The 70,700-nt window shown below is 55.2% G+C and overlaps 1 protein-coding gene across 1 annotated transcript; it reads right to left on the bottom strand.

The window, feature by feature from the left end:
- Positions 1 to 32,021: 32,021 nt before the first annotated feature.
- SHOX (SHOX homeobox) lies at positions 32,022 to 43,171 on the bottom strand. The gene is made up of 5 exons (XM_065916033.1): positions 42,892 to 43,171; positions 39,000 to 39,208; positions 34,962 to 35,019; positions 34,759 to 34,847; positions 32,022 to 32,386 (listed from the first exon to the last, which is right to left on the bottom strand). The coding sequence occupies exons 1-5, from the start codon at positions 43,169 to 43,171 to the stop codon at positions 32,141 to 32,143; spliced, it is 882 nt and encodes a 293-aa protein (XP_065772105.1). The 3' UTR covers positions 32,022 to 32,140.
- Between the last annotated feature and the right edge of the window lie 27,529 nt (positions 43,172 to 70,700).

Raw genomic sequence — 70,700 nt, 5'->3', positions numbered from 1 at the left:
TGCAATGCAGGAGACGTGGGTTCGATCCCTGGGTGGGGAAGATCCCCTGGAGGAGGGCATGGCAATGAGCTGAAGTCTTCTCGCCTGGAGAATCTCATGGACAGAGGAGCCTGGCGGGCTACAGTCCATGGAGTTGCAAAGAGTTGGACACGACTGAATGACTATCACACACACACACACACACATGCACACACGCCATGCTGTGTCCTTAACTCTGACGCACTCTCTGTATCTTAACACTTCTGAAATCAAAATGTCTTTTAGAAAACAAGTGGGCACGTAATGGATGATGGGTGTTTTTTACAAAAAAGCCCTTTCTTTTCAAGTCACTAGTCTATTTTACAGTCCATGTTGTCCTTAGACTGAGAAAATATGGTGTGCATTCCAAGGAATGAAGGTGAACATTTTGAAAACACTCTTCACTGTTGTGGATTGAACATCTATGTCCTCCCCAAAATGTTGAAGCTTCAGCCTCCAAGGTGATGATGCTAGCAGGTAGGGGCTTTGGGAGGTCATGAGGTCGTGTGGGTGGAGCCCCCATGAAGGGGATTAGTGTCCTTATAATAGAGGCCCCAGGGAGCTACCTTGCCCCTCCCACCAGGTGAGGACACAGTGAGAAGACGCCGTCTATGAACCATAGAGTTTTCGTGTGTACATTCTCAGTACCTTCAGTCATGTCCAACTCTTTGTGACCTCATGGACTGAAGCCCGCCAGGCTCCGCTGTCCATGGGATTCTCCAGATAGGAATACTGGAGTGGGTTGCCATGCCCTCCTCCAGGGGATCTTCCCGACCCAGGGATCGAACCCACATCTGCATTGGCATTCGAGTTCTTTACCACCAGCTCCACTTGGCAAGCCCATATCGCCGATACTCAGAGTCAATTCAGCTTAATCTTTCTCCTGAAATTTCCTAGAATGCTGGCAGCATGATTTGGGTTTTCAGGGAGACAGCAAGTTGATGTGGGAAGTCAGGTTAGAAATCGTTGGCGTACGACAAACTTCATTGAGTTCTCGGGGTCCATTCGACACAGCAGAAGACATTTTACTTTGATTTTCCACTTGCCTTAGCCAAGAGGGAAAAAAAAAGCACGTTAAAAGGGGCGGGGAACAGGGCATAAATAACGATGACTTGCACACACCATCACATCGAATGAATCACAGCCCATCTACAATTGCCAGAGAGGGGAGCTGGAAGATAGATGTGCAATTTCGGTAAGGTTGGATTATTAATATAATTGCTCGTTTCCAGACAAGTAGCTGAGGACCACCAGAAAACTTCTTAAAAGTGCATTTTTCCATGAGTCCATACATACTTTTAAAGCACACATGTAAAGTCACCAACCACCCTGTTGTCCTGAGCTGTAGGTAAGCAAGTCCTGTTGTTCGTAGGAGATTTCTGATTCCCCTGCAGAGTTCGAAGTTAGAGGTTTCCGCTGAGGCTTTATGTGCCGGCTCTCGTAAGACGTGCTTCCAACCTGGGCGGTGTTCTCTCCACCACCATCTCTCTGTGCCTCATTTTGAGTTTCCCTGGGAAGGAACACTTAACCACTTGGAGCTCAGCCTCCTGCCCAGGCTCCTCCTGCCCTCACTGCCAGCCCAGTCTCCTCCTTACCCGGCGTTTAGGACAGCTCCTTGGCCTGATGTGTCCTTAAAATACTCCACTTTGGCCTTCAGGGAGGAGCGGAAACCAAGGCCTTACGAAACAAAAGCCGGACGAACCACTAGAGGCGCTGAATGAGGTGGAGGGGGCCGGCCAAAGACAAATCCCACTGGAAATACTGCAGCTCCTGCCTGCTGCATCCACATCCGTCTGCCTGGATCCTTGTCTTCCATCCAACAGGTTGTTGTTCAGTCGCTCAGTCTTGGCCTACTCTTTGCAACCCCATGGACTGCAGCACGCCAGGCCTCCCTGTCCATCACCAACTCCCGATGCTTGCTCAAACTCATGTCCACTGAGTCGGTGATGCCATCCAACCATCTCATCCTCTGTCGTCCCCTTCCCCTCCCACCTTCAAGCTTTCCCAGCATCAGGGTCTTTTCCAGTGAGTCTGCTCTTCACATCATATGGCCAAAGGATTGGAGTTTCAGCTTCAGCATCAGTCCTTCTAGTGCATGTTTAGAGTTGATTTCCTTTGGGATTGACAGGTTTGATCTTGCTGTCCAAGGGATTCTCAAGAATCTTCTCCAGCATTACAGTTTGAAACCATCCATTCTTCAGCCCTCAGCCTTCTTTATGGTCCAGCTCTCACAGATAAAACTGTGTTCCTCCCCCCGACGAAATTCAATTCCAGGTGGGGCAGCGTCCCGGCCGGTCACACTGAGGTGTCAGCGTGGTGCTTACAGCCTGTTTCAGAAACACGTGCTATTCCCACACATCCTCCCCTTCTCTTCCCTCTGATGTCTCTGTGGACATCAGTGAGGACCACTCCTGTTTCCTGAGGCGCCCTCAGGCTGGTAACGTCAGATGGCTGGGACCCTGCCCAGGGCAGCCTCTGCCCCTCACTCGGGTGTCCCTACTGTTCCACGGGGATGTCAGATTCACCGGGAGTCCTGCGGGGACCACGGACCTGGAGGAAGCAACTGCCGACCAGGCCAAAGAGAAAGGCACACATGTGTGTCCCGCTCGTGAGCCCTGGGATGCTCATCAGCTTATGCGATTCACTTCCAGGAGGGAGGCGAGGAAGGAAGAGGGAGACAGGGAGGGAAGGAGGGGACAGAAAGAGTAACGGATGGACAGACGGATGGTAGATATAATGGGTGAGAGATATACTATAGAGCAGATGGAGATAGAAAGAGAGATACAGAGAGAGAAGAGAGGGACAGGAGGAGAGGAGGTAGAGACTAGTGGATGGACAGACAGATGGTAGATATAGTGGAAGAGAGATAGAATATAAAATAGATGGACACAGATAGACGGAGAAAGATGCAGAGAGAGAATGGAGGCAGGGAAGGACAGGAGAGAGAGATTAGTGGATGGACAGATAGATGGTGGATATAAAGGATGGATAGATTATGGAACAGATGGAGACAGACAGATGGATACAGAGAGAGAACACAGGGACGGAAGGAGAGGACATAGAGATTAGTGGATGGACAGACAGATGGTAGATATGGTGGATGATAGACTATGAATAGATGGACACAGATACAGAGAATGCAGGGAGGAAAGGAGAGGAGATAGAGGATAAATGGATGGATAGACAGATGGATGATAGATAGACTACAGAATAGATGAGCACAGATAGATGGGTGGACAGATAGATACAGAAAGAGAAGGGGGGGAACTAGACAGATGAAAGGTCAATAGGTAGATCCACAGATAAATGACAGAATACAGAGTTGAAGAGGTAGAGAATAAATGTGTGGACAGCTAAGTAGATGGTGGATATAATTGATGGAGGGCCTCCCAGGTAGCGCTAGTGGTCAAGAATCCACCTGACAATGCAGGAGACGTAAGAGACGCCGGTTCGGTTCCTAGGTCCCCTGGAGGAGGGCATGGCAACCCACTCCAGAACTCTTGCCTGGAGAATCCCATGGACAGAAGAGCCTGGTGGGGTTACAGTCCATGGGGTCGCAAAGAGTTGCACAGGACTGAAGCCATTTAGCATGCACACATAACAGATGGATGGAGAGCCAGGTGATAGAATAGACAGACACAGATAAATGTGGAGAGAGAGAAGGGAGGGAGAGAGGGGGAGAGACGGGAGTCAGAGGGAAAGGAAGGAAGGAGAGAAGAAAGAACTCAGGAAAAGGAAACTCACCCAGTGCGGGGAGGGGCTGCCGCCGGGGTCAGGGGCCACTGGGACGTCAACTTATCACAGCCTCCGAGGACAAGATGGATTTTGTAAATGCCTTATGGAAATTAGTCCTTGGCCCACGAGACATAAATCTTGATATCGAAATGATTTACCCCGACTCCACTCCTAGGAGTGCTCTGTAAATTAGGGCCATAAATGCCATTTGTGTTGCCATTAGCGGGAGACAACCCAGCGCGCTCCCCTCCACACACAGGCACCCGCCCTGCTTCCCTTTCCCCTGCATCCTTCGCCGGGCCCGGGGCCCAGCCCCTCCACCCGTGGGCACCTTCACGCAGACCACAACGACCCAGCATGTGTGCGCGGTCCGCAGCTGCATCACCGTCCCCTTTAAGACCTCCGTTCCTCGGAATCTGGGGGGGATAATTCATTATTTATGAGGGAAACAAAAACCATATCATTGCCGTTCGATCTGAAGCACGTGTTCTGTAGACTCTCCAGGCTTTTGTTGAATAGCACTAGTCAAAGCGGAAGGTCTGCTACAAATGAAGGCTGATGGCCAGCGTCTTGGATCGGGCGGGACTTACATCTTGAGAATCAAGGAAGGCATGTGCCTGGTCTGAGAGGGTGGAGGAGGAGGAAAGGGAAGCCTCGGTTTGGATGGGACCTTTCAAAGGGGCTGTCGGGTCGCTGGAGAAAACAGCAAGGGCTGGGAGGTAGGAATACTTTCTTTTTAAGTTTCTGTGCATCTTCACCGAGACGCCTTGGACTGAGAACTCAGTGCTCAGCACCCACGCACAAAGAGAAGAGAGGAGACGGAGCCATTGCCGTTGTTCAGTCGCTCAGGCGTGACTCACTCTTTGCCACCCCAGGGGCTGCAGCACACCAGGCCTCCCTGTCCATCACCGTTTCTGGGAGCTTGCTCAAACTCATGTCCACTGAGTCGGTGATGCCATCCAACCATCTCATCCTCTGTCGTCCCCTTCTCCTCCAGCCTTCAGTCTTTCCCAGCATCAGGGTCTTTTCCAATGAGTCAGCTCTTCACATCAGGCGGTCAAAGTACTAGAGCTTCAGATTCAGCAACAGTCCTTCCAGTGAATATTCAGGGTTGATTTCCTTTAGGACTGACTGCTTGGATCTTCTTACAAGGTCTTTTCTTACCAGGACACTAATCTCATCATGGGGACCCCACCCTCGTGACCTCGACTATCCCTAGACGTCTCCCAAAGAACCACCTGCTAACACCATCCCATCGAGAATCGGGGCTTCCAAATATGGATTGAAGGTGACACAAACATCACGTATGAGAGTGAGACAGTTCCTTTTCTGTGCAGACATCCCGTGCATTGTCGTGTCTGGGAAGAGTCATTCACCCATCACCATCTCCCGGGGCCCTGGAACTTGGGGGAGGGGGCTTGACGCTGAAGTGGCCTGTTTACTGTAATTTCAGGTTAGCAGTGATGCCCGGAGGTGAGACACTCGGGTTGCAAATGCCAGGCTGACTTCCTGGTCTCTGTAGGTTGTCTCTGGGAGGCATACACACGAGCGCCAGGGTGGTGATCTTCCTACTTTAGCATGCCTTCAGCAGACACAGCTGCGGCAGGAAGCTAGTTACATTGAAGACAAATACAGCCCTGTATTGCGCCCAACCTCTGAGTAGCAAATGGTCTTTTTTAAAATAAAGGATTATACAAAACTGAAAATAAAATTAGCAATGATTTTCCGATAAAATGAGCAGATCCTTTGAGACAGAAGAGATATAAAAGCAGACTTAGACATCCACCCTTGCCCTCAAATTCTGCACATGGTTTGGCTGAAATTAATTCTGTCCTCGGGGGCTTCCCTGGTGGCTCAGACGGTAAAGATTCTGCCTGCTGTAGAGGAGACCGAGGTTCGTTCCCTGGGTCGGGAAGATTCCCCTGGAGAAGGGAATGGCAACCCACTCCAGCATTCTTGCCTGGAGAGTTCCATGGACAGAGGAGCCTGGAGGGCTACAGTCCAGGGAGTCACAGGGAGTCAGACACGAGTGAGTGAATTTCACTTGACAGTGCTGGGTGCAGGAACGGTCAGCCTGCATTTGCTTCAAACACAAGAAGAAGGCTTGGGGTCCTAGTCTGTGTCCTACACAGATGCAGGAATGACCCAAAATACCTTTCTGCGTCTCTCTCCGCAGCTCCGAGGGAGCCGTCCACGGGGACAGGCGTCTGCTCTGCACAGCCACGGAGGAACTCCGGTTGCCCGCTCCATCTGCCCAGCCCTTCACACTTATCCACAGTGGCCTTGGTGGCTGGAAGTTCACACCAGCTCTTCCATCTTGTGAGCAGAGAACAGCGTGCAGAGAAGACCCTGTCTTAAAGTCCAGATGCAGGCGGGGCCGTGGTCACTTCCACTCCTGTTTCACCACCAAGAACTCAGCCACAGGATGAAACCCAACACAGATGGGGCCACAAAACATGGCATAATCTTGTGCTCAGCAAAAAGAAGAAGAAGGGATGGATTTTGGCAGGACAACCTTCTGCAAAAATGGCTAAATAATCAGATCACAAAGAGACTGCTTCGAAAAGAAAAAAATGCATCATCTGTATCACGCCGACTCTGTTTGCAAAATGTCAGTAAATACTGAATCCCACTTTATCTTCACCAAGGGACACTCGTGGCACACCAGCTCCATCCGTCGCTTGTCTTAGGGCAAGAGAGACAGAGGTTGCCCTACAGTGGAGGGAATTTACCTCCAGCCTTCATCAAACCGTGTCCTTTTAAAGGTAAACTGGCGTGGAGCTGTAAGTACATGGGGAAGATTAATGAGATCTTGACCCCCTGGAAATCAGAGACACATGGTCCGGGGCTGTGAGCACCCTCTCGCCGTTATTACCAGTCGTTTTTAATCAATGCAAGCAAGGTCCTTGCCTGTGTCTGTTGCACCCAGCACTCCCCCAAGAACCGCGATGCCGGGAAGCTGCCTGACAGTCTTCCTGAAGCCCTGATTGAGGAGGTCTCTGCTCAAGTGTTCTGGGCGGGCTCTGAGTCCTGTGCGCTGGCCGGGCGCACACCTTGAGCAGAGGCCCTGTATGTTTCCACCTGGCATTTCTGCATTCATCCCGCGGGGGCATTGCTGAGACCTCTCTGTTACTCCAACATTTTGTCCCCTCAATGTTCCTGGGGTGGGGGCCAGGAACCCAGAAAGGAGTCGACTGACCCTTACACATCACCCCAATGAGCTGTGACTTTGGGGACACCCTCTAATTCTTCTTGTACACCCAGCTTCATGTGCAAAGGCACGGCACGCCCTGGGTATAAAATGCCAAAGTTAAGGGCATGTGTGCATGCGTGCTAAGTCCCATCAAACTCCATGGACTGTAGCCCACCAGACTCCTCTGTCCATGGGCTTCTCCAGGCAAGAATACTGGAGTGGGTTGCCATGCCTTCCTCCAGGGGATCTTCCCGACCCAGGGATGGAACCTGTGTCTCTTACATCACCTGCATTGGCAGGCAGGTTCTTTACCACTAGCACCACCTGGAAGCCCCAGGGTTGGGGACCCCTGGCCTAAAGGAACACATTAGGAAAGACCCAGACAAGCCGGACATAGCACTGCCTGTAGGTGAGTTTCCACATGCCTCTGCCCAGAGGAAGGCCTTCCCAGTTTTAACCTCATTTGCACTGGTTTATCACCAAATCTCCACAACGGAGCTGATTTTTATCCCTGCTCCCAACCTGAACCAAGAGGCCATGGTGTCAAACAACAAGAGAGAGAGAGAGAAAGAAAAAAAAGAAGAAACGTGCATGAAAACAAGGGGCAGGATTTCACCCCAGTGCCTAGGTGCAGAGCCCAACACGCACGCACAGCCCCCCTCCAGGTTGTTGAAATATCATCAAATCTGTGGGGAGAGGACAAATTAGCCAAGATGGCACGGTCAGGCTCCCCGGCCCCACGTTTTGTAAATATCGACTACGTAACAGCTGAGAGTTGGACTGTAAAGAGGGCTGAGCGCTGAAGAACTGATGCTTTTTGAACTGTGGTGTTGCAGAAGACTCTTGAGAATGCCTTGGACTGCAAGGAGGTCCAACCAGTCCATCATAAAGGAGATCAATCCTGGGTGTTCATTGGAAGGACTGATGCTGAAGCTGAAACTCCAATCCTTTGGCCACCTGATGCAAAGAGCTGACTCATTGGAAAAGACCCTGATGCTGGGAAAGGTTGAAGGCAGGAGGAGAAGGGGGAGACAGAGGATGAGATGTTCGGATGGCATCACCAACTCAATGGAGATGACTTTGGGTAAGCTCCGGGAGTTGGTGATGGACAGGGAGGCCTGGCGTGCTGCAGTCCATGGGGTCGCAAAGAGTTGGATGGGCCTGAGTGACTGGACTGAACTGAACTGAGCTGAGCTCGTTCATAGCGCTGCGCATGGGCGTCACGAGCTCCCCGCTCGGTCACGGAGGAGTCCGTGGGGCACGCCTGTGTGAGCTCCCCCAGAAGCAAGCAGGGGCATTGGTGCTGGGTCCCGGCTGTGTCCCCGGGGTCGGCCACGGGAGGAGAGACTGTAGCGTGTCTGCTGCCACAGAGGCTGTGCCAGCCGGGAGAGAAGAAACGCGTCTGCGGCTCCTGCGGCTCCTCGAGCTTCGTCCCAGGCTCTGAGGGCGCACCTTGCCCACCCTGGGTTCAGCGAACGGGGAGAGACAGCGGGAAAGCTGGCGTCGTCCACAGGATACCCAGCGGGTACGGGAGCCCGAGGCGGCCCTGGGTGGAGGAAGCCGGCGGCCACCGCAGAGCACGTGGACCCAGTGGCTGAGGTTCTCTGGGTGGGAGACTGGGACGCGGTGGACGGTTCCCCGGGCAGCTTTGAAAAGGCTTTACGGGCGGCGAGCTCCCGTTTGCCGAACAATGCAGCACTCATCGCCACTGGCCCCGTGGGTGAATTTTCCAGACTGGCCTGAAGGGGAGCATGAACAGCACTCTGCGTGATGCCAGGCTGACGCACCGTGTGCAGAGATGCGTGGAAAAACCAGAGCCACATACAGTGGCCTTAGATCAACAACCCCATGTCCCTGGAGAACCGAGCATCTCTGACGATGAGTCGGTAAGAGCCGGTAATGAGGAAATTTATGAGCGGGTCCCCGCTTGGCAAAGAGCATATTGTCCAGTAGAAAGTGAAGCGTGAGCAGTGGATGGCCCAGGGTGGGGGTGTCCTCAAGGGGCCCCGGCGTGACTGAGATCACGACGTACGGACTCAGGCGGAACGGGTCCACTTGGGCAAGCAGTTTCAGCAGACGCTAGGGGAACCCGTGGGAGCTCAGCTTTTGCGACTCTGGGATATGGGGGGGGGTGGGCCCGACGCCGGTCGGCTTTGCGGGTCCTTATGGAGGGAAACACAGGGATGGATGCGAGATGCCAGTCTGAGGGGCGAAGACCCCGGAGGGGGTCCCACCGGGGATACGCGGAGGGAAACGCAGGCTGATTTGTGTGGAGGGGACTTACTGTAAAGTCTGTGTCCTGTGATGGAGATTTAGGGCAGTGGTCCTGTAAGGCTCTGTCCTCTGATGATGGTTTAGGACATGGAGCTGCAAAGGCTGTGTCCTCTGATGAAGGTTTTACGGTAAAGTCTGTGTCCTGTGATGGAAAGTTAGAACAGTGCTATAAAGACTGTGTCCTGGGATGTAGCTTTGGCTGCAAAGGCTGTGTCCTAGGATGTGGCTTCGGCACTGTGTACTGTAAAGGCTGTGCCCTCAGATATAGAAAACTGCCATCACGCGGGTGGACTCTGAACACTGCAGAAAATGCCCTGCTTGAAAGGGCGGGCCCGGCGCCCGTGAGGGTCCTGTGGGTCCTTAATGAGAAACCCCGCGGGGGCGGAGTCGCCCCTGCGGAGCGTTCCCCACAGCCTCGCAAGGACAGACGGTGGACCGGACGCGGCCCTGGAAGATCAGGGCGCGCCAGGGGTGGTGTGTGGCTCTTCCAGCCCCATCAGGGAAGGGCAGCGTGAGGCCCGGCTGGTACCTGGCGCTGGGCTTGGCTCTGCGTCCAGGCTGCCAGCGTTAGCTGCTGCAGCATCCACGGCTGTCGCAGGACGTCAGTCCAAGGGTCAGTGTTGCCCGCCGAGCGAGCATCACAGGAGATGGCGTGCGCCCACAGAAGGTGAGGCCCCCGAGACCCTGGCGGGCTGGAGTGTGGGGAGGCGGCCAGTGAGCCCGGCGCCCCATCAGGCTGCCCGCCGCGCGGTCTGGGAAGAGCGGCCACATAACAGCTGAGGCGGTTTGCAGCAGCGCACACGGGCGTCAGGAGGTCGTCGCTCGGAGATGGCCTCCTCTGTGCTGGACGCCCGTGTGAGCCCCGCCGAAAGAAAGCGGGGCGTGTGACTGCTGCCTCCCGGCTGGGTCCGCTGGGTCGGCCACGGGAGGAGGGAAGACAGCTGCTCTGCTGCTACGGATGCCGCCTCAGCCGGGAGACAAGACGGTCGTGGACGCCGAGCCGGGCAGCAGGGAGGCTGTGCTGTCCTAGGTTCTGTGGTGTCTGATTCTATGGCTGCTGTCATAACCAGGAGGGGGGGGGGGAAATGCGTCTGCAGTTCCCACGGCCCCCTGAGTCTGCTTCCAGGCCCCCTGAGTCTGCTTCCAGGCTCCCTGAGTCTGCTTCCAGGCCCTTAGCTCGCGCCCGTGCCTGCCCGGCAGGGTTCAGCGACCAGGGAGATACAGCGATAAAAGCCTGCTCAGAATCCATCTCAAAGTCTGAAGGACCTGGGGCTCTTGTTCCAACGACTCCTTGGGTGTGAATTTACAATCCTTGAAGGAAATCACGTGTACACACTTTGTAAATCAACTGCCCGCTGCCCCCAGTCCCCTGCCTTCCCAAACGCCTCGGTAATTAATCAAATCGAGGGTGGAGCAGAACCAGAGTAAGAAAAAATATTTACAACCTAAAAAAAGAAAAAGAAAAAAAAGCCCGAGGGTGTCTTGGTATCCAGGTCTGGTGGGATCTTAGTGGGTCTGCTTGACCACTGGTAATACCGGGAGTCATGCCCCATCTGGGTTCTGAGCCGGGGCAGGGCGGGGTCGGGGGGTGTGGTCACTCTGCGGGGTTTACCCCCAGACCTAGTGACCCCCTCTCCGCGGCCATCGTGGGTTGCGTGTGGGTTTTGCCAGAAAGCTCCGTAGAGACTGGGCTTCACACAACGGTGGCAGGAAGGCCTCTGCCTTTTGCTCCAACCCCTGCCAAGATCTTGGACCGACGCTGGCTTTGAACAATTCTACCTGCTCTGAATTCCGCATGGATTTGTCCAATGACTATTCCGGGCTGATTACCTTTAGGATGGACTGGTCGGATCTCCTTGCCGTGCAAGGGACTCTCAAGAGGCTTCTCCGAAAGCATCGATCCTTCGGCGCCCAGCCTTCTTTATGGTCCAGCTCTCACATCTGCACGTGACCACGGGAGGCTTGTACTGTTCCCTCAAATCTCCATCGGGACACTTTGAGAGCTCAGGAACGAGTGTCCCTGACAGACACGCCCCAAGTCAGCTGCTTTTGGAAGCACCTCACTAAGGAAGCCACCTGCAGTGCAGGAGACCCGGGTTCGATCCCTGGGTTGGGAAGATCCCCTGGAGAAGGGAATGCCACCCACTCCAGTGTTCTTCCCTGGAGAATCCCACGGACAGAGGAGCCTGGCGGACCGCGGTCCGTGGGGTCGCAAAGAGTCGGACACGACTGAGCGACTGACACTTTGACTTCCCCGAGGAGAGCCCCTGTTCACCGCTGAATCCCAGTCTCAGCCGGTCAAGGTGCGGGTCTCGGGCGGGGCTTCCAGGGAGAGCTGGTGACTCCCCACCTTGCCAGGTGTGACCACCTTAGTGCTTCAGGGATGCTGAATCTAGACACCTGAACACACACACACATACACACACACACACACACACACCGTACATCCGTACATACACGCGCGCGTGCTTGAAGCAGGAAGCAGGAAACCCCGACTGCAAACAACGACGTGCCTGTGATGTGATGATGGCCGAGCAAAGAACGCGGGGAGCCCCTCTGTCCTGACACTCAGGCTGACTGCGGCACGGAGCACCCGCAGCCCCCCTGCCTCTTCCCCAAACTTCCAGCAGAGGACTGGGGGCGGGGGGACGGCTGCTTAAAACGCTAGGCGTTCAGCACATTTGACGGCCCGTCCTGGGGGGTGGAGGCTCGGTCGAAGGCTCTGCAGGCGGATGCACTGGCCTTCCGGCTCTGCAAACGGGACTCAGTCTGGCTCTTCGGTTTCAGCCCGCTCCCCGCTGCCCCCGCCAGCGGGCGTGAATCTGATAGTCTCTGAGAGTCCCCTCGCGAACGTTGGCTGGACGTCACCTGGAAACGGCACGGGGTTTCTCTTGGAGGAGACCCAGGGACGGCGGTGACCGGAGGTGCAGTGTTTGGCTCCGGACACGCGTGCGATTCCTGCGGCCCCTCGGTGCAGGAACAAGCGCCGGGAGGAATTCCAGCCCTTGTCAGGGTCTCTGCTCTCCCTGGGGCTGCAGGGTGTCCCCAAGTCAACATCCCGATCTTGGGCTACCCCACTCCATCTGTCTTCTCTCGGGGGTGACCTTGATCTCATCAGGACACCAGCATGGACCCACCCCCATGCGTACCTGGAGTGTCCCCCAAAGTCCAGCCCTTCCTCAGGACCCCACCATGCATGCTAAGTCGCTTCAGTCGTGTCTGACTCTGTGAGACCCCACGGACTGTAGCCCGCCAGGCTCCTCTTTCCATGGGGATTCTGCAGGCAAGAATACTGGAGTGGGTTGCCACGCCCTCCTCAAGGGGATCTTCCCGACCCAGGGATCAAACTCTGGTCTTCTGCACTGGCAGGCGGGTTCTTTACCACTAGACTCACCTGGAAAGTCCCTCGGACATACCATACCCAGCACCAACTTCATCCACCCTCGGCATCCAGAGACATCCCATCAAGTCTTCCCGAGACTTGGCCTCAGTAAGCTTCGGACCAGCTGCTAAGACTTGGCTCCAGTTCCTTTCGGGAGCAAGGCCAGTCTCCTCCCTCCTTCCCACATGGGGGTCGAGGCCAGTTCCCCAGGGGTGAGGCGGGACTGTTCGTGGGTGTCCCAAGCAGACAGTGGTGGTTGTTCAGTCGCTCAGTCATCTCTGACTCTGCAGCCCCATGGACTGTAGCCCGCCAGGCTCCTCTGTCCATGGGATTCTCCAGGCAAGAACACTGGAGTGGGTTGCCATGCCCTTCTCCAGGGGATCTTCCCGACCCAGGGATCGAACCTGCGTTTCTTGCATTGGCAGGCTGATTCTTTTTTATACCTCGGAGCCACCAGGGAAGCCCACGCTATTCCTTTGCTGTTATTCTTGTTCACTTGCTAAGTCAAGTCTTTTACCATGCCAAGTCAACTCTTTGCGGCCCCATGGACGGCAGCATGCCAGGCCTTCCCTGTCTCCCTGATCCTGTGTATAAGACACACGACTCACGCCGACCTACCGTACGGCACAGAGACCTCTGCCTGATACTCTGCAATGACCTCCCCGGGAAACGAATCCTCTAAAGACCGGGCAGATGTGTATGTGCGACTGAATCCCTTTGCTGTCGACGACAGAAACCCAGGCAAACCGTGAAGCAATTCCACACCTACACAGGTTTGAAAAGAAAAGTCTCCCTAAATAGGACTGGAAGTCACGATCGAGGTCCAGGTGTCCAGTAAGGGTCCTGGCCTCACCGCCCTGGGGGACAAGCCGCCTGTCCGCCTATGTGACCTTCAGCAGCGGTCACTCACGTTTCCCCTGCCTGCTGGCTCAGTGGTGAAGAATCCGCCTGCAATGCAAGCGATGCGGGTTTGATCCCTGGGCAGGAAGATCCCCTGGAGGAGGAAATGGCAACCCGCTCCGGTATTCCTGCCTGGAGAAGCCCACGGACAGAGGGGCCTGGCGGGCTGCAGTCCGTGGGGTCGCAAAGACTCGAACGTGACCCAGCGACTGATTACACACAGTCTAATGTTCACCCCTGTCCCGGGGTGACGGACGATCATCCTTTATCCACCTTAAACTCGGACCTCAGTTCCGAGGAAGTGTCCTCTAGACAGATGGGTCCTCTCGAAGACGCGATTAACAGGATCCATTTTGCCAAGAGGCGTCAGCTTTAGTCAGCCGCTCGTACTGGGCAATCAAAGGGCGGGCGGGAAAAGCAGCCAGCGCCTGGACCTGGTTATTTTCTATGGATTTTCTGCTCCTCCTGGAGCTGGTGGCCGGTGGGCGGTGAGACGGGCGGAGAAGACACAGTCCAGCCCGTGAGCTGAGGCCCTGGGTCCACGGAGGGCAGGTGACCCGCCGGGGTCCCCGAGCCTGGCCCTGCTGTTGAGTCAGAGCTGAGAACAGCTGCATGGTGGGAAACGCACACAGGCTTTTTCTACAACCACAGGCGTCACCACGCAGGGGACAGCGAGGCCAGACCACAGCAAGCCCCTCTGGGTCTCATTGCGTGCTTGGGATCCATCACGTCAGGAAGCTGTGACCAGCCTAGACAGCGTATTAAAAAGCAGAGACATCACTTTGCCGACCAAGGTCCATTTAGTCAAGGCTATGGTTTTTCCAGTGATGTGAGAGCTCGACTGTAAAGAAAGCTGAGCGCCGAAGAAGGGATGCTTTTGAACTGTGGTGTTGGAGAAGACTCTTGAGAGTCCCTTGGACTGCAAGGAGACCCAACCAGTCCGTCCTAAAACAGATCAGTCCTGGGTGTTCACTGGAAGGACTGATGCTGAAGCTGAAGCTCCAATACTTGGTCACCTGACTCATTGGAAAAGCCCCTGATGCTGGGGAAGATTGAGGGCAGGAGGAGAAGGGGACGACAGAGGATGAGATGGTTGGATGGCATCACCGACTCAATGGACATGACTTTGAGCAAGCTCCGGGAGCTGGTGATGGACAGGAGGCCTGGTGTGCGGCAGTCCACGGGGTCGCAAACAGCCGGACACGACCGAGAACAAGTTCGACTTACGTTGCTATATGGCAGAAACTAACACAGCATTGTAATCGTCCTCTAATTTAAAAAAAAAAAAAAATTTTTTTATTTAAAAAGAGAGAGAATCATAATTGAGCGACTGTACTTCTTGGAGTCTCCCCTGCGGGCACCGAAGGAGGGAACGTGAGAGAAAGCCAGCTTTGCGTCAGCTTCTAGCCAAGCCTTCACCCGCAGATACCGGGGGCGGGGTGCGGGGGGCTGGTTCTCACTGGGGGTGGGGGACAGCTCCAGGCAGACCCCGTGTTTGCTTCGTCTTTGGGAGAAAGTTCAAAGCGAGTCCCTTCATCCTGTGCCTTTGTTTCCGCCCGAGCTTCATCCCTTATAACCATTATTTAATGAATTTTTATTAGAAAAGCATGGCTCTGCTTATGAATCTTTTTTTTTTGTCCTCTGAAACCAGGAGGGAGGGGGCAGACGTGTGTGTGTGTGTTTTCCCCGGCTGCGGCGTCTCTGTTTTTTAATATCGGGTGTGCGGCCGGGAGTTCACGCAGGAATCAAAAGGCAACAGGGGGACTCTCGACGGGGAGAGGAATTCAGGAAGATGACGGGGGCGGAGAGCAGCCCCCTTTGAAGTGAGCTCAGGAAATCAGCTCTTGCTTCCCAAGGCCCCACACCCACTCCGTCGTCTGCATTTCTGACCCCTGTCCGCTGTTCCCTCCGGCCTCCAGGGAAGGGGGGCAGAGAGACCAGGAGGTGGTCAACAGCAGCCTAGCTCCTCTTCTTCTGAAATCACTTCTACTCTGCGTGTGTGTGTGTGTGTGTGTGTGTGTGTGTGTGAGGTTTCCCTGCAGGAAATGTCAAAAGACCCAGAGATGGGGAGTTCCCTGGGGGTCCTCTGGTTAAGGCTCCACGCTCCCAGCGCAGGGGGGTGTGAGTTCAATCCCTGGAAGGAGAACTAAGACGCTGCTGGCTATGCGCCTGCTAACTCACTGCGCTTGTATCTGACTCTTTGCAACTCATGGACTGCAGCCCGCCAGGCTCCTCTCTCCCTGGGATTCTCCAGGCAAGAACACTGGAGTGGGTTGCACGCCCTCCTCCAGGGGATCTTCCTCACCCAGGGATCGAACCCACGGCTCTTACATCTCCTGCATCGGCACACGGGTTCTTGGCCACTGGCCCTAGGTTACACCAGGCGTGGCTAAAAGTGAGGTTCCTCGGAGCTGGGAAAGCTTCCAGGCCGTGAACTCATAGAGTGGGCTTCTAGACGCTCCCCCAGGCTCGTCCCAGGTGAGTGAAACGGGACTCCCTGCCTCTGGCTTTAGCACATTCGTGCTTTTCCCGCCAAGGAGGGCAGGCTGGTCTGAGCAGGGTTCCAGCCCCCTGGCCCCAAGAAGTTCCCTCATCTGCACGTGCCTTGGCCCCTTGAGGACACGTCTCTTTGGGGTAAAGCGCCCATTACCCATTGCCACGGGCGCCTGTCATCCACCTCGACGGGGATTAGATCAAGAGCCGCTACAGCTGCTATAGCAGGGGTGACCTTCAACACCCCCCGAAAGGGGCTCAGGGTGGAGATCAGACATCAGACTCCCTGTCCTCTGGGAAGAACTGGCAGGACAGGTCTTCAGATAGTTAGATATTTTTAGGAGGCCGTTACCTGAGCCCAACTCTTGAATCTGCTCATGTCTAGTGTGTGGGTGCATGCCAAATCGCTTTGGTCTTCAAGCTCTCTGTGACCCCAAGGACTGCAGCCCACCAGGCTCCCCTGTCCCTGGGATTCTCCAGGCAGGAATCCTGGAGTGGGTTGCCGTGCCCTCCTCCAGGGGATCTTCCCCACCCAGGGATCGAACCTGGGTCTCTCACATCTACGTGCATTGGTAGACAGGTTCTTTACCACTAGCGCCCCCTGGAAAGCCTCATATCTAGACAAGCACTAAATTCCTTCATGGTGGTGACGGTTTCCTCACAACTAGCAGAAACCTTCTGCAAAAATATGTGCATGATTGCATGCGTTCCGCCTTCACCAGAATCCCATACACACTGACCTTCCCCTCCTGACTTTTTGGAGCAGCCTCTCAGAGCTATCTGGGGTGCTGTCTCCTGAGCTGCGGACCTCACTGTACCCCAAATAAAACTCGAGTCACAACTCTCACGCTATGCGTGTTTGTAAGGCAACGGGTGGAGGAGTCCCTCTTACTCGCACCCCCAGCACAGACCCTTCCATCCCATGGCGTGTCGTATCATGTAGACCCTGGACCATGTCGGCGTTTGGGCATCACCACATTCGCCCAGGCCGTCTTTGAGCCCCACACGTCCCCACCTGTAACCCCAGGCACTTGCGGGATCGTGCTCACCTGCAGGCCAGGCGCTGTGTGCCCGCCAGCACTGACCCAGAGTGCTCGCTCCACAAACACTGGTAAATGGACCCGTGGAAGAGGCAGGAGTCAGATTCCTGGTGCTCAGCATGCACATATCCAGACGCAACTTTGCTGTATCTTTCTCAGAAGCACAAAGATGCTCAGAGGAGCCTTGAACAGACGGTCCAGGGGCTCTTCTTAAACCACAGCATCGGTCCTTCAGTCCCACCCCACGACGCTCAACGTGGCAGAATCTCACACCCGTTTATTCCAGCACAGGATCACTGCTGCTCGGGCTGCCCCGCTGGCTCAGCGGTTAGCAATCCGTCTGCAACGCAGGAGACCTGGGCTTCATCCCTGGGTCAGGAAGATCCCCTGGAGGAGGGCAAGGCAACCCACTCCGGGATGCCTGCCGTGGAGAATCCCATGGACAGAGGAGCCTGGCGGGGCTCCCGTCCAGGGGATCACAGAGAGTCAGACACGACTGAGCAACTGGTGCTCAATTTCAAGCACTCCCCTCTCTGCCCCCGCAGAACAAAACGGCCGATCCCAGAATCCACCATCAGCTTTGACCTGTCTGCACCACAGTGTCCGTCAGCAAGACATTCCCTGAAAGTGGCCAGTGATGGTTGATGTAAATAGAACGCAGATGGAAAGAATGGCAGCATTTTGTTCCATCGTGACAAGACAGACAGCCAAGGATTTTGTCACTGGCCTGTGTGATAGGAACCATTAAAAGAGGGAAACACTTTAAAAAATTAAACAAATAAGCATCACTTTCGACTTCTGCATAAACGCCTCATTTTTCCCTCCTGTGTGATGACCACCTTGGCGGCACTCAAAACACGAAATACGTAATGCTGGAAGCCTGAAAACATCTAAATATCTTCAACCTGGCATCAATGGGTCAAGATGGACTTCCAGCTCCCATCGGAAACCTGTAAAATGATATACAACTACACACAGCCACGCGCCGTGTGTCCTGAGTCGCTTCAGTCCTGTCCGACTCTTTGTGACCCCATGGTGTGACCCCACTCCAGGCCTCCCTGTCCTTCACCATCTCCTGGAGTTTTCTCAAACCCCTGCCCATCAAGTCAGTGATGCCATCCAACCATCTCACCCTCTGCTGTCCCCTTCTCCTCCCGCCTTCAATCTTTCCCAGCATCAGGGTCTTTGCCAATGAGTCAGCTCTTCCCATCAGGTGGCCAGAGGATTGGAGCTTCAGCTTCAGCATCAGTCCTTCCAGTGAATATTCAGGGTTGAATTCTTTGAGGATTTCAGCCTGGGTGGTATCATGCAACTTAACTCAATTTTCCACTCACATTAAGTGATTTTTTTTTTAATTGCCTTTTTTTTTTTTTTTTTGCCTAGTAGATGTTCCCTGTGAAAGAATGAATGTTTGTGTTGGCTGGCCCACAGCACTGGCTCCATGTGGCAGTCGTATTTCTTCATATAAATTAACGTGCCCGACCTCACGCATGTGTGCTGGGTGGGAAAAGTCCAAAATTGCATGAAGTATTATTATAACTATGTAAAAATTATGCTCAAAGCCTGGAAAAAAACATAGGCATATTGAAACAGATGGTTCACTAGAAGGGTAAGACGCAGTGGGAGGGGGGTGTATTTTTCCACCGTCGTTAATATAGGGAGACCTCCGAAATACCTCCAGGTCAGTTCCAGATCACCTCAATAAAGCGAATATAGTGATGAAGTGAGTCACTCGAGTTTTTTGGCTTCCCAAGGCTTCTACAGCTTATGTTTACATGAGGCTGTAGTCCATTAAGTCTGCAGTAGCACTGGGCCTAAAAACAACAATTACCGGGACTTCCCAGGTGGTTCAGCGGCTAAGATTTCGCCTTCCAACGCAGGGGGTTCGGGTTTGCTCCCTGGTCTGGGAGCTGAGATCCCACATGCCTCTCGGCCAAAGAAAGAAAAACAACAACAACAATAACAAAACAAACATAAAATTGAAGCTATATTGTGACACATTCTATGGAACTCAGAAGAAAAATAGCAGAAGTGATATATCCATGCAATAAGCGGTATGCAGAAGTATTTTCAAAACAGCCAAAAAGTGGGAACAACAGAAATGTCATTGGATGGATGACGAGTGGGTGGATGGATGATGGATGGGTGGTGGATGGGTGGATGATGGATGGATGGATGGATGATGGATGGGTGGGTGGATGGATGGGTGGGTGATGGATGGGTGGGTGGGTGGGTGGATGGTGGATGGATGGATAGATCAGTGGGTGGATGGGTAGACTGGTGGCTAGGTGGATGGATGGATGGATCAGTGGGTGGGTGGATGGATGGATGGGTGGGTGGATGGATGGGTGAGTGGATGGATGGATGATGGATGGGTGGATGATGGATGGGTGGGTGGATGGATGGATGATGGATGGGTGGGTGGGTGGGAGGATGGTGGATGGATGGATAGATGGATCAGTGGGTGGGTGGAGAGACTGATGGCTGGGTGGATGGATGGATGGATCAGTGGATGGATGGATGGATGGATCAGTGGGTGGGTGGATGGATGGATGATGGGTGATGGATGGATGATGGATGGGTGGGTGGATGGGTGGATGGGTGGGTGGATGGATGGGTGGGTGCATGGATGATGGATGGGTGGATGGATGGATGGATGATGGATGGGTGGGTGGATGGGTGGGTGGATGGATGGTGGATAGATGGGTGGGTAGATGGATGGAGGATGGATGGATAGATGGATCAGTGGGTGGATGGAGAGACTGATGGGTGGGTGGATGGATGGGTGGGTGGATGGATGGGTGGGTGGATGGATAGACAGCATGGGGTCCATGCACACAGTGGAATATTACACAGCCAGGAAAAGGAGTGGAGCTCTGACACAGGCTGCAGTGTGGATGGACCTTGAACACACGATGGTCGGAGAGACAAGCAGACACCCAGCATGTGATTCTGTTCAGAGGAAACATCCAGAAGAGGCCGGTAGAGACAGGAGGTAGATTTGTGGTTGCCTAGCAGTGAGGAGAATGTGGGAGGGGGTTGGAGAATGAGCGCTTAATGGGTACAGACTTTTCTTTCTGCAGATGACGAAAAGCTCCGGAAATTTGATAGTGGTGGTGACTACAGTACACTGTGAATGTGTTTAAAAAAAAAAAATACTGAACTGCACACTTGGGTGAATTTTAGGGAATTATGTTCCAATAGAAAATACATTTTGAAGGGATGAAAAACAAGATTTAAAGGATGGTGCAGGCCTGCCTGCCAGAGGGCATGACTAATTCAGTCATTAGCGCACATCAGGACCGTGACGAGTCTGGGACTGAGAAGACACCTGTTTGGCTCCTCAGTCCGTATGCAGAAACGGGACACCCCACGAGGCCAATGCAGCGCTGTGAGGTTCGTGAACAGATGCGCTCCCAACGCCCACCCAGACCCCCGTGTCAGCACCAGGCACGGGGAAGGTGTCAACACAAGGGTCCCCGTGGCCTGGGGTCGGCAGAAGCCCGGAAGCAGCTATGCGCCCCCTCTCGGGGGCTCACTGCCTGGATATCGAAAATAAATACCCAGGACGCACGTTTCCACCTGTGGCCGCGCCTTTGGAAGAGCTACATTGAGAGTGCAACTGTCTGTACCCGTGAAGCCCTCGACCCAGAACGAGCTATGTCCACTGTGAGCATTTTCACTTGGCTTTTTGAAAATTCACCTCCATGTATGATGGGCTTCCTTGGTGGCTCAGACGGTAAAGAATCTGCCTGCAACGCAGGAGACCCGGGTTGGAGCCCTGGGTCGGGAAGATCCCCTGGAAGACGGGAATGAATGTCAACCCACTCCAGTGTTCTTGCCTGGAGAATCCCACGGACAGAGCTATAAAGTCCTAGACCCAAAAAGTGATGCGCCCCCAACAGCATTTTAACTTTGATTTTTGAAGATTCATATAAATGTGTATATACACACACACACAAACACACATATACAAACATATACAAGCTGCAAAGTTGCCTCAGTCACGTCCAACTCTCTGCGACCCCATGGACTGCAGCCCGCCAGGCTCCTCTGTCCATGGGATTCTCCAGGGGAGAATCCTGGGGTGGGTTGCCATGCCCTCCTTCAGGGCATCTCCCAACTCAGGGACTGAACCTCCATCTCCCACGACTCCTTCACTGCAGGCAGATCCTTTACTGTCTGAGCCAGCAGGGAAGCCCATGTATACATACAACGGCTCAGCGGTAAAGAATCCGCCTGGAATGCAGGAGACCGGGCTTCGATCCCTCGGGGAGGAAGATCCCCCGAAGAAAGGAAAGGCTTCCCACCCCAGTATTCTGGCCTGGAGAATCCCATGGACAGAAGAGCCTGTCGGGCCTCAGTCGATGGGGTCTCATGGAATCTGAGATGACTTAGCAAGTGAACAGCAACTATATGTAAGTATGTATACACACACATATATATACACATACACACAGGACACGGTTCCTCTGTCTCTGTGGCTTTCTCTGAAGTACACGTTAAGCAGGAATGACTAAGCCATTATACACACATATATATTACGTATGAAGCAGAAATGAGCCCTTGTGTTCCAAGCCAAGATGCAGAACCTCTCCGTGGAGACCACGTGCTGATTCTGTCTGTCCCTTCCTTTCGATGCAGCGCTCAGAGTCCCAGCGAATTTCCCAGGCAATAAGGCCCGAGACCCCGCTTCCCTGTGGCTCAAAACCTTTCCGTTAAGCCCCATCTCTCAGCCTCAGCCCTGCTGTGTGTTTGGTCCAGAAATCCGGGTGTTTGAAAGTCTCAGAAATAAGTGACTTGTCCCCTCCTCGCTTCAACCTCCGTGAAGGTTCACCCAGGTCAGAGAAGCAGCAGCCCAGAGGTGTGATCACGATCCTGGGGACCCGGGATCACCCACACGCGGCCCAGACAGGAACCCCGTGAGATGAGGGGGCTGGAGCCTGCAGATGGGACCTTATGTGGAATCAGGGTCTCTGCAGATGTGATGGAATGAAGGGTCAGAGATGAGGTCCCTCCTGGACGGAGGTGGCCCTGAACCCCACGACAGGGTCCTCATAAGACACAGAAGAGGAGAGACAGTGACACAGAGGAGAAGCCACGTGGAGACGGAGGCGGAGACGGGAGGGAGGCGGCCACCAGCCCAGGAACGGACGCCTGGAGCCCCCAGAAGCTGGAAGAGGCGGGAAGGACCCTCCCCTGGAGCCTCTGGACAGAGCTCAGCCCTGGGACACCCTGACCTCAGACGTCTGGTCACCAGGACTGGGGGAGGACAGATGCTTCTGGTTTGAAGTCACTGGTCTGTGATCCTTAGTCCCGGGAACCCCACGCACTGGCTCAGCAGAAAGCAAGCCTGAACCTGATGCAAGTCAGCAACGGGGCTCAGTATCACCTTCAACTCAGATGAGCGTTGCCGGCAGAGGAGAAGGAGGAATCTCGAGCCGAACAGCTGGGAGAAGAGGCGTCCGCTGGCGTCGTCTGTACAGACGTGGCCAGTACAGGGTCTCCACCTAGAGTCCTGTCCCTAATGGTTCCCTGAGAGTTGAGCGTAACTATCCAGCGGTTTCTTAGGTAGCCTTGCATCTCGGACGAGCTTTGTCAAGAACCTCAGAGAGAGGCTCGGGGCATCTACAGCGTATCGGCGCCAACGGGGCCTTCCAGAGCCCTGTCTGCAGAGGCAGAAAGCTTCCCCACGAACGGGGAGAAAACAGAGGACACGCCCTGTGGTCCCGCACGGCCGGACACGCCGGTGACCACCTGACCTCGGTCACCGCACGAGGCCCCTCGGCGACCGACGGAGGGCAGGAGGCAGGTGGCTCCTCCCAGACACCGGGCTCGCTCTCTCTCGCTCCTCTGTAGAATTCTTCCTTCACCCTCCGTCAAGGCGCAGGCACAACGCACGTCCTCGTTTCCCTAGAAAATGACCCAAACCAGCAAACACTCTCCAAAACGTGTTGAGAAGACTTCACACATCTGTCCGACCCGCTGCAGCCTTGGGTCCGCCCGGAGCTCTCACCGTGTAACCAGGTCCTGCCCTTCACTCGCAGCTGGGCATCGACGTGTCCGCTCTGATACTCGATCACCTGGAGCCCCGGATGCGCAGAGACTTTCTGAGCAGCTGGTGTGGTCTCTGCATGGTTCGTTTTCCAAAGCCACGTCCATCCACCAACGTCCGCGTCAAACACACCCGCCAGTCTGCGTGGTCGTCCCTCACTGAACTTGCTGAACACACAACGCAAACCTACTCCAATTCATTTCTCCACTGTGTGTGTGTGTCCGCGGGTGTGTGCATGCGTGCATGATAAGGTATTTCTCCAACAGCTGCTAAAAGCTTCTTGGTGTTGTTCCATCACTAAGTCCTGTCTGACTCTTTGTGACCCCCTGGACTGTAGCCCCTCCAGGCTCATCTGTCCATGGGGTTCGCCAGGCAAGAATACTGCAGTGGGCTGCCATTTCCTTCTCTAGACGTTGCGTAAATAGTTCTGACGATGAAACGTCACTTCAAGTCACCCGTTTGGAAATCTCACAGTCCTTCCGGAAGGCAATCGGCTTGTCGCGTCACCAAAGTCCGTAGGATGGAGGGCGACCTGCCCATCACTGCAGAGGGTCCCCGTGAGAGCCCACACTCTGCTGCCCACAGTGGGGTCCTCATCTTAGGAAAATGGATTAAGAGGAAGAGCGGACCGTGTGCTGGGCCTGGAGACCGCAGAGTTGAGTCAGGACCAGCTGCCCTCGATTTGAGTCAGAAGCACACTTGCACGCGTTCCCTGTCTGAGGCGGTCCATTCAGACAGACCCTCTGGAAGGGCTGTCTCAACTGCTTCCCCGTGTGTGGACCACAGGACCTCTGTCCCCCTCCAGCCCACTCTGAAAACACCCTCCTGCGGTAGGGCGCTTTTGCTAAATATCGCAAACACCGTGTCTCTTCAGACATCGACAGCATGGGTCGGTGACCTGCCTCCTTTGACTGGGGCAACCTAGCAAGGTGGTTCCGCCCGATTTCTCTGCATCTCTTGGGCACAGGGTCACACTCACATCTCCGAGGACAGAGGGATGGTCCAGGAGGGAACGTCACGACAGACGCCCACCGGGTCTCCACGCCCTCCCACGTCTCTGCTGAAATAACTGTGCATTTATCCCCACACACCCATGGACCAACAGAAGCTAGACCCTTTCAGAACTTTAAGCTCATTCTCTCTGTGATTTCAGGTAAACAACGGAAGCAAATATACACTGAGAAGAAAAACCTCATCACTTCAATCAACAGCTAAAAAAAAAAAAATCCATCATGTTGATTGAAAAAAAAAAATTTTCCAAAATATTGTCGTGCAAACAAGTAAGGCACTGTTTATCTGCCTTTATTCAAAGAAAGTCAGCGTTCCAACAAAAAAGAAGGGAGTCTTTTTTTTTTTTAAACCCATAAAATCAGAAAACGGCCACGGGTTTGGAGGCAGAGAAGCACCATTTCTCGTCTGCGTTCCGTCTCCGTGTGAAGAGAAGACATGCTGGTGAAATCGAAAACGACTTTTTTTTCCCAACAACAGCTCCGAGAGCCCTTTGGCCAGCACCAGGCTGTGTCTGCCGGCCAGTCCGTGGTTTTTCCTTCCTACAACTGGCGAGGAGAGGCAGGCCGCACCCCCCACAACCCCCCAGCAGAAGCCTCGGAAACCTGGAGACAGAAAACACAGGGAAACGCGCCTGCGTGTTCAATTTTCGGATCTGAGAACTGTGTCGTTAAGAAGCGGCTGTCTGGCCCTCCAGAAAGCCCCAGCCCTATCTTTCTGCAGGGTGTGTCCGTGTGGGAGACTCAAAATCATTTAAAAAGAAACACAAAACTCAGTTTGAATCCAAGGAACAGGCTCAGCACAGTCCACAGTGGGGAGAAGGAAAAAGAAAAAGAAATTCAGGGCCAACAAACTGACATTTCAGGCTCAGCTATGTCAGGAGCGTCTCAGGGACAGACAAACTGACATTTCAGACTCAGCTATGCCAGGAACGTCTCAAGGACAGAGTCGGCTCCATCTCAGATAGCTTCCATCTGGCAGCAAAGTGAGTGAGTCTACGTGGAAGAGAGGCTGGTCTCTTAAAGCGAAACACCATGAAGGTGTCTGCTGAGCACAGCTGGACGCTCATGGCTCTCTGAATGACCAGATAACGGTGCCGATTACCTTTCGTGGTGACTAGCCTGTCCCCCTAGAGGAGGGCGTGGCAACCCACTCCGCTATTGGAGCCTGGAGAATCCCACGGTCAGAGCAGCCTGGTGGGCTGCAGTCCGTGGGGTGGCAGAGAGTCAGACACGACCGAAGCCACTCAGCAGAGCCTGGGCACAGCTGGCTGCATCTGCCCCCCAAAAAGGGCAGATTCACCCGGAAGCCTGGGATCCAGATGCTGAGCGGGGCCGTCAGAAACCTGTCCAAGGCCGCGCCCCGGGGCCACCCAAGGTCGATGACCCGGGCCCCCTGCCTCCGACAGCCAGGACGCAAACAGGCTTTCGGGAAAGGGCTCTGGGAACGGGCCGCTTTTGCAGCGCCCAAGTCAGAAACGAAAATGAAATCTCCAAAGTTATTGAATCGATGCTCAGCATCCAACAAGGTCCTTTAGAATCTCCTTCCTTGGCTGAGAAGGCCAAGAACGAGAGGAGAGGATCCAGGCTGCTCTGGGCACACCTTGGTGGTGATGGATACTCCCTTGGGAGGGTCACCCCCACTCCCCCACGGCCCCCCGAAAGAGCAGGCCCCGGGCTCTCAGCTTCAGCACACACAGCCTCCCTGGACCCCCAGAGGACTCGCCCCACCACACGTCTGCCTGTCTTTGTCTTCTCCTTCCCACATGTGGTTTTTATCGACACAGAAAGTGACATCACCTTGTTAACCTTCCTCTCCGGAACAAGATAAAAAGCACAGTCCGAAAAAGAAAAAAAAAAAAGTCTCTTTTTTTTTTTTAAGTTTTTTTTTTTCCCATTTATTCTTTTTTTTTTCCCCCAAAAGGACTTGCACACAGTCCCCCAAAGAAATCACACAAAAAGATCATTTTAAACTGGAAACCAAAGCAGGTGGGTTTTGCTCAAGTCCCCTGGCCGCTCAGCCTCCAATCTGGACTTGATTGCAAGTGGGGATTTTTTTTTTTCTCTCTCTCTTTTCTTTCCCCACTTTTCTGGAGGGTGGAGGAGGGGGTGGAACGTACCTTTCCTCGAGGTCAGGGTTATAGGAGCAATCGTGAAGGGAAAGCCACACACACACACACACACACACACACACACACACTCTCTCTCTCTCTCTCTCTCTCTCTCTCTCTCTCTCTCTCTCTCTCTCTGCTGTCCCCTTGCAAACGAAACTTTCAGCTGCCTCCGACTCGGAAATTCACCACCACCGCCCCCCAACCTCCTTACCCACCCACACCAGTCTCCTCTGGGGGAAGAGGTGTGGATTTTTTTTAACACTTGAATACAAATATTTATAAGTTTATTTATATCTCTGTTTTACAAGATGTACATTCATACTATATGGTTTGACAAAATACACTTTGTAAGACGAACTAAACTTGAGGGCATTTGGTGTGTGGGGTCGGTGGTCGGGGGGCGGGTGGGCTGGGTTGCCCACAAGCACAGCCAAGAAAATCTTTGGCGTGTTTTTTTTTTCCACCCCACAATAGCGGGGTTGCGGCAGGGTCGGGGCGGGGGGGGTGGTGCTGCGTGATTTCATTTGCGTGATCCCTGAAAACCTGCGTAGGTCCAGACACACCTTGTATGCATAACCCAAACCCGGGCTCTGTGTCCTAAATAACCATCACTGCTCGTAAATTCAGGGAAAAAGGCGAGAGGGCGGGGGGAAGAGCAACAGGCTTAAAAAATATATAAAAATAAAGGCAAGGCAACGTCAAATTTACACTCAACATAATTAAGATAGCACATATTCAGGAACTTTCAACCAAGGGGGTGGGGAGGGGGGAAATAAATAACATCCACATACACCTCCTACCAGGGGCCAAAGGAGCGCGCCCCTCTGGGACCCGGGAGCTCTGCGTCCCGCGGGGCTGGCTTGGGGAAACCATCGCCTCTCAATAAATAGCGCGCTTTTAATAGCTTTGCAACTTGAACATCTTTTTTTTTTTCTACATTCCTCAACCGGTTTCTCGTTAAATATCAAATTTCAATAAAACATTTATAAATTGCATCATGTTCACATGTATTGAAAAGTCTGCGTACTCCTAAGCTAATTTTTAATAAATTAGGCACCAGTTTTTTTTTTTTCTTTTTTTAATGTCGAGCTTGTCCACGGATAACCCCTCCGCCAACCCAACCTCCCAAACTTGGGGATGGGGGGCAGAAAAAAAAAGAGCAAAGTGCCTCAAACGTATGTTTGTCGTGGAAGTCGGCTTCTCTGCAAGCGACGCTGGGACTCAGGGCTTGGGGTACCCCCCTTGAACCTGGGGAGCATTAACAGGGTCAAGTGAAACCCAGTGGTGCAAACGCTGGGCTGGGGGAGTTACCAGCAGGGCGGGGGTGGCCGTGAGCTTTGACACCAGCCCTTTCCCATTTCAGAATCCAGATGGCCCCACAGGGAACAGACTTCAAGGCCGAGCATGCAAGTGCCTGCAATGAGGGGTGGCTGGTCAGGGGTCCCAGCTCAATGGGAGCAAGGTGGGCAGTGGGCGTGGCGGGGGGGGGTCCCTGGATCCCCAGGGACGTGTGAGGCTCTGAAGATCCACTTCCCAGGTGGGGGACGCTAACCTCACCGCATGCACAACTCTGCGAAGGTTGGAAACACACGCAGGGCCGCTTCCTTCTGTCTGCAGCTAGCCTGGACCGCAACCTCACCCAGCCTGCACTCGGCCTCGGCCCCGGGGAACAAAGTCACCCCGGAAAACACGGCTGCAAAATGACCTCCGTGATCCCTCTAGAGACGAGCCACTGCTGAGATCTCTGCACCTCTCTGCTGCGCGAGCAAAACTTCTCCAAGGCAGACTCTTCATCACCTCAACTACGTGCGGTGAAAGTGAAAAGTGTCAGTGGTTCTGTCACGTCCGTCTCTTCGTGTCCCCATGGACTGTGGCCCGCCAGGCTCCTCTGTCCATGGCAATTCTCCAGGCGAGAACGCTGGAGTGGGTTGCCATGTCCTTCTCCAGGGGATCTTCCCGACCCAGGGATCGAACCACACTGCAGGCAGATCATTGACCGTCTGAGGCACCAGGCAAGACCAACATCCGATGCTAAGACCCATCAATGCAACCACGTCCCCGCTGAGATAAAATTGCAAGTTTCCCAGCCTCACAACAGAAGGGAAAAAAAAAAAGAGAGAGAGCGCGAATCTGTAAGACAGACATGAAACCGCAACAACCCAACTGAGAAGAACAAGTATTTGCTAAACCGGGAGTCCCCATCATGGAAGGCTTCTCCGACCAGGGTCTCAGGAAATGAGACGGGTTCCGTGGGCCGGGGCCAGTCCTGGAGAAGACAGCCCCACGGCCCCTGGGCTCGACACCGCAGAGGTCTGGTAGCACGTTTGCACACGCAGGCCCGCTCGCACGTGGGTTTCACAACCAAAATCCCACATCCGGTCTGGTGCTGTTCAGAGGAAACCCGTTCACTTTGCTTTCTAGGCGATATTCCTCATTGGGTCTGCTCGCTGTGGAACTGGCCACGAAGGACTTTGAGAAGGGGGTCTTGTCTCTACTCGGAAAACATCAAGGACACCCAAACTACGTCCACCTCGGTACATTTCCTGTCTCACGGCCGCTGGGAAGAGACCAGGATGGTCCCGGGGAGACCAGGACCTACCCAGAGCCTCCGCCCACCCCAGCACGCCCTGGTGACTGCCGGACAGACAGAACGCAGAGAGCGGATCTGGGCTGGGAAGAGCTGACCACCACTGGGGCTCCTAGCTCCCTTCTGACCTGGAATTCCTGGGAGACACAGGAGGCCAGGAGCCGCCGTCCACCCTGGGCGCCCTGAGCTGTCATCTGCCTCCACCCCGACTTTCTTCCTGCCCAGAGAGAGGCCACGCCAGCTCTTCTCACAGCACCCCGCCCCCTCACACAGCTCAGGCTCCGTTCAGTTATGGGGGGCCCCCGTCCAAGAGGGGCGCACCCTGCTCACCCCATTTAAGCCAGACACAAGGACGAGATGACGCCTCATCCGGCAGGCCTACCAGCGTCTATTTTAAAACATCAGTTTCTGCCACACCAGACCTCACGTGTGGAGGGAGAGTCAACTTTTAACTACAATGGATGGATGATAAATCTTCCAAAAAAAAAAACTACTTGCACGAACACATTTCACCTCCAAGCTTTGCCTTCGATTCTAGGACGGATGAGGTTCATTTGAAAGTGTCAGTCGCTCAGGCGCGTCCCACTCTCTGTCACCTATGGACTGTAGCCCACCAGGCTCCTCTGTCCATGGGATTCTCCAGGCAAGAATCCTGGAGAGGGTTGCCATGCACTCCTCCAGGGGACCTTCTCAACTCAGGCACTGAACCTGGGTCTCCTGCATTGCAGGCAGATTCTTTATGTCTGAGCCACTGCATTTTGTAAACAACATAACGCAAAGTTTCAACTTATATGGGCTTTCTTGGTGGCTCAGTTGGTAAAGAAAGCACCTGCCACGTAGGAGACCCAGGCTTAACCCCTGGGTCAGGACTGATCCCCTGGAGAAGGAAATGGCAACCCACTCCAGTATTCTTGCTGGAAAAATACCATGGAGAGGACTTTTTTTTTTTTTAAATTCACAACCTTTCAGAAGGAGAGCTGCACACACAAGGCAAATTCCATAATGCCATAAATGCTGGGAGCAAAGCTTCCAAGTGATTTAAAAATACACATTTTTTTTTTTTACCCCATCTCTCTCTTCATCATCTCAGAGCTTTGTTGAAATTTCAAAATTAGAAGGAAAAAAAAAATACTATGTTGAAGGGGCCTTTTGATTAAAAGAGTTTCAGATGTTGTAAATGCATCTACATTTCAGGTCAGTGCAAAGGTAGAATGTATTCCCTTACACGGAAGAGAAAAAAAAATAAATTTTTTTTTTCTCCTTACAGAAATGTATGCAAATGAAGGGGTAAGGGAAAATAGCCAGCAAGACTAAAGAGCCATTAAGCTGTTTTAGAATCAGAGTGGGCCAGCTGGGCTTTGCAGAACTAGGTAGCAAGTTCTGTCTGGGCACGCCTGGGTTGACTAAGGCAAACAAACAGACCAAAAAACAAAAAAAAAGACAGAAATGCACATCTCCGAGGTAGACAAGCCCAGCAACCACGCATGGCCACCACGCTCCCCTCAACCCAATCTCACGCAGCACTTGCAAAGCCCATCGCCTCCAACTCAACCTGGGGACCTCAACACTTTGGGTTTGGATACGTCAAGCGACTATGCCCCACGCCCCTGACCCGCTTCCAAGACAGATAGCTGTCTGATGTTCACACAGCGGGCAGAGAGGGGAAATCCATGGACAGGAGAAAAAAAAAAGAAAAGAAAGGCTAGACCTGGCTACCCCTAGAAAAGTGAAAGTGAAAGTCACAGTGTCATCTTGGACCCTGTGTGACCCCATGGACTGTATGTAGCCCTCCAGGCTCCTCTGTCCATGGGATGCTCCAGGCAAGAATACTGGAGTGGGTTGCCAAGCCCTTCTCCAGGGGATCATCCCCACCCAGGGATCGAACCCGTGTCTCCTCCACTGGTAGGCAGGTTCTTCACCAACTGCTCCACCAGGGAAGCCCCACACCTTTAAAAAAAAAAAAAAAATTCTCTTAAAACTGCCTGCCTGGAGGAGGCTTCCCAGAAAACAGCTCGGCCCCTCCCCGACGCCCCCACCCCCCATCCCCACCCTGGTTCTCCTCTCAAGCCACACCCAGCTCACTCCCCCACCGGGAAGCGCTCCCCTCCCACCCAGGCCATCCTGGCCCTGGGACCGCAGCATGCAGAGGTGGCGGTGGGGGGCGCGGAGGTAATGCCCTTCAAAGTCCGGAGCTGACAGGGTCAAGAGTGGACAGCTTTCTCTCTCTTTTTTTTTTTTTTAAATCTATCATATTTACAATATTGCACTTTCTTGCAGGTCATTGCATGTCACCAGCATGGATGCTTCACCAGTTATTATTATTATTATACCTTAAACCACCGCGCCCCTCTGTCCCCGATTGCAAGTCCTTTCCGCATCTGAATTCTGCAGAACAGCCAGAGTGTCCATTCGAGGGGGAATTGAAAAGACTGGGGGGAAAGTTATCAGGTCGCCTGTTGTGTGGCCCAAGGAATCCTGAATCTGGCGCGCCGGGGCCAAACGCGGGCAGGACGATGTGGGGAGCGGGGGAGGCGGTCAGGCCGCCGGCCCTCCCCGGAGCCGGCCCAGCGTGACGCCCTGAGGTCCCCGGTGACCAGCATCACCTTGGCCAGGCCGTGTCAAATGCGCTTCGTTATTGCTACCTTTCAGGCGAAGGGCAGGGGGGCGGTGGGTGCGCGGGCCGGCCCAGGAGCGAGTCCCTGCTTCCGAATGCCCGAGTCCACGCTGAAATCCACACTGGGGGTTGGGTCGGGGGGCGGGCGTCCCGCAGCTCCTTCTCCGGTGAAACTTTTCCGCCCGTGACAGTGAATAAAGCCGCGCGCATCCAAACCAAACGTTGGCATCTTCAGAGGAGACCAGCCCCAGATCTTTTTGTTTCCTGGACTGTGAGATCTTGGAAGGGCGCGTGGCGGAGGCCGCATGCACAGGGCGGGAGGTGGCAGCCGCAGGCGAGGGCGCAGGGCAGCTCCACGTGGCCGAGGGTCCTCCCAGGACGCACGGGCCGCCCGAAGAGGGGGCCGAGGTGGGGTGGTCCACCCGTCCCCTGCTCGCTCTCCCCGCCCCCGCGACGGTCTCCGCGAGGCCCTGGAGGTGCCGTGCGCTCCCCGACGTCCCCTCCCGAGGCCTGCAGGGAGCGGAGAGGCATCGCCCAGGGCGGCCCCGGGGCGGGGAGCTCGCTGCGCCCCGGCTCCGCGGTGTCCGTGCTGCCCGTCGAGGCGGAGGGTGGGGGGCGGTGCGGGGAGCCGAGGGGTCGAGTGCAGGACGCCGCGGACGGATGGACGGACGGACGGACGCACGGGGTGGCGGGGCCCGGGGCGCGCGCGGGGCCGGCGGGCCGGCGGGTCAGAGCCCCAGGGCCTCCGCGTGCTTGCGTGCCTTCAGCCGCAGGTCGGCGATACTGGAGTTTTTGCTGTTGCTCTTCGCCGCGGCGGCCACGACGGCGGCGGCCGAGGCCGACTCGGCCAGCGAGGCGATGGGCAGCCCGAAGGGCGGCGGCGGGAACATCAGGTAGGGCGCGTGCGCCGCCAGATGCGGGTGGAGGTGCGGGTGCGCGTGCGCCACGCCTTCCAGCTGCAGCTGCGCCTGGACCTGGGGTGGGAGACCGCGCGCAGTCAAGACTTGTTGGGGGGCGGGCTCTCCCGCACCGAGGACCCCCCCAGACCAGGGGACCACCTCCCACTATCCTCCGGATACCCAGAGTCAGGATGGGGTTCACTGCGTGTTCTGGGGAGGGGGGCGCTTTCCTGCCTGGAGGACCCCTCCCCAGACCAGGGGAGCACCCCTAACCAAGTGACCACCCACCAGGGACCCCCCACCAGGGGACCACCACCGGTACCAGGATGGGGGTCACTGCCTGTTCTAAGGGGTGCCTTCCTGCCCCAGGACGCCCCCCAGACAAGGGGACCACCCCTAACCAAGGGACCCCCCCCACCGACCGCCCCCCCACTGTCCGCTGGACACCCAATGTCCGGATGGGGGTCATTGGCTGTTTTGGGGAGGGGGGCTTTCCCACCCCAAGGAGCTGGGGGATCTGCCCTGTTCCGCCGGCCCACCGCAGCTGATACCCCCTCCTCACCCGATTCTAGCTGATTGTCTGAGGTGCCCCTGGACTCAGGGTCCCGCCGATAGCTCAGGCCTCCCCCACCCAAACACACACCCCCTTCCCACAGACCAGTATCAGAATCTTCCATCTGAGCCACAGCATTTTGTAGAAAATGCCAAGCAAAGTTCCAACTTATATGGGCTTCCCTGGTGGCTGGGATGCTAAAGAATGTGCCTGCAATACCGAAGACCCGGGCTTGATCTCTGGGTCGCAAAGATTTCCTGGGCCGGGAAGATGCCCTGAAATAGGGGATGGCCACCCACTTCCAAGAAGAGCAGAGCCAAGACTTGGGGCTGCCATGACCTCATTCCAGAGGGCCCAACGCGGACCCCACGTCTGGGCAGCGGGTCCTTACAGGCCTGGGGCTGGGGGGCGATGGGGGTTGGGGGTTGGGGGCGGGGTCTGAGCGAGCAGGGTGCCGACCCCTCCCGGGCCCACAGCCCCAATCCCTCTCTGCGTCCAGCCCCACGGGAGTTCCCAGCCGAAACCACGGTGTCTCCCCTGGACGACCCTCCATAGTGAGACGGTCCTCCATGTTCTCACGTCTAGATGCCCCCCTCCTCACCCCTGGACGACCCCCTGCCGTGTTACCCCAAGACGACCCTCCATGGCGAGACGGCCCCCCACGGTGTCACCCCTGGACGACCCTTAATGAGACGGCCTCCCACGCTGTCACGCCTAGACGACCCTGCAGCCAGGTCAGACCCACAGACCTCGCGCCCCTCAGCACCCAGGGGCGCAGAGACAACCCCTAGGCGTGTCCTGCTTGCGCGCATGGCCGGAGGACCCCCCGACGCCCGCCCCCCGGAGTGCACGCTCCCACCCCCACGCTGGGCCCGGCCCCCCAGCGTGCACGCTACCCCCCCAAGCTAGGTACCCCCCCACGCCCGCCCCCCAGCGTGCACGCCCCACCCACGCTGGGCTCCCACCCCCCACCAGCGTGCACGCCCCCCACGCTGAGTCCCCGCCCCCCGACGCCCACCCCCCACCAGCGTGCACGCCCCCACCCTCACGCTGGGCCACGCCCCCTCCCGCAGCAGCGGGGGCGCCCCCTCTAGTCCAGCTCCCCCTGCAGACCCGGCCACGCGGCTCCCGCCACCCACCCGAGGCTGCTCCAGGCCAGGGGCGGTGGCGCGGCCCGTGGGATACCTGGACTCAGGGGGCCTCTGTCCTCCGACCTCCCGGCTGCCCCCCTCCTTGCACAGGACCGCCTGCTCTGCTGGGAGCGGGGCGAACTCCCCCCTCCGCGCCCCCCCAACTCTTGAGGTGCAGGGGGCAAGGACCACTCCTCCCTCCGCCCCCCCCCCCACTCTGAGATGCAGAGAGGCCGGGCTGGCTGCAGGAAAAGGTCCTCGCACACGAGTGGGAGCCGCACACCCAGGCACCGAGCGAGTGGGCGCTTCCGGGGTGGGTAGCATTTTTTATTTTCCCCTCTGACTTTCGTTTAAAAAAAAAAAATTGTGTCTGGCTATCTGTCCTTGCCGTCCCCCAAAGGGAACTCTGGGGAGTGTAATAGCGTGGTGTTAATATGCACCAACGGGTTCACAGGGCTTCCCTGGTGGCTCAGTGGTGAAGAATCCGCCTGCAGTGCAGGAGACCCGGGTTCGACTCCTGGCGGGGGAAGATCCCCTGGAGGAGGGCATGGCAACCCGATCCAGTGTTCCTGCCCACGCACAGAGGAGCCTGGCGTGCTGCAGTCCGTAGGGCTGCAAAGGGCCGGACAGGACGGTGTGACCACGCACACGGCGCAGCGCGCTGGGTTCACAGCGCAGAAAGTGGCTCCCCTTCCTCCCCCCGGGGCGGGTTAGAGGCGGCGGCGGCGCCCCTGGGGGGAGAAATAGGCACAAATCCGCGCTACCTGTTGGAAAGGCATCCTCAGTGCGCCCATGTTCACGTAGGGGGCCACCCTGCAGGCGTCCAAGTGGCTGGCCGTGCCCAGGATCACGCCTGCGAGCAAGCACACGAGAGTGAGCCCTCCGCGCCCGGGGCCGCCCCGCCGCTCCCACCTCCATCCTCCGCCCCGCCGCCCCACCTCCATCCTCCGCCCTGCCCCGCACCCACCTTTGTGCATTTGGTTCTCCTGCTTGCGGCACTTGGCTCTCCGGTTCTGGAACCACACCTGGGGGGCGGAGTGGACACACGAGCACCCCCGTCGTGAGCGCAGGCAGCGCCTGCTTTCCAGAGGACGCCGGAGGCTGTGCAAGGCGCCTGGGGTTCCTCCCTCCCCAAAGCGGCCTGAGGGCCCCCTCAAGGCCTTCCTCCGCTGCCCCTGTCTCCCCAGCCCCAGCGCAACGGGGCCCCTGCAGCTGCCACCTGTCCTCAGCTAAGTGGGACTAGAGGGTTAGCACCATGAACGGAAGGCGGGCAGGTGGGTCCTCCGCTGTGCTGAGTCGGCTCTGTTTTGTCTGACTCTGTGACCCTCTCTGGACTGCAGCCCGCCAGGCTCCTCTGTCCGCGGGATGCTCCAGGCACGGATACTGGAGTGGGTTGCCATGCCCTCCTCCAGGGGATCTTCCCCACCCAGGCATCGAACCCGGGTCTCCTGCATTGGCAAGCGGGTTCTCTACCATCTGAGTCACCAGGGAAGCCCAAGAGGGTCCTCGGGTGGCCGTGGAGAACCATCCATCGTTTTGTGCGGGCCGCCCCCACTCCAGCTGGTCAGCCCACTGGTCCAACTTGACCTTCCACCCCCGCCTTCCACCTCCTCCTGACCAGCCTCCTCCCTAATCAGGCTCCGAGATCCAGGAACCACCATGTCCTCCAAGGCACCCTCCCCCTCCCTGGAAGCCTGGAGGGTCCCAGCTACACATCCCTGAGTCATGACTGTCCTTGATTCCCAAAGACTGCGTGCACACACGCCCCTCCCACAAAACGCGGGCCCGGGACTTCAGGTACAAGAAATGTCAACTGGAGGTGCTCCTAATCTCTTGCCAGGGTCTGAGACCCTTTCCAGGCCAACGAGCATCACAGGCCTGACAAGATTGGGTGTAAAGCCCCACGCCACCCCTATGCCCTGTCCAGCCCTCCCCCACACTGACTGCCCCCCTTCCTCCAAAGACCCCCATGGGGATGGCATCCAGGGCCTTCCGTCTAGGTTCCTCAGCACTTCAGTCTTCCTTCCTGACTTTCTCCCAAACTCCCCTCCAGCCTCTCTCACCCTGGCCCCTCTGGGGTGCTCCAGGATCTCCCAGGATAACTGGGCCATGCCCCACCTCTGGGGGGAACTCGGGTATCCTGCGTTGGTCCAAGCCCAGGGCCTGGGGCCGCTCCTGTCTCCCACCCTGCCCAGGAAAACCTCAGCTCCTGCGGAGGCTGAAAACAGCCTGGACTGCAGGACACCTGAACTTTTCCCTCGCAGCCTCTTAAGGGCCCGTTTTCCACCCTCTAGGACCCGCCTGTCCTAACAGAACTGATTCCCCCCTGCCCAAGCGTGGGAAATCTCACCCCACCACGCTGCAGGGAGCCTAGCAAATTTGGATGCCGCGTTGCTCCAAAAAGAATTTTCCAAAAATGTGCCCCCTCTCAAGACGTGGAGATTCCCAAACCCAGAATGCATTTCCAAAGCCTGCACTCAGATTCCTTCCCCACCCGCGAACCGCCCCGAATCTCCGCCGCCTCGCACTCAGCTTGGGACTGGACCTCTCTCCGTTTCCGACCCTTCCCAGACACCGCCGTCTCCTTGAGGTCCGGAACCCAGCCATCTTCAGGAAAGGATGTGAAAATTTGGAGCCAGACGCGAGAATTCTGCACCACCACCCCCCACCACCACCAAGGGCATTTTTCCCCGAAAACAGAATCCTATTTAAATCTAAGAAAGAAAACTCACTTTCCCTTCAGCACGGGGAAAGAAGAAGAAGAAAAAAAATAAGATTACTGGAGAATAAAAGTGATGAATTAGCCACTGCGTTCGGCGATAATAAATCAGTCTTGGGGTGATTCACGATCAATTCCAATTAGTCCTGAATATGCTAAGTAAAGCACCCGACAGTGGTTTAGACAGTTATTTCTTCATTAAGGATCACTGGCTGATTTCTCTCACAAATGCTGTAATCTGATTTCCTTTTGATTTCCATTACAGACAGTGAATAATGACATTTAATTTAGCTCTGCGCCATAAACCCAAAGATATTTGTCGTAATTAAATTACCGCCCGCGCCTCGCCGTGGTCTCATAACTTTCGATTATAACCCTGACAGCTGGGTGATATGAGTTTTCCAGTACAACACTAAAAATAAAAGGTTAATAAGGACCAGCTTCCAAAGGGTCTTCAATTTATTTACAGCAAATTTCCACTCTAAATTGAAACAGTATCCTCTAACAACACAGGACAGGCTGTACGGAAAAGGATTACCCAACAGTTCAGACTCAGGATTAAAATATAGTGCATTTTCCGCTCTTCCTCTGAGTCCACCTTCCCCCGCTTCGGCACAGCAGGGTCCGAGTTTTAACTAATTGGTTTTTATGGCCACTTTCTGCCTCCTCTTTATTACACGATGCGTTTCCCCGTGGCCAAGAGGAAATTATTTCTTTTCTTCTATTCCCATGTTTATTTTTATTATTATTTACAATGGTTAAATTTTAATCCAACTCTGGATCAATAGGCCTGCGTGCCTCACTTTTCCCATTTTCCCACCTCCCACCTCCCCCCCAACCTTTTCTTTTTTTTTTTCCTTTTTTTTTTTAGGGCTTCTCTCAAGATCTGTAGCCACCCAAGAAGCAATTTTCTGCCAAGTCGGTCTCTCCTGCGAAGGTGCTATTCAGTAATAGACTACTGAAAGAAATAGTGTGGAATTAAATTACAAGTAATTTATTTTTATAGAAACAGTACATCAAGGCCTGGGAGATATTACAGATCCCGGGCAGAAAAGGCTGTGAAATGACATAAAAGTTGATGTCCCCTTCAGCAAAAGTTTAATCTTTTCATTAATTTATATAGGGCAGCCCCATCCATCTTGGCGGAGAAAGCTGGCCAGCAGTCCCCCACCCTCGCCGCCGCGCGCCCCTCCTCGCCTCGGCCCCAGACGCCGGGGCAAACTGGCTCGGGGACGCGGTCCCCCAGCCCGCCCGCCCGCGGTCCCAGGGATGCGGGCAGCATCACCGCGTCAGGACACGGAGAAGCCTGGACCCGCTGGGTGGGGGGCTGCGGCATCTCCGCCTAAGCAATCCCAGTTACCGCGGCGGCGGAGAGGAAAGGAGATGGAGATGGAGTGCAAACACCTCCCCCCGTCTCCGCAAATGAAAGCTTTTGTAAAACACTCTCTAACACCATTCCGCGTTTTCGTTTCGTGCGTACAATCTCAGCCCAGTCGAGTTTAAAGACGCTGATCCTACAGCAACAAGAAAGCCGTCCTTGCAAAGCCCCCTCCCCCCGCTGGCTGCATTAATTCCATTTATTTAAATAACCAGTCCCCGGAGCCCTGGGACCGTGACCCTCCTTTCCTCCTCTCCGGCTCTGCTGTCCTGCCCGGAACCGTCAGCGCCGACGGAAAAGCCCAGCACGACGGGCAGGCCCGACCCTCGGCAGCGCCTGCAGAGGGGGGCTGTCTGCCCGGGGGGTCTCTACCACCCTCCCGCGTCAATAAAGTCGTCCGCTTCACTTCCAAGTTTACAACAACCCCGAGGTTAGAAAAAAAAAAAAAAGAAACCAGAAACAAACAGCAAAACTATCCGGGAGCGCCCCCTCCCCCGCGCACGTGCGCACGAGCACCCCCCGCCCCCAGCAGCCGGTGGCTCGCCAGATGGGGACATCACCAATTCCGTGCGCCCGCGTCGCCGCCCCTGCGCGCCCCCTCCCGGGTCCCCGCCCGGCGCCCCGGCTAATCCGGCCCCGCGCGGGGCAGGAGCCTCAGTCACCGAGACGCGGAGGGCGAGGCTGCCAGGCCTGGCGCGCGCGAGACCCCGGGGAAGCCCCCGAACGCCCAGCCACCCACCCTGTGCGCTCGACGTGGAGGGCGAGCGTGCCAGGCCAGGCGCGCGCCAGGCCTCGGGGAAGCCTCCGAACGCCCACCGCAGCGCCGGGGTCCCGCGCGCTCCTGGGAAGGGGCCGGCGGCCCCGGGCCGAGGCGGGGGGCGCGCGCCGCTCGGGGGCCGGGGTCTCACCTGCACGCGCGCCTCGGAGAGCCCGAGGCGCTGGCTCAGCTCCTCGCGCATGAAGGCGTCGGGGTAGTGCGTCTCGTCGAAGAGCCGCTCCAGCTCGTTGAGCTGCTCCAGCGTGAAGTTGGTGCGGCTGCGCCGCTGCTTCAGCTTCGTCTGCCCGTCCTCGTCCTCCGACTTCACGTCGTCGCGCTTGTCCTTGCAGTCGTAGAGACCTAGGGGCGGGCCGAGGGCAGAGCGCTGAGGCCCCCGCGCGCCCCGGCCCGAGGTCCCCGGGTGCCCCGCAGAGCCCGTCCTCCGGCCCCGCCGGCACCGCCGGCCCCGCGCGCTGCGAACAGGCCGCGCGCCGGGAAGCTTTGCTCGCCGTGGCCGAACGCTGGCTGGGCCCGCGGGGCGCGGGGCCTCGGCGGAGAGCGCGCCCTGACGCAAAGCTGCGTGGAGCAGATAAAGCAAACTCGCGGGCAAGACGCGCTCTATTGTAACTGACTCCGAACCCCGGCCCGGCTGGTGTATTTTGGCCTAATCTCCGAATAGTTTCCTCAATTATCCACTTCGCCTCTGTTGACATACTGACAGAACCTAACACACACACCCTTCCTCTCTTTTTTTGGAAAGGGAATGGGGTGTTAAACATTATGAAGTTAAAACACACATAGGCAGAGTCAGGCAGAGTCGCCCAAGTACGGGGTCCCTGGCGGGGGCTCCCGCAAACAGCTCAGGGAGAGCCCAGCCTGGCTGGGGCTCCAGGCCCAGGAGAACCCTTGTCCCCCACCAACCCCAGCAGGACAGGGGCAGCTCCGGCCGGGCCAGAGCCTCCTTCAGGTCGCCACAGAGCTGGGCGATCGGCAGACCTCATCTCCTTCCAATCAAGAAAGCAAAGAAGAAAAGAGAAGTGTTAGTCGCTCAGCCGTGTCTGACTTTGCGGGCCCATGGACTGCAGCCCGCCAGGCTCCTCTGTCCATGGGATTCTCCAGGCAGGAATACTGGAGTGGGTTGCCATGCCTTCCTCCAGGGGATCTTCCCCACCCAGGGATCAAACCGAGGTCTCCAGCAGGGAAGGTGGATTCTTTAATGTCTGAACCACCAGGGAAGCCCTCCCAAGAAGGCAAAGCCATATCTTAAGGGAGGGCGTCTAGGGGTGCCCCCAAGAGCACAGTTTCCTGACTTCCTGTTTTGCCCCTCGGTCTCCTGGACGCATTCTCACGCCCCAACAGGACGCCAGGAGTGCAAACTCTCTTCTGTCCAAAAATTACAGGAGCATCTGTATTTGCTGGGGGAGAGGGCAGTAAGGTCAGCATCAACCAGACTCTAACCCAGACACCTCTCCTTTCCACCTCCAGGAAATGCAGGCCCACACCAAACTCAGGGATTGAAAATAAAAGTTGGTTCCCCCGTCTCGGAGTTGGTGGAAGCCAAAAGCCCCTGATGCTGGGAAAGACTGAAGGCAGGAGGAGAAGGGGACGACGACAGAGGATGAGATGGTCGGATGGCATCACCAACTCGATGGACATGTTTGAGTAAGCTCCGGGAGATGGTGATGGATAGGAAGGCCTGGCGTGCTGCAGTCCATGGGGTTGTAAAGAGTGAACAACAACATTTTAGCAGCCTGTGTGCTTTTTTCTCCGATCATAGGGGCTATGGGGGTACAGGCAGAAAGGTCTCCCCACACCCTCATTAGATGTCCCCTCTGGGTCAAGGAGAAGACAGTGGCCTTCCGTAAACTCTCTCCAAAGAGTCTGGGCTCCCACGACTTCTGAAAAGAGTCCGGAAGCGCGCTGGAGAAGACCTCAGCCATGAGCCTGGAAACTTGCAAAGAGGGGAAGACTCAAATTCTCCCTGGGGCCAGGGGAATATCAGTGAAACCAGCCTGTCCCCCAGCGGGGGTTCCTAAGATGCTCACTAGCACCGAGATCCTGAAACATCTCTCCTCAAGTCTCCCGGGCACCCAAGGCCCTCTCACCTCCTGAGACGGATGCCTTGCCAAGGATGCCCTACTCCTCCGCCACCGGGGGAAAAAAATCCTTTCCCAGAGGCAGCCCCACCTTGACTTCGTCGTGCAGGTGTCTAAAGCCTGAACCCCAGGGACTTGACCCCAGAATGAGAGGCTGGCCTTGAAAGTTCTGCCGAACCCAGAGCAGGCTCTGCAGAAACCACAGGCTCAGCGGTTACACGCGATCCGGGCGCTCCGCATCTCCGTGTCTCTCCAGACCCCGGCGTCTCCCACCTCTCCATTCTGCCAGTTCGGCCGGGGGGCTCGGCCCTTCTGGGGGGTCAGCGGTGGTCTGCAGAGCCAGACAAGAGAGGGGCCACTGCGATGTTTCCCGCTTCTACTTTTTACAGCCCTTTCTCTTCCTGTCTATTTAAAATAGAAAATAAAAAGGCCTCGATTGTGCTCTGCCCTCTCTCCAGGTGCCGATTCTGCCCTCCTGACTGTCCAGGGGTGAGAGGAGGCAGGCAGAGGGGGAATTCAGCCTTTAAGGAGGATGGGGGAAGCCATGAAGGGGCCCAGGAGGTCACTCGCCAGGCGCTGTAAATTAAAAGTAGGCCTTGACCGGGCTCGGGCCGGAAGACAGTCGTGTCTCCATCAAAGCACACCGTCTTTGTGGGAATTGCAGGGCCAGGTGCGCTAGGCCTCGCCAAAGGGTGAGCCCCAGAGGTGAGACGATCCCGAACCCAGGCTGGGGGACTCTCAGGGGTCCGGGGCTTATCCTAACTAAGCCTCTGCCAGCTTTCTGCCTCCGCTAAGGTCAAGGTTTCCAAAGGCCAGCCTTGAAGCCCTCCTGCCGGGAGTCCCCCAGCGAGGTGTGGGGCCACAGCCTTCCAGGGGTCGCCAATGCCGATCCCTCTCAACACTGCAAGAGGAAAACACGGGGACCCACGCCCCATATGGCAAGCTTCTGTTTCTCCTCGCTTTGTCAGGAGAAATATAGACCCTCGGACGCTTTCAAACGCTCCCCGCTGAGAAATCCAGCCACTTTTATTCCTCTGATTTATAGCTGCTGGCTGCCCTGTTTGCATGGAAATCCGCCCCCGGTGGGGACCATCTCGGCCCCGCTGAGAGAACCCTTGTAAACAAGCCTCCCCTCCCAGCCGCCTCTGCAGCCGACGACAGCGCCAAAACGCTTCGGCGGCGATTTCAGCAAAAGCCGCAGGATGGGGTCCAGCAGGAGGGCCCGCTGCGCCCTGCCGGCTGGGGTCTGGGCCGCCGCGCCCGCGCGTGCAAGGGGTTCCCGAGCCTCCCCGGGCCCTCCTGCCCCTCGCAGACCCTGACCGCCGCGGACACAGGGCTGGTCTTAATTTCACGGGCCCCGCGGCAGCCAACATCAAGGGGAAGTTCTCCCTAAGAGGGCCCGGGGCGGAGAGGCGAGGGAGAGGGCCGACGCCTGCCGGCCGGCGCTTTCCCCCACGCGACCCATTTCTAGCGGGGGAAGCGGGCAGGCGAGGGGCGCCTGGAAGGAGCTCTGGGGCTCGTCCCGGGGCACACAGACATGCCGGCGGGCACACGGGCGCGCAGCCGCCAGCCTTACCCTCGCCCAAACACCCGGCTCGCTCTCCATCCGGGGAAAGGGCCTGCCGATGGCACCCAATGCCAACCTCCCCACCCCCGGGGAAGCGATGCGCGCGGGCCCCGCGCCGCCGCCCGCCCTCGGACCCAGCGCCTCCATCCGCCCCTGCCTCCTCGGTTCTCCGGCCGGTTTCTTTCTTACGAAAAAGCCTGGCGACGGGTGGCGGCCGGGGCCCTCCTGCGTCCGAGCCGTGGCTGTCAGTGTTCAGCGTTTTGGGGGCGAAACGGAGCGCCCACCGCGGCGCCGCGCGAGACGCCGGGCGGCCGGGCTCGGTGGCCACGGGAAGCGCCGTGCCCGGGAGGGGCCCGGAGCCTGCGTCCGGCCCGGCTTACCTTCCGCCGCCCTCCCGGAACCGAACTCTTTAAGTTTGTCCTTGTCGGTCTCCACGTGGTCCTTAAAGAGGTGCAGCGGGCAGGGGCCGCCGGCCTCCGTGATGTCCTGGAGGTTGGCCTCCGAGACCCCCAGCTCCCGCGAGCGCGCCAGTCCGCTCTCCAAAACTTCCCTGTACGTGATGGACTCTTTCTTGCCGCCGCCGCCGCCGCCGCCGCCGCCGCTGCCGTCTTTGCTTTTCTGGTCGAAAGATTTGGATACAAAAGCCGTGAGCTCTTCCATGGCTGCCTGGGGATGTGGGGGTGGGAACGGGGGGGGCCCGCGGGGGTCCGCGGGGCTGGCGAGGAGCCGGGCTGTGGTCCGCACGCCTCCCGCGCGCGGAGAGGACCGTCCGTGTGAAGGCAGGTCCCTCCTGCTGTTATTTATGCCTTTCAATTTGAGATCTCACTATTTATACGCGGCTACCTCTGCGCCCAACCCCCAACGCGCTCTGTCGGCAGCAATTACACCTCGCGGCTCCGCGGCGGGCGCACGCGGAGGCGCTATCTCTCCCCCACCTCCAGTCCGGCAATTGGTTTTCTTTTGATTTCATCACTGTCTGGCGTCTGTGGCACCTTGGTGTGGAGCGGTAAAGATCAAGTTTTTGGAGAGAGAGAGAGAGAGAGACGGATATGGAGAGAGGGAGGGAGCGCGCGCGCGCGCAGGGGCGCAAAGCGCCAGCGCCGCGAACAGGTATCCGCGTTCGCTCAATGGCCGGCGGAAAGGAAACTCGGGAGGAGTTTAGGGATGGCGAGGACGTCCTCGGCGGCCCGGCACCGGGAGGAGCGCCGCAGCCTCGCTCCTCGAATCTGTTCCCCGCGGGATGCGGCGTCTGGGCGTGGCCGCGCGGAGACGCCGCTGAGGGGACCCGGGGCGGCGGCGTTGATGAGCCATCCCACCGGGAAGAACTGGCCCCCAATTTGGCGATGCGCTCGGGCACGGCGTGGCTGGACCCGCCGGAGCGCCCCCCGGCGCGGGTGTGTGCGCGCGCTCGGCCTGATCCGGGGACCAGTTGGAGAATCCCGAAAGCGCGAGGAAGGGCGAACGCAGGCGCCCGAGTCTCCGCGGCGGCGGCTGGGCAGAGCGGCTCGGAGACCTCGGAGGGGCCGGAGACACGGACCCTGCGGCCTTCGGCTGCCGAGTCCAGACGCGGAGAAGCCGGCGCCTCCCTCGCTGGGAGAACCGGTTCGTACAACAGCGGTCCTTGGGGGCGCCGGACCGATGCAGCCTTCTTGTTCGAACCGTTCTGTCAGCCTGGTGTCTGAGAGATTTATTGGGGGCGGGGGGAGACATCCATGTATTTTTTCTATTTTTTTTTTTTTTTTTGCTTGTGCCGTGGTTCTCCTGACCAGACCCTACCTCTCTCGGAACGCTATAACCGTGCTTGAAAAAGATCCACGTTTCCTCAACTGCAATCCGAAATGCACTTGGCAATCCCGGCAGCGACACAAGCTAAGCACTCTGCAAAATGCAAAATTCCGTCCGCAAATAAAGTGACTTTCCTGCCCCCTCCCCGATTTTACTTTTGCTTTCTGTCATCTCTCCTCGTGGCCCCTTCCACCTGCCCTTCCCCTCCGCCGGGGAGTTGGGACGAGGGGTAACGGGGGGTGGAAGGCGGGGTGGGGGAGTGTTACGGGTTTTGGAGGAGTTCGTTTTGCAATTTTTCTGGAGTCAGTTCCTCATCCTGCGAAGCGCCGGTGAGCCAGAACCCAGGATCCGGGGCGCCCTGGGCGTCCAGCGTTTCCTTCCGTGGGAAAGAAAGTGAAGCCCCAGGGCCAAGGTCGGGTTCGCACGGGGAGCACCTCGATCTGGGGGGTGGGACGCCAGGAAGGAGGGGAAGAGGGGCGCGGGATGCAGACACAGCAGAGCTTCCTTCTTTCCTTCCTCCCGTCCTTCCGCGGTCCTGCCTCCCCGCCGCCCTCCCTCGCCCCCTCCGCCTCTCCCCCGGGTTTCCGTCCGGTCCTCTGCGCCCTCCGTCCGCAGGATCGCTGAGCCCGGCGCTCGTGCGCGCGGCCCCGGGTCGGCTCGGCCCCGCGTGCGGCGGACGGAGCTGGGGGGCGGGGAGGACCTGGGGGGAGTCGGGGCGGGAGCGGGGGCCCGTGGCCTGCTCCCCCGCGGACTTCAAAAGCGAAAAGGCAAAGAGGCGCTCGCAGCTTGACAAACAGGGCTTTGTCACCGCCGCCGCTCTCATCAAAGCGGAGGCGCGCGCCTATCACACAGAAGTACAAATAGCCCGTCATGTATTAAACATGCAGCCGCCTCGCGGGTCTGCGCTGGGTTGGGGGAGACGCCGAGGGCCGCGGCCGGAGCTGAAGGGGGCGCGCGGGGTGGGGGCGCGGGGCGGCCCCAGGAGCCCCCAGCCCTGGCCACGGGCGCGCCGCGCGCCCCGAGTCTGCCCCCGCGGTCACCCGGTCCCCTGCGCGCGTCTTCCAGGTCTACGCGGTCAGGGGGCCCGGCCCGCCCCCCAGGGAACGCGGTGTTTGCAAGAAACGGAGGGCTGACAGGAGCGGAAGGGGATGAAGGCGGACGGGGCCTTAAGCTTGAGCCATTTTCTGGAGTCCTTGGAGGGAAGGTAGCTCTTCCAGGCCTCAGGTGGGGAGGCCGGATCCCCAGGGACTGCCGGCCTGCAGCCTGCGCCCCCTCCCCCGGACCCTCCCGGCCAGCCCGGGGACCCAGCCTCCCCTGGGGGGCACGTGGTAGCTGGGTCTAACAGGGCCTGAGTTTCAACTGCAGGGAACAGGGGGTGAGAAGTTCCAGGCCCCCAAGTCGGCCGCCCCCCATCCCTGGGACCTTGAACCCCACCCTAGAGGGAACACGCTGGGAGTCAGGGTCAGGCGGCTCCCAGGGGTCTCCTCCAGCTGGGTATCCCAAAAACGTCAAGCCCAAGAGAGAATTAAAGTCACCCCCTTCCCAATTTTGATTCCCATATTTGATTCCCAGTAGACACTTGGTTCCGAAATAATAACCCATCCTGGGAGGAAGGAAGCCGTCCAACCACCTTCTTCCGTCACTCCCCAGGCCGTGCCTATGATAAGATTTTCACAAAATCAGTTTCTCCTGATGAGCAAACCCTCTCTGCTCTCACTTTTCGGGAGTAAGGAGCCAGATGTCCCCTGAACCCCTCCCCGTCTGTCCCTAGCCAGGGGCACGCACGTGCGCACACACACATACACACACACGTGTGCACACACATACACACACACACGTGTGCACACACACACACACACACACACACATACAGCTCCTTAACCTTTGTCACCTTTCAACCAGAGGCGGCCAAACCCACCCTCAAGAGTTATTTTTCATATTTCAGCCTGGGCAAGGACTTTTTCGAACACATATTTCTGCTAATTCAAGTCGGTGCCCAAGGCCGCAGGGTGGGTATGGTTTATGAAATGTTACATTTACATTTCCGCCGGGGCAAGGTTCGGGGGGCGGTTTACCGGGAGCTCAGACCCTCCCGGGCATAAGGGGCTCTTGTTTCCAGTTTCTGCAGACTCTCCACCAACCCCCACACCTTCCCCCAGAGAAGAAGGGGCCCAAAAAGAGAGACCTTTTTAAAAATCTCAGCTTGTCTTGGGAAGTTGGGGATGCTTTTATGTGTCCAGTGCATTCTGCCAGCTCTGAAAGAGGCTTCAGAAAAGTTTGTGGATAGAAACGAAAGCATAGCTGCTTTCTTTAAAAAAAAAAAAGAAAAAGACGCGGTGGGCTGGGCTGGGCTGGGCTGGGCTGGGGAGCGAGAGACGGGGATCTGGTTTCTGGGAGAAGACGGAAGTTCCAACGTGGATTTCACCAGAAGCTGGGAACACACCCCGGGGCTCTCCGGGGTTGTGGATCCGAGGCCCGCTGCTCAGAAACCCCCCCCCCACGGTGAACACGACGTGCTAATATGGGTCCCGGGGTCCGACCCCTGCCCTCGGTCCACCTGGGAAGAGGCGCAGACACAGATGCAATCGAATGAAGTAATAATTGCAGGGATGCCTTCTGCTGCGGTGGAGGCCAGGGTCTCTGACTGAAGGCAGGGGGACCGGGGGTCTTTCTGCAGCTTGGAGACGTCCCCAGGCCTGTGTTGGTCTAGGCGTGCCCACAGACCCAGGCCCCTGCTTGGTAGGCTGGGGGAGGTGAGCATCCCATGAACAGTTCACAGCCAGCCTGCCAGGGGGTCCCCCCCACAGTTGGCAGGAGCTAGCCGGGGGGCCCTGGCTGGGAGGGACCCTCCTCGCCCCCAACCTGCACCGTTACACGTGGGCCCTGTCCTCTCAGATGCGATTTCCTGAATTCCTGAGGACCCCCCAACGCAGGCCGAGGCCACACCGGCGTGGTGCAGAGCTAGAAGGCTGTACACCGTCACGCACCCCGAGTTACCTCAGTCAGCCAGCCCGCCCAGGCTTCCTCCCCGAACCCAGGCTGAGCTAGAGAGCTCAGACACCCTGGTCCCCAGGGGCAGAAACTGCTAGACTCAGCCTCCCGTGTGCGTCCTGGACACTTGGAGTAGGGCAGGCGAGGTGCGGGCGGGGCGGGAGGACGGGGTGGGGGTTCTGCCCACTCTCCGTGCTCCCGTCACCCACAGAAAAGAAATGACTTCTCAGTGGCGCTTCCCTACGTTCCTTTGAACTTCAAGGTGATCGTCCAGGCTCCTGCACCCAGCCCCGAGCCCCCAGGATATCTGGGGCAAGAGTCCGTGGACACGGCTGACCACCCCCCCAACACCCCTACAACCACTGTGGACCCGGGGACAGACTGCGGACTGCGGGGGCTGGACCCTGGCCACGTTCGATCTCGGGGATAATCTGACTTTCCCCGATGTGAATTAGGTGGATCTTAATGAACTACAGCTGTCTATTTCCCTGTATTTGGGAGGCCGGCGGGGCGGGGGAAGGTGATGAATATTCAGACGTTTCATATTTGGTTTATCTGAGGCTTCCAGGGCAGGGCTCCGAGTATTCACGTTCAGCCCAGGGACACGAAGCTCCTGTGACCCCAACCGATTGACTTGAAATGAAATTTCTGCCCTGAGCTTCTCAAGAGCGGAGTAGAAGAGGCCACCGTCTGGTGGGGGGAAGGGCCTCCACGCCCCCCGGGAGGGCCGGTGGGAGTCACCCACTCACTCCCGTCTCCCCAAAGCCCAGCAACTTTCCGACCCACCGGCCACCCCCAGGGTCATCTTGGCTGCCCACGGAAACAGGAATTTTCAAGGAATGCCCCTTCCGTTTGGCCCACTTTCTCAGCCCCTAATTCAAAAGACAATTTCTATCAAAGTGGAGGTGTTGATGGTTTTCACCCAAGAGTGAGGGTTTTTTTTTTCTTTTTTCCTTTTTTTAACAACAATCGACCCCTCCCCACACATTAACTATTTATAAGTATCGATCAGAGAGGCTTGATTTTACAGAGGTCTTCACACTTTTCTTAGCTGGATCTCCTTCCTCCCCCCACCTCTTTCAAATTTAGAAACCTGCTTTTGTATTCTCCAGTAGGCTGTTTATTGATTGACGCAAACATCCGTGTTTCAAACCGGAGGCTAATAGATTTTCATTACAACGGGGCTCTGTTAATCCAGCTCGTGAATGGATAAGATTGATCCTGTCGACAAATTCGACATCTATAATATTCATAAAGGCCAAGAGGGAGCAGGGTGGGCTTCCGGCTCCCATTTGGAGTGTGGGCTGCCTCTGAGCTGCCAAAGACACACACCCCAAAATGTATACATATGCATATATATTTTTTCCATCTCATGTTTGCTATAAATCCCACCTTGGGGCCAGGACATGTTTTAAAATAACCCTCTATGCAAAAAAAAAAAAAAAAAAGCAATTTTAACAACATATTTTGTAGGAGGAAATGCTGTTTGCTTTTCAGTGGAATTCTCTTTTCCTCGCCATGTACTTTGCAAACATATGGTGGACATTAAAACTCTTTCCTTTCAGATTTAATCACAGGCCCGGTCCTCTACGTTTTATTGAAGAAAAACATTATTTTTTCGGGGAGCAAAGCAGTGTACTGGGGAGGGCGTCTAAAGAGGGCCTTTTTTTTTTTTTTTCCTTCCAGGAGACCACCGCTGCACAAACAATGAGCGCCTCTCCATCGCGATGAATACATTACGCGATCCCAGGCAGGCGTTTCTGCGGTAATTAATGTTGCAAGAAGCCACCTCCGGGCGGGGTGCTGGAGTTCTGTTTTCGCTCCGTGGTGGCCCAGGGCCTCGGCGCGGGCCACGCAAGCCCTACCTCCTTCCTGCCGCCGCGCCCTCGCCCGGGCTGGCTTCTCCGGCGTTACGCACGGGTCGCCGAGGGCTTTGCAAACATCTCGCTGCAAACACCGGCTCAGGAAAGTCCGGCCTTTTCTCTCCATGCTCAAAAACGCAGAAGGACCCCCGTCCCAGAGAACTCGGCTTCAGCCGGAAGGCTGGAAGGAGAAAAAAAACAAAAAAAAGTCTTGCAACCGCCGGGCGAGGAGGGGACGGCCGGTCCGGCCCTTCCCGGGGCGCAGGCGGAGCGCGCCGCGGGCGATGTCCCAGCGGGCCCTGCCTGGCCGGAGCCCGGCTCCGCGGCCGGCGGCGTCCCCCAAGGTGCCCGGGAACGTGAGGCACCCATCGGCCCCGCAAGTGCCGGCAGAAAAGGCCTCGGAGGGCTCCCCTGACGTCCACAAAGTTTGCAAAAAGGATCAGCAAAGTGCAAGTCACACCCGCCCCGGAGGAAAGCTCAGAGTGGCCCTGCTGCGGCCCAAACCCCGGGAGCCCAGGCCCTCCCAGCGGACTTCTTCCCTGTGGCCATCGACTCACAGATGATCCTGCGTGAAAAATGATCCCGTTCACCCTGGTGGCTCAGACGCTGGAGAATCCGCCTGCAGTGCTGCAGACCCGGGTTCCATCCCTGGATGGGGAAGACCCTCTGGAGCGGGGCATGGCCACCCACTCCAGTGTTCTTGCCTGTTCAGACAGAGGAGCCTGGCGGCCTACAGTCCATGGGGTCGCAGAGAGTCAGCAGAGGACTGCACATCGGCCAAGCACCCTCTGGGAGGCAGGAACTAATTAAGTGGCCAATTTGTGCAGAAGAAACGACCCACCTGTCCTCTGCCTCCCGAGCCCACCTTGGAACTAGACATCCTGGCTCCATCCCCTGGGAACCAGGCCACCGCTCCCTGCCGACTGCCCACTCCCTAGAGACAGCTCCTCTGGCCAGATGGCCAGGGCGCTGGGGTCCCTCCCCCCAAGACGCTGTGGGCCCCAGTGGCGCTCATCATAGGAGTCCCCCCGCCCCGCCCCCGGTGTATCCACAAGGCCACCTGCCAGCATCCCTCAGAGTGCAGTGTTGGAACCAGTGAGGCTCACACTGCATCCGCCTCATCCCCAGGGTCTCCTCCGTCCTCCCTACACTCAAGTACTAGAACCGATGGTGTCGCCGAGCTTGCCGCCCACCACACACACACACATGTGCGTCCCCAGTGGTCTGACTGCTGGATCCGCTCTCCCATCTTTGGTCACCCCAGCCCCGGGGTTTCCCTGGCGGCTCAGTTGGTAAAGAACCCCGCCTGCAGTGCAGGAGACCCCGCCTGGATTCCTGGGTGGGCCAGGTTCCCCTGGAGAAGGGACAGGCCGCCCACTCCAGTACTGTCGGGCTTCCCTGCTGGCTCAGCAGTAGAGAATCTGCCCGCAGTCTGGGAGACCTGGGTTCCATCCCGGGGTCGGGAAGACCCCCCGGAGGAGAGAAAGGCTACCCGCTGCAGCATTCTGGCCTGGAGAATCCCATGGACAGAGGAGCCTGGCGGGCTGCAGTCCGTGTGCTTGCAGAGTCGGACACGGCTGCCTCTGGACAGAACTCGGACCGGCCTCTCCCAGCCCCAGGTTTGCCCTCCCTGGAGGAGCGCGGCCTGTGCAGGCGCCCCCCACACCCCACTAATGAGAAGCCTGTGCGAGGCGCCCAGGGTTTCCTGTGGGGGGTCCCGGGCGGGCCTCGGCACTCCCGGCGGGACTGGGGAACCTGCCGGCCGTCGCGAGGGTGGGTGGAGCGGGTCGGAGGCCAGCGGGGAAGGGACAAGCCTCCAGCGGCGGGGTCGGAGATTTGGGGGGCCCTGCTAACTGCGAAGCAGAGGCACAGGCCGGGTCAGAGGGCGGGGGGAGGGTGGCGGCCCGACTGCCCGTGGGCCGCGCGCCTCTCCAGCGCAGCTCAGCCTCCTGGCCTGCGGCGAGGCCCCGGGCTAGAGGCCTGAGCGCCCGCTGGACGCCAGCCAGGAGCCCACCTGGGCGCGGGCCCCCTCCCCTCCGGCGCGGGAGGGGCGCAGAGGCGGGTGAGGGCCGGGGCCTCGGGCAGGGCTGGTGGGGGGGAGGGAGGGGGGGCCCCAGGGGCGGAGGACGGAAGGGACGGAGGGTGGCCCTTCTGTCCGCGATCAGGGCACCCGTAGGCTGGCCCACTGGGCCGAAAACGCCGCCTCGCAGGCCTGGGCCCCAGCCGCTCAGCGGGGGGTCCTGGGTGGGCCTGCACCCGGGTCCCTAACCGCCCCTCCCCCAGCGCGGGGCTCTTCCCAGCCGGGAGGGTGTGTGCGGAGCTGGGCTTTCCCCCTATTGCAAGCAAACGCCTGCCCTGGGCTGCCTCCTTCATCACTCGTTCATTCATTCATTCACTGACTCACTCATTCACTCACTCATTTATTGCTGCGCTTATTTATTCATCTGTTCACTCATTCATTCATTCACTGATTCACTCATTCACTCACTCATTTATTCCTGCACTTATTTGTTCATCTGTTCACTCATTCATTTATTCACTCACTCATTTGTTTCTTCACTCATTCATTTATTCACTCAGCCAGGAATTTATTCACTCAGGAATTTATTCACTCATTAATTCATTCACTCATTCCCGCATTTATTCATTCATCTGTTCACTTATTCATTTATTCATTCACTCATTCATTTATTCATTCTCTCAGGAATTTATTAGCACTCATGCATTTATTCACTCATTCATTCATTCACTCAGGAATTTATTCATTCACTCTTGCATTCATTCATTCCTACACTTATTTATTCATCCATTCATTTACTCATTTATGCACTCACTCATTTATTCACTCATTTATGCACTCATTCATTTTATTCATCCACTCAATCATTCATTCATTCCTACACTTATTTATTCATCTGTTCACTCATCCGTTTACTCACTCATTCATTCATGCACTCATTCATTTATTCATTCTTGGAAATGGCAACACGCTCCAGTATTTTTGCGGGGGGGATCCCGTGGACAGAGGAACCTGCTGGGCTGCAGTCCAAGGGGTTGCAGAGCGTCGGGCACGACTGAGCGGCAAGCACTTACTCCCTAAATGTGTGCCAGGCCCCCGGCTCGAAAGGCTCAGCCCTGCAGCACTGACGTGGCCCTGGAGCTGGCGCGTGGCCCCTCGGTCTGTTCCTCCTCCTCTCCGCTGTCACTGTGATGGTGTGAGGGAAGGAGATGGGGGGGGTGGCTGGAGGAATGTGGACAGGGGAAAGCCATCCCCACCCTGCCATCACCTCTGCCTCCAATTCTAAATTGCCCTGCACTTCCCAGGACTCCTGGGGCTTGTGTGAGGATCAGAAAGGTAGGCTTTGCAGCGTGCAGGTGAAGCTGGATGCCCCAGGGCAGAGCAGAAGGGGGTAGTTTGGGTCCCTGTGGCTTCAGGGCACACCTGGGTGGATAGGACCGTCCCAGGTTCCCCCTCTTGGCACCAACACCTGGGTTCTGTCTTCCTGATGCCAGGGTTTGTTCTGTCTGCTTACAGGTCAGAGGAGGGGAGCACCCTCCAAGAGCACCCCCAAGGCGCGCAGTTGGTAAAGAATCCACCTGCAGTGCGCGAGACCTGGGTTTCGATCCCTGGGTTGGGAAGATCTCCTGGAGAAGGGAAAGGCTGCCCACTCCAGTATTCTGGCCTGGAGAATCCCATGGACTATGAAGAGTCAGATACGACTGAGCGACTTTGACTTTCAAGGCTTCAAGCACAGCTGGCAAAAGATAGGATGGGGCTCAGAGGCCAGGGCTGTCTCCTCTGTCTGGAGAGATTACAGGGCTGCACATTTGACCAAGCCTTTTATGAGAAGATGCTTTGTGTGTGTGTGTGTGTGTGTATTCTTTGAGTTCTATAAATAAGATGTGGTACATGCATACAGTGGAATACTACACAGCCAGGAAAAAGAATGAAATGTTACATGGATGGACCTAGACTTTGCCCTGCAAAGTAAAGTAAGTCAGACAGAGAAAGACAAACGTCATGTGATATCAGTTCTATGTGGAAGCTAAAAAGTGCTACAAATGAACTTCGTTGCACAACAGAAGTAGAGTCACAGGTATAGGAAACAAACTTTCGGTCCCCAGAGATTAAGAGATGGTGATGCATTTTTTAGATTCGGATTGACATATGCACCGTACTATGTACAAAATAGATACCTAGTAAGGACCGTGTGATGACAGTGAAAGAGGAGAGTGAGAAGGCGGGCTTAAGACTCAACATTCAAAAACCTAAGATCATGATATCTGGTCCCATCACTTCATGGCCAAAAGATAGGGAAACAATGGAAATGGTGACAGACTCTATTTTCTTGGGCTCCAAAATCACTGCAGATGGTGAGTGCGGCCATGAAACTAAGACGCTCACTCCTTGGAAGAAAAGCTCTGAGCAACCGAGACAGCATATTAAAAATCAGAGGCATTACCGGACAAAGGTCCGTCTGGTCAAAGCTATGGTTTTTCAGGTATGGATGTGAGAGTTGGACTATAAAGAAAGCTGAGCGCCCAAGGTTTGATGCTTTTGAACTGTGGTGTTGGAGAAGACTCCTGAGATTCCCTTGGACTGCAAGGAGATCCAACCAGTCCATCCTAAAGGAAATCAGTCCTGAGTATTCATTGAAAGGACTGAAGCTGAAACTGAAACTCCAATCCTTTCGCCACCTGATGCGAAGAGCCGACTCATTGGAGAAGACCCTGATGCTGGGAAAGATTGAGGGCAGGAGGAAAAGGGGATGGCAGAGGATGAGATGGTTGGATGGCATCACCCACTCGATGGACATGAGTTTGAATAAACTCCAGGAGATGGTGAAGGACAGGGAGGCCTGGCGTGCTGCAGTCCATGGGGTCGCAGAGGGTGAGACCCGACTGAGCGACTGAACTAAATTGAATAAGGACCTACTGTATAGTGCAGGGAACTCTAGTCAATACTCTGTAATGATCTACCTGGAAAAAGAACCTTAAAAAGAGTTGATATATATATAAATATAAAACTGATTCACTTTGCCATATAGCAGAAAACAACACAACATTGTAAATTAACTATAAGCCAATAAAAAAATTTTTTTTTTAAAAAAAGGACCACAAGGGACCATTATCAGCGTTTTTACTAATGAACTCAATCACTAAGGTGAAATACATCCCTTGAAAGAAGTAAATAACCAAAGCTAACAGAAGGAAAAGCAGAAAACATGAATAGCCATATATGAATAGATAGATACCATAAAGACACTGGCGTTATAATTAATAGCGGGGCCATAAAGGAATCTCCAGGCCCACACCGCCTTGTGACGTCTACCACAGGGAAGAAAAATGACCTTCACAGACTCTTTCCATGATAACAGACGGGACAATGCCTCACCTGTTCCATGAGGCCTGAATCACTCTGAATACAAAATCAGACAGAGATGTTACAAAAAAACAGAATTGCAGACCAATATACAGAATCAGATACAGAAAGCCTTAACAAAATACCAGCAAATCGAATTCAAAAGTGTATACATTTAAAGGGATGACACACCATGGCCAAAGTGGTTTATCCCAGAAATGCAAGGTTGGGTTAATATTTGAAAGTTAACCAAGGCACACCACACATTAATAGGAAAAAAAAAAAAAAAAGCAGGGAAAAGTCTATGAATCTCTAACCAGACTTGGGAAAGATGGATCCAGTCCTTCCAACATGCCCAGACCTGCTTCTGCAGGTTTTAGAGAAGTTCATACAAGAATATGGGAGAGGTGGTTTTAGCCACACATTTTTTCAACTCTTTTTTCCCCCTCACATACTCAACACTTTGAAGACCTTTCACTAGTTCAGTTCAGTTCAGTTGCTCAGTTGTGTCTGACTCTTTGTGACCCCATGGACTGCAGCACGCCAGGCCTCCCTGTCCATCACCAACTCCCGGAGCTTGCTCAGACTCATGTCCATCGAGTCGGTGAGGCCATCCAACCATCTCATCCTCTGTCGTCCCCTTCTCCTCCTGCCCTCAATCTTTCCCAGCATCAGGGTCTTTCCCAATGAGTCAGCTCTTTGCATTAGGTGGCCAAAGGATTGGAGTTTCAGCTTCAGCATCAGTCCTTCCAATGAACACCCAGGACTGATCTTTAGGATGGACTGGTTGGATCTCCCTGCAGTCCAAGGGACTCTCAAGAGTCTTCTCCAACACCACAGTTCAAAAGCATCAATTCTTCAGCGCTCAGCTTTCTTTATAGTCCAACTCTCAGTACCAGTTCTGTATTGTCTTTTCATGTGTCCCAAATGCCAGAAGACTATTTTGTTTCATTTCACTTTATTTCATTTATTTTTGGCCTTGCAGCCTGCGGGATCTTAGTTCCCTGACCAGGGTTTGAACTTGGACCCTCAGCAGGGAGACCACTGCGCCCTAACCGCTGCACCACCAGGGAATTCCCCAGAAAACTCTTTAGCAAAGAGTCTTAAGGCACCAACTGCAAACTCACCCACCACAGAGGCAAACAGACGCCCCTCATCTCAAAAGCATTCTCTCCTCCTTGCAAAAGAAATACCAAATTCCTGCAGGTGGAAACGTGTGCTAATTGCCTACATTTTAGGCAAGAAAGACAGGAAGGATTTTTCTTTTGTTTTTCTCAACTTGGGGAAGGGGAAGACTGGCCCTCAGGCCAGATGTGACCTTAGCGGGGCCTTGTCTTGAGGGAAGCTGGCGGTTAGCACAAAACCCCAACTGCAGACAGGGGAGACGGGCGTCAGCGTTCCCACGGGGCAGGCTCAGTGACTCAGCAGAATCTGAGGTTATAGGAAGAGAAGGAGATGAATGCGGGGCGTGGGGCAGGGGTAACCAAGGCGACAGGCGAGAGGCAGGAATCGTTGCCTCCTTGGGACAGTTTAAAGTGATTCTCAAAAATACACTTTGAGAATCACAGCTGTTTATGCACGAAAGGATCGTTCCCGTTGCTTTGCTCTATTCCGTCTGCTCAGCCATTCTGCATTCTGCCCCCTGACCGATGATATCATCAAGTCAGAAGCAGCTTGTGCTGTAAGCAACAGGTGCTTTGCAGGCCGGGGATGGGTTCTGAGCCTCTTCCTATTTTTAAACCCACCAGCGAGTCACCCTGAAGGTCATGCAGTCTGTGCTGAGCAGAGTGGAAGGACTGATGCTGACGCTGAAGCTCCAATACTCCTGCCGCCTGATGCAAAGAGCTGACCCATTGCAAAAGACCCTGGTGCTGGGAAAGACTGAAGGCAGGAGGAGAAGGGGACGACAGAGGATGAGATGATTGGATGGCATCACCGACTCGATGGCCATGAGTTTGAATGAACTCCGGGAGTTGGTGATGGACAGGGAGGCCTGGCGTGCTGCGGTCCACGGGGTCGCAGAGAGTCGGACACGACTGAGCAACAGCAACAGCAGAGTGGCCGAAGCAGCTGAGGGACTTAGGTGTTTCTGTTCAGCTTGTCGCATTTGAGAACTTCTGAGTTTCAATAAACTCTTCAACATGTTGTTCACATAGCCATCTCCCCCTAATGCAGTTTTGCCATGAAGTCAGACAGAGAAAAAATATTGTATGACATCCCTTACATGGGGAGGCTAAAAAGAAATGATACCAATGAACTTACGTACAAACCAGAAAGAGAGTCACAGACTTAGAGAAGGAACTTATGGTTGCAGAGGTGGGGGAAGGATGGGGGAAGGATGGGGGAGGGATAGTCAGGGAGTCTGGGATGGACATGGACACACTGCTGTGTTTAACATGGAGAACCAGCAAGGACCTGCTGGACAGCACGGGGAACTCTGCTCAATACTCTGTAATAACCTGATGGTCACCAGGGGGAAGGATAGGGGAAGGGATAGTCAGGGAGTCTGGGATGGACATGGACACACTGCTGTGTTTACCATGGAGAACCAGCAAGGACCTGCTGGACAGCCCAGGGAACTCTGCTCAATGTCGTGTGGCAGCCGGGATGGGAGGGGAGTTTGGGGGAGAAGGGATACACGTTTATGGATGACTGAGTCCCTTTGCTGTCCGCCTGAAACCATCACACGGTTGTTAATTGCCTAGAGCCCAATACGAAGTAAAAAGTTTTAACAGCAACAAAAATCCCACCATCTCCTAAGTCACGGTTGACAATCTCAGAGCTTGATGAAATGACAGGGGCGGTGGCAGCCGTCCCCGTTGACCCACTGGCGGCTGGACAAAGAGACAGCTGAGGCAGAGTCAGGCGGAAGCGGTGTGCTGACCCCGCGTGGCCGAGAACACGCGTGGCGGGCCCCGGCCGGCCCCCTGCGAGACGCAGAGACTGTCCGCAGATGAAAACTGCTTCTGCCGGTGCTTGGAAATGGCACGGGGGGAGGTCAGAGTCGTGGAAACCATGCCCACCCTCCCCGTCTCTCTCCACGCTGTTTGAAAGCCTGCTCTGCCCTGCCTCCCACATCCGAAAGCTTCCCCCAAACAATCCTTTTCGTTGGGATCTATTTTTATTTGCCTGTGAAATCCTGTTTAAGAAAACGCCACAGGCAGAAAATCCGGGCTGCATATTTTGTACCTCATGAATGACAACACAAGAGATGCGGGGCTCGTTAGGACGGATAATTGCTCTAATTTCTCCCTCTTCATTTCGGGGCCCTGTGGCAGGCGTGCTTCCGACCGACCTGATTCCCAGGCGCCTTGGCAGCGCCCGAAGTGACAGTTCTGGGTGGAGGAACCCTCTGCGCCTTCGCGGGGCATCAGTGTTCCCCGCCCCGTGCCACCCCGCTCTCTGGCCACGAGGGACTCCTGACCCCTCCTGGCCTGCGGACCGCTCCCCTTGGATGTCAGTCAGTCACCGAGATCGTCAGCATCGTCTTGGCCCTTCTGACGCCTGACAAGTGGGGGGGGATCGCTGGGAAAAGAATCCCCCGAAAGAAACTCAAGTCAGTCGCTCAGTCGTGTCCGACCCTCTGCGACCCCGTGGACTGTAGCCTGCCAGGCTTCTCTGTCCGTGGGGTTCTCCAGCTAGAGTCCTGAGGTGGGTTGCCATTCCCTTCTCCAGAATCACAAGCACAGTGCCTAATACATTCCAGCCCAGAGGGGGAAAGCGCTTAGGGCGTCCTGAACACAGACGTGTCTCTAAAGATGCTTCACCGGACATTGCTGGGTCCTGGACCGCTCTTTGAGGGTTCCAGGAATGGTTCCATGCATGCCACACGCTGGAGCCTTCCACACCTTTCCCTTTAAGACAAAAATAGCAAAAGTCTTAACAAGTGAAGTCATAAAGCATCGTCGTGATGTTGGTACTTCATGCAGGTATTTTAAAGTCCTTTTCAAAAGGACAGATTCCTGCCTCCCTGGGAGAGTAGGTAGCGTCCCAGAGTTTACAAACACTGAGGGTTTTACACTTCATTCATGCAGACCAACAGCAATTGTGTATCTCCTGGAAAAACTGACGACGCAGCCAGAAAATGAACATTGGACTGATCTTGAGGGTTGTCCACAGCCGATGCAATCTCCAAGTAGAGAGATTTTCATGCGAGTGAGGTGAGTGACCGTAGACTATCTATATTGCGTGAGTGTGGAATATCTTCTATACCCACGTGCCCATTTTTTTTAAGCTTTTTATTTTGTATTGGGGTATAACTGATTAACTATATTGTGATGGTTTCAGGTCGGCAGCAAAGGGCCTCAGCCACACATGTACACGCATCCACTCTCCCCCAGACTCCCCTCCCATCCCGGCTGCCACGTGACATTGAACAGAGTTCCCTGGGCTGTCCAGCAGGTCCTTGCTGGTTCTCCATGTTAAACACAGCAGTGTGTCCGTGTCCATCCCAGACTCCCTGACTGTCCCTTCCCCCATCCTTCCCCCTGGGAACCATCAGGTTATCACAGAGTATTGAGCAGAGTTCCCTGAGCTGCCCAGCAGGTCCTTGCTGGTTCTCCATGTTAAACACAGCCGTGTGTCCATGTCCATCCCAGACTCCCTGACTGTCCCTTCCCCATCCTTCCCCCTGGGGACCATCAGGTTATTACAGAGTATTGAGCAGAGTTCCCTGTGCTGTCCAGCAGGTCCTTGCTGGTTCTCCATGTTAAACACAGCCGTGTGTCCATGTCCATCCCAGACTCCCTGACTGTCCCTTCCCCCATCCTTCCCCCTGGTGACCATCAGGTTATTACAGAGTATTGAGCAGAGTTCCCTGTGCTGTCCAGCAGGTCCTTGCTGGTTCTCCATGTTAAACACAGCCGTGTGTCCATGTCCATCCCAGACTCCCTGACTGTCCCTTCCCCCATCCTTCCCCCTGGGGACCATCAGGTTATTACAGAGTATTGAGCAGAGTTCCCTGTGCTGTCCAGCAGGTCCTTGCTGGTTCTCCATGGTAAACACAGCCGTGTGTCCATGTCCATCCCAGACTCCCTGACTGTCCCTTCCCCCATCCTTCCCCCTGGTGACCATCAGGTTATTACAGAGTATTGAGCAGAGTTCCCTGTGCTGTCCAGCAGGTCCTTGCTGGTTCTCCGTGTTAAACACAGCAGTGTGTCCATGTCCATCCCAGACTCCCTGACTATCCCTTCCCCCATCCTTCCCCCTGGGAACCATAAGGTTATTACAGAGTATTGAGCAGAGTTCCCTGTGCTGTCCAGCAGGTCCTTGCTGGTTCTCCGTGTTAAACACAGCAGCGTGTCCATGTCCATCCCAGACTCCCTGACTGTCCCTTCCCCCATCCTTCCCCCTGGGGACCATCAGGTTATTACAGAGTATCGAGCAGAGTTCCCTGGACTGTCCAGCAGATCCTTGCTGGTTCTCCATGTTAAACACAGCCGTGTGTCCATGTCCATCCCAGACTCCCTGACTGTCCCTTCCCCCATCCTTCCCCCTGGTGACCATCAGGTTATTACAGAGTATTGAGCAGACTTCCCTGGGCTGTCCAGCTGGTTCTCTTTAGTTATCTATTTTATACATAGTATCAATAACGTATACGGATCAACTACAGCCTTTAAAAGAAACAACTTTATTATCTACTAGACTATGGCTGATGAACCATGTTGTGATGGTTTCAGGTGGAAGGTGAAGGGGCTCAGCCATCCATACACATGTATCCATTCTCCCCCAAACTCCCCTCCCATCCAGGCTGCCAGTCTGCTCAGTGTCCCTTGCTCGCCTGACTTCTAAACATGGGTAGACAAAAGCGTGTGTGACTATTTCACAAACAGGCCCTCTTAATGGAGTTCAGCATCTGCCCGCAGATAAGCACCCAAACCAATGTCTGTGAGATGCATGGCTTCCTGTGAAAGTGATTTTGGGTCCTGGGTATGGGGATGCGGGGAGTGTCTAGGAACAGGCTGTTTGATGCGTTAAGAAGGGTCCCCGCCGAGGCCAACCTAACCTGGCCACAGCCGCCGCTGCAGGTGGGTGCGTGTGGTCAGCTGTTTGCAGAGCGCTCCCCGCCACAAAGGGGGAAGGTGAAAGTGAAAGTGTTGGTCGCTCATCCCTGTCTGACTCTCTGTGACCCCATGGACTGCAGCCCGCCAGGCTCCTCCTCTGTCCCTGGAATTCTCCAGGCAAGAACCCTGGAGTGGGTTGGCATGCCCTCCTCCAGGGGATCTTCCCCACCCGGGGATCGAACCCAGGTCTCCTGCATTTCAGACTGATTCTTTACCCCAAAGGCCCCCTCCCCAAACATGCAAACATCCGGCCTCAGGGTCTGACAGAAGCCATCTAGAGGACTTTTCTGGCAAAGCCTCTAGACACAGCTGCCTTAAAAAAAAAAAAACCAAAAAAAAAACAAACCTAGAGTTCAGCCTGCAATCTTTTGGGGGAAAGTACTCAAGGAGACAAAAATAGAACAGATTGTTAATTTGTCATTTTTTTCCCCCCTGGGCTCCACGCCCCAGCTCCTTCCTGCAACGGAAACATCTGAAACATTTAAAAATCCATTTGTGCGAAGCTGAGCTCACAGGCTACCCCACGCGACACCCCCAAACATTTCAGGGGTGACGGGCAGGGGAAGGAAAGAAACTGTATATCGGGCAGGATCTCGATTCCACCTGGTTAGCGAGAGAGAAGCATGGGGAGCTTCCCGTCGGAACAAGTAAGTCATCTCTCTTTTATTTATTTTTTTACCTTGTGTTTGGCTGTGCTGGGTCTTCCTGGGTGCATGTGGGCCTTCCCCCCTCGCGACCAGCGGGCTTCTCATTGCGGCGGCTTCTGTTTGGGACACGGGCTATAGATGCCCCGGCTTCAGTGGGTGTATCTCTCGGGCTCCGTTGTGGCCCATGGGCTTAGTTGCCCGGTGGCGTGTGGAATCTCCCCTGGACCAGGGATCGAACCTGCGTCCCCTGCACTTGCAGGCCGATTCCTCACCCCTGGACCACCGGGCAAACCCAGTAACCCCAGCTTCTGACGAGCTTCTCTGTTGCCTGGTTGTCAGCAAGACGGTGCCTCCAGGCTGACAGTTCTGAGAGAGCTGTGAAGGACTGAGGCGGTCAAGGGCTCCCTGCCACCCAGACAGATGGAGCACTGGGGTCCAGAGGGCAAGTTCTGGGCAAACGCCCGGATAGGAGGTTTCAGAAAGACAGTGTCTGTCTTCTGAAGGAGGGCGTGTCTTTACATCAATGGCTTGATAAAGCTTGTTGTTCATTAGCTCAGTCGTGTCCGACTCTTTGCGACCCCATGGACCGCAGCACGCCAGGCCTCCCTGTCCATCACCAACTCCCACAGTTCACTCAAACTCATGTCCATGGAGTCGGTGATGCCATCCAACCATCTCATCCTCTGTCGGCCCCTTCTGCTCCTGCCTTCAATCTTTCCCAGCATCAGGGTCTTTTCCAGTGGGTCAGTTCTTCGCAGCAGGTGCCCAAAGCTTTGGAGTTTCAGCTTTAACATCAGTCCTTCCAATGAATATTCAAGATTGATTTCCTTTAGGATGGACAGGGTTGGATCCCCTTCCATCCAAGGGACTCTCAAGAGTCTTGGCACTCAAATCCACATTTTTTTAAAGGCCCAGATAGTACAGAACATGTTGATGACATCTGTACACAGCATCTGACAACTTCTCACATGGATTGTGTGTGCCCAGTTTTGCTCATAAACCACAAAATCATTACAAATATTAAAGGGAGGACTTCCCTCGTGGTCCAGTGGTTAGGACTCTGCGTCCCTGGCCATGGGACATGAGTTCGATCCCTGGTCAGGGAACCAGGATCCTGCACCCCATACCGCTCGACCAAAATAATAAGTAAATCAAAATTGATTCACACATGCCAAAGGGCACTCCTGTCAGGAAAAGCTCCTCTTTTCTTAGACTCCATGGATTTCTCCACTCAATCACAATGTTCCCTTTCTTCATTTTATCTGAAAAAACCAACAGTTAAAAAACAACAGTCGTGTCCAACTCTCTGCGACCCCATGGACTATAGCTCTCGAGGCTCCTCAGTCCATGGAATTCTCCAGGCAAGAACACTGGAGTAGGTTGTCATTTCCTGCTCCAGGGGATCTTCCTGACCCAGGGATGGAACCCAGGTCTCCTGTATTGCAGGCAGATTCTTTCTTGTTTGAGCCACCAGCTGCTTTTTTTGGAAAACAGGAGAGGGAAACGGTGCATATATAATTTAGATCTCTCAAATTCTGGATACATTTGCTGAGAGTGTGCCTTTGGGTGGCTGAGGGAGGTTTAAATGGCTCCACACACCTGAAACATTCTGGACTTTTTTTGTGACTTTTCGCAACCACAAGGTAATAGCAACCCATTTTCAGTAGAATGGGTTTATCTGTACTCCTTCCTGTTTTCCTGTCTCACCAACAGGGGGGAAAAAAAAAAAAAGTAACAATGTCTCCTTAACACCTGGCTTTGAGTCCATCAGGGTTGCAGACAGCCTGTGGGTAAACAGTTATAATTAGGTATTTAAAAAAAGAGAGAGAGAAACACCAGTAACAACAAAATCTGGATATAATGTCCATCCTTGAGTCATTTTGACAGCAGTTAAAATTTTAAGCTGGGTGAATAAGAAAATGCGACTGGACGTGGTGTGGGGATGAGAGAAGCCCATTTGGAGGAAGTTAATCCTCAGAGACACCCCGTCTCAGCCACACGCACCCAGGAAAATAACTCAAGAGCTTTGCAAGCCACTGGGGACCCCCACACGCCTGCCGTAAAGACCGCCGTGTGTGGCCCATGGAACAGGGCGCCTGCAAGAAACGGTAGTGGGTCCGTGTCTCCTGATCTTTCACACATTTGTTCTCAACCTCTGAACCTCATCTGTTAAAAACTTTTGCAAATGGCTTCCACCGATGGTTTGCATTTCATGGAGTCTCTCTCTCTCTTTGCAAAATACCTTGATTGGGGTGTCATTCATGGAGCATACCGTTCACCCATTTGAAAGGAACAAATCTGTGGATTTCAGGACAACCGTCGTTGCGGTCGATTTGGAAACATTCTCGTCACCCCCAAAAGGGAACCCCGCGCCTTCAGCAGTCAGCTCTGATCCCCCGTTTCGGCTCGCCCCCTGCGGTCCTAATCAGGCACGAAGCCACTCATGTCTCGGCAGGTCTGGCCCGTCACGGACCGCATACGACTGGCATAGCGTGGTATGCAGTCTCATTTCTGCCCCGTCTTCATTTAGGAGAAGACAGAGAAATCCCAGGTGTTACGACAAGCGCCGGAGCGAGTCAGATGTGGCCTTATTCTATCATCTCCCGCAAAGTTCTACCTATCAATTAAAAAGGGGAGAATTGCAGAAATCCGCCTTACCCTCTGCCCTGGAGGTGATTGAAGCGGCTGTCAGGCCCGGGGAACGCACTCGGAGTCCAGGAAGGGACGCCCACTGCCTCCAGCGCTCTGGGTTTTAATGGCCCTCGCCTCTTTATTTCATCGTTTAACTCTTTCTGAATCGTTTCTGTAGTGCGGTTTGCAGGGCCACACACCCTATGCCCTGCGCCCTGCACCAGCCTCTTGGGGGTCCTGGGCTCCTTGCAAACCCGCCCCTCTGTGCAGCGAAGTGCCAACACACCTTTTCTTTCCTGCGTGTATTTTTGCTGACCTGTGGTCTCCGGGGAGTCTCTTGACCAGATGGGTTCACACTTGTGATGAAATCCCCAATGAGCCATCATCCCCCAGAAATCTCTTATCCTCTTGGGGCCGATTAGCTAGCCCTCTCTCCAACATGTGGGTCACCAGAGAAACTTAAAATGGACTTCCAGGGTCGGGGTGGTGAGGGACAGACAACGCCATCTGTGGGGACCGGTGTGCCCCCCCAAAGCCCCTGAGTTTTAGCTTCAAGAGCACAAGGGTCGTTTTCTCAGAAGGAGAATGAGGTCCCTTCATCTTTGCCTCCCGGGACCAGGATTCTGATAGGAGGCAAAAAACGATGTTGTCGTTTAGAAAAGTGATGACGATCAGTCTGTCCGCAGCTAATACAATCTTCCGGCGCTGCTGGAAATACGGCCACCGTTTCTCTGCCTTTAGAATGCAATCGTGAGTCCGCTTTGCCGGGTGAGAGGAAAAACAGATTCTGTTTTGCAGTTTATCAGCCCTGAAGAGGGAGCGAAACTAGCTAGACCCGGAATAGAAACAGAACTTAAAAGAACAAAGGGATTCATTCGGGATCGTATAGAGACACTCAGAATCTTTGCGCTAAAGCGTATCACAGGGAAGGGAGAAAAAAATGGGCAGTTTTAAAATCTACTCCCCTAAATTGGTTTGCATTGGCACTCACCTGACAGTCTAGCTGTTAGGATGCCAGGCTTCCACTGCAGGGGGCAAGGTTTCCACCCCCGCCAGGGAACTGCGATCCTGCATGGCCGAAAAGAAGTCTTTATCTCTCTGTATAATCCCAGCATCTTTTCCCATTTATTATTATGTATCAATGTATATCATATAATAAAATATAATAGCATAACATATCCTAACAATTTATATATCTATATGCAAGTGAAGAGGGAAAGTGATAGTCGTTCAGTCGCCTCTGACTCTCTGGGACCCCGTGGACTGTAACCCCTCAGGCTCCTCTGTCCACAGGATTCTGCAGGCAAGAACACTGGAGTGGGTTGCCATTCCCTTCTCCAGGGGATCATCCCGAACCGGGGATCCAAGCTGCATCTCCTGTATTGCAGGCAGATTCTTTACCATCTGAGCCACCTTGGATGCCTGCATATATGTATCTGTTTGTGTGTGTGTGTGTGTAATTTTCTTAGTTGGGAAACAAAGTGTCTTCCTATATAGTTTTAGCCCTAATGGTCGTCTCCATGTATGACTGCTACAGGAACTGGAAAATGAAGCAGCTTTGCACGCACGCAGTGTTGCAGCGACCCCATGGTACGCACTTAGAGCAATGACCCAAACCACGGTTCCAGGGTGCCGGATGGACAGACGGCATCACTCATGTGGACACGTGACCCAGGACTGATTTTTCTCTACTAGGAAGTATTTGCAGAATGTCCTCCATTAAGAAAACGAAACTTCCACCCAGGGCATTTTACCGTCAGAGCTAAGACTACAGTCAGTTCAGTCCAGTTACTCAATTGTGTCCGACTCTTTGCGACCCCGTGGACGGCAGCGCGCCAGGCGTGCCTGTCCATCACCACCTCCCGGAGCTTGCTCAAACTCATGTCCATCGAGTCGGTGATGCCATCCAACCATCTCATCCTCTGCTGTCCCCTTCTCCTCCTGCCTTCAATCTTCCCCAGCATCAGGGTCTTTTCCAATGACTATAGTACATACTTCTAAAAACACAAATAATATGGCAACCGTGTGAGTTTTTGCTGATGAACAGATGTAAAAAAGAAGAAAAAAATGGTGAGCTTTCCTGGCACAGGATAAACCACATGACAGGGAGAAAACAAATCAGGCCGTGTCTCAGGAGATTTTACGTCTGCTCTCATATGAGTTTGAACATGAGTTTGCGCAAACTCCGGGAGATAGCGGAGGACAGGGAAGCCTGGCGGGCTGCAGTCCATGGGGCCGCAGCGAGAGTCGGACACGACTTGGCGAATGAACAACAGGACCGAGTTCTGGGCTTCCCCAACTTGGCTGTTCGGCAGAGGAGGTGCTCAAAACTGTGTGTGAGATAAATGAATGAGTTTAATGGGTCCGTGGCATGTGGGATCTTCCCGGACCAGGAATTGAACCCATGTCTCCTGCAATTGGGAGGCAGATATCTTTACTACTGAGCCATCAGGGAAGCCCTATACTGGAGTTTGTGTGATAATTTTAACCACATTGCCTACTCAAATCTGTCATTCTTCTTGGTCACAAAGAAAGGGTTTTTCCACTCTAAAATCATAAAGATGTTACAGGAGATGCCTGTCTAGTCGTTACTTGGGTTTGTCTACATTTAGGTTTGTTCTCCAGCTTGAACTTTTTTTTTTTTTGGTTGCGCTGCATGACGTATACTATCTTAGTTCCCACAGGAGGGATCGAACCCATGTCCCCTGTGGCAGAAGCTCAGATTGGAGTCTTAGACACTGAAACCCCAGGAAATTCGCCCCAGTTGGAATTTTCCTGCTTGCGATTTAAAGGAAGATCTGACCTAAGTCCCACTCCCCCAGGCCGCAGATAATTGAACCAACAAAACCAGGACCACGTGTTGAATAGTCCACACTCTCCCCCCACCGATTACTGAGACGCTGCTGGCTTGACACAGAGCAAATTTCCAGACGTGTCTTTCTCTGATTTTTTTCTGGTTGCTGCTCCTGGTGTCGGACACCGTGGTAGATATGAAACAACTGTATCAAATGCAGAATCTTTTTAAGAAGGTTGGCGCTGCCAAAAGGCTTTCTCTCGAATCTGTACAAATGCACCTTCCCAGCAGTGGTGGGAGGCTACCATCTGCACCTTCCTTATCCGTGTGTGTGTGTGTGTGTGTGTGTGTGTGTGTGTGAGTCAATCAGTCGTGTCCAACTCTTTGCAGCTCCACTGACTGCAGCCCGCCAGGCTCCGCTGTCCGTGGGATTCTCCAGGCAAGAATACTGGAGTGGGTTGCCATGCCCTCCTCCAGGGGATCTTCCCCACCCAGGGATCGAATCCGAGTCTCCTGCCTTAGCAGGTGGATTCTTTTTACCACTGGCCACACCCGGGAAGCCCCCAGATGCCCCTGCCAGCAGCCCCCAATTCGTTGCAGTCTCCTGGGTTTTGAGTGTGGTATCCCTCTCGCCCCCATTTGCAACAACACACCATAGTTTGTGGAGGCTTGACCCTTTTCAAAAATACCTCCAGTTTGGCACAAACGGAGAGGCACGGTCAGGACCTCAGGCAGAGGAGTTGGGAGGGGGGGAAAAAAAAGGAAAAAAATCAAGGCTCAAAATTACCTGTCACTGCTGGTCCTGTTACAGGTGATCGGCGCCTCTAATGAATTCCATACTCATGTCAGACAGGATTTTTTTTTTTTTTTCCTTTCTCTCCAGTGAGCAAACTCTTCAGGATAGAGAGGCGGCGAATGATGCCAATGGGCCAGCTCAGGTCCCCTCTCTCAAACCCTGACGGGTCTTTGTCCTGTTTCCAGGGCATCGTGGGCAGGCAGGGAGATAGGAAACTGCCAAAGACCCCGGGGTGCCCAGGCACCTGTCCCTGCGGGCCGGGACGCAGGAGGGAGGAGGTCTGAGGCTTTCATGGCGACAACCCACCCTCCCTGTAAATCTTCCCCATCGCCTTTTGGGGAATTCCTCCTTAAAGATGCTCCAACCCTCCTGCCCCCCGGTCCTGGCTCCATGCTCCGAAAGACAATCTTTCCAGATTAAAAGCTTCTGCTTTTTAATCTCTCCATAGAAACTACATCTATGTAAAGAATCCGCAGGAGACCCGGGTTCAATCCCTGGGTCGGGAAGATCCCATGGAGGAGGACATGGCAACCCACTCCAGTGTTCTTGCCTGGAGAATCCCACGGACGGAGGAGCCTGGCGGGCTACAGTCCATGGGGCTGCAAACACGCGGACATGACTGAGTGACAAACACGTCAGTTTATTAGAGGGGCGTCCTTGGTGGCTCAGATGGTAAAGAATCTGCCTGTAATGTAAGAGGCCTGGGTTCCATCCCTGGGTCGGGAAGATGCCCTGGAGGAGGGCATGACCACCCGCTCCAGTATCCTTGCCTGGAGAATCCCATGGACAGAGGAGGCTCGGTGACCCTATAGAAATTACATCTCCTACGTATATTCCATTTAGAGAGGATCCTATTGAAACACTCACATGATGAAGATCGCAAACAAAAAGCTTCCAGTGAATAAAAAGAAAGAAAGAAAGAAAGGAAAGAAAGAAACTTCATTGAGATAATCGTAAAACTATTTTTCCTCGTCTGACTACAGCTGTGGGGCACGTTGCCACGGCAACCACTTTCCTGGCGAGGCTGGCGGTAGCCGGAGGTCTCCGGTGGACCGTCGCCGGGCCCCTCGTACATAATGCCTCGCACATCATCCGCGGCTCCTGAAATGTGTCAGAAAGCATTATCGGGAGCGGAAGGCCAGTTCCTGCAGCTCCCCATAAATTTATAGATAATCAGGTCCTTAGCGGCTGCCAAAGGGTGGGACGAGGGGGGCGGCTGCCTGATTAGAGGTCAGCGACCCACGGTGGTTGGGGTGGGTAGGGGGGATTGCAGAGAAAAAGATGCTCAGGATCCACGCCCCCACATCCACAGCTGCATCTCACCATCTTTGCAGGTGACCCAGTTTACACCCTGTGAGGACAGACCGACTCTGCCAAATTTGCTACATTGAATCGGTTCCACAGATGGTTACACATTTGGCCACAGCTAAGGAAACTCCGCATCGCACTCCCGTGTTCTTGCCTGGAGAAGAACCCCATGGAGAGAGGCGCCCCGCGGGCTGCAGTCCATGGGGTCGCAAAGAGTCAGACACGACTGAGCGGCTAGCACACACCTAAAATATTGCACACGCTTCCTGGGGCCTGCTTCTTTCAACCTTCCACTCCGTGCAGGCGGAACCTTGGATATGCAAGGCTTTAGGATCCTTGTGTGATAAAATGAATATTTGCAATATCTCCTAAGGAAAATGGGTTATTCCATAAAGGATTGTGGTGAGACAGTGGAGAAAGAGAGAGAGAGAGAGAGAGAGAGAGAGAATTCTTTTCAGACAATCTTCCCCCGTATAAATGATGTCCGAAAAATAAGAATGGGATTCCCAGATGGCTCAGATGGTAAAGAATCTGCCTGCCGTGCAGGAGACCGCAGTTTGATTCCTGGGTCTGGAATATCCCCTGAAGGAGGAAATGGCAATCCACTCCAGTAATCTTGCCTGGAGAATGCCATGGACAGAGGAGCCTGGCAGGCTGCACTCCACGGGGTTGCAAAGATTCGGACACGACTGAAGCGACTCAGCACATATGCATAAAATAAGTACATCTGCACGTATATTGACGCTTTGATTGCATCTCTTCTCCCTAAGTGCATTTTTTTACCAATTCCCACAGACTGATCCATTTTTTAAAAATCTTTATTGGAGCATAGTTGATTTCCAATCTTGTGTTAATTTCAGGTTACAGCAAGGTGATTCAGCTAACAGTGCAGTCGCTCAGTCAGGTCTGACTCTCAGCGACCCCATGAACCGCAGCACGCCAGGCCTCCCTGTCCTTCACCAACTCCCGGAGTCCACCCAAACTCATGTCCATCGAGTCAGTGATGCCATCCAACTATCTCATCCCTGTCAATCACCAACTCCCAGAGTTTGCTCAGACTCATGTCCATTGAGTCAGTGATGCCATCCAACCATCTCATCCTCTGTCGTCCCCTTCTCCTCCTGCCTTCAGTCTTTCCCAGCATCAGGGTCTTTTCCAGTGAGTCAGTTCTTCACATCAGCTGGCCAAAGTATTGGAGCTTCAGCCTCAGCATCGGTCCTTCCAATGAACATTCAGATTGATTTCCTTCAGGACTGAGTGATTTGAACCCCCTGAACAGTATGAAAAGAAGAGGTGATGGTTTCTCTTAAAGGCATGGATCTTATAAAGTACACTTAAAAAAAAAAAAGCCAGTATTTGCTTCTCAATATATTCATAGTGTCAGAGAAAGTTGTATCTGGGACACAGTCATCTGCAAAATCCAAAAATCAGCATTCCAAAAGAGGGTCACGTCCCGAGTTGGAAGGAGAAGAGAAATCAAAACGGACACTGTCCACCCAGGCTGATCGGCCACCCTCCCCAATGAGAGGCCCCCGAGGGCAGGTCCTCATGCTCAGGAAGAGCTGAGGGAAGGAGACAGAGGCCCTCGGTGGGGGTGAGAGGCCCGCAGGTGCCGGGTGCCTGCCTTCCGGTGACGCAGGCTCGGCCGGTTTGCGTGCAAACCCACGGACCGTGGGTGGGGCTCACGGATGCGACCCCCGCTTCCCGTCCCGCCTGCAGAAGGCCTGCATGCATACATAGTCGCTCAGTGGTGTTTGACTCTCTACGACCCCTCGGACTGCTGTCTACAACGCTCCTCTGCCCCTGGGATTCTCCAGGCAAGGATGCTGGGGCGGGTTGCCATGCCCTCCTCCAGGGGATCTTCCCCGCCCAGGGCTTGAACCTGCGTCTCTTCCGTCTCCTGTATGGCAGGCGGGTTCTTTACCCCTAGCACCAGCCACGGAAGTCACAG

The sequence above is a fragment of the Muntiacus reevesi genome, chromosome X (genome assembly GCF_963930625.1).
Source record: "Muntiacus reevesi chromosome X, mMunRee1.1, whole genome shotgun sequence".
NCBI lineage: Eukaryota > Metazoa > Chordata > Mammalia > Artiodactyla > Cervidae > Muntiacus > Muntiacus reevesi.
This window is presented reverse-complemented; position numbering and strand designations above follow the sequence as displayed.

What these genes read in the sequence shown, in the direction of transcription:
- SHOX (XM_065916033.1), bottom strand. Translation starts at nt 43,171, where the DNA reads ATGGAAGAGCTCACGGCTTTTGTATCCAAATCTTTCGACCAGAAAAGC. An exon ending in TCTCCGAGGCGCGCGTGCAG is followed by an intron (nt 35,020 to 38,999) that starts GTGAGACCCCGG and finishes TCCGCCCCCCAG; the next exon opens with GTGTGGTTCCAGAACCGGAG. An exon ending in GGAGAACCAAATGCACAAAG is followed by an intron (nt 34,848 to 34,961) that starts GTGGGTGCGGGG and finishes GCTTGCTCGCAG; the next exon opens with GCGTGATCCTGGGCACGGCC.